General features: G+C 38.0%; 1 protein-coding gene and 1 long non-coding RNA gene across 3 annotated transcripts; one reads left to right on the forward strand and one right to left on the reverse strand.

Moving 5' to 3' along the window:
• Positions 1 to 29601: 29601 nt before the first annotated feature.
• Positions 29602 to 30331, forward strand: LOC140893269 (uncharacterized). Its single transcript, XR_012153081.1, has 2 exons — positions 29602 to 30083; positions 30194 to 30331. It is a non-coding gene; the product is annotated as an uncharacterized lncRNA (long non-coding RNA).
• Positions 30332 to 33161: 2830 nt separating this feature from the next.
• Positions 33162 to 36378, reverse strand: LOC140887163 (nucleolar GTP-binding protein 1-like). 2 transcript variants are annotated; one of them, XM_073294234.1, is made up of 3 exons: positions 36247 to 36378; positions 33579 to 35637; positions 33162 to 33462 (listed from the first exon to the last, which is right to left on the reverse strand). In XM_073294234.1, exon 2 carries the CDS (start codon positions 35626 to 35628, stop codon positions 33589 to 33591), a length of 2040 nt encoding a protein of 679 aa, XP_073150335.1. In that variant the 5' UTR covers positions 35629 to 35637; positions 36247 to 36378; the 3' UTR covers positions 33162 to 33462; positions 33579 to 33588. The 2 variants fall into 2 exon arrangements, with proteins under 2 accessions (XP_073150335.1, XP_073150336.1); XM_073294235.1 differs by having other exon boundaries at positions 33579 to 35632; positions 36247 to 36363.
• Between the last annotated feature and the right edge of the window lie 35711 nt (positions 36379 to 72089).

The following is a 72089-nucleotide window of genomic DNA, read 5'->3' on the forward strand; positions in this document are numbered from 1 at the left end:
AATACATAATAAAAATCGATTGCATGTCAAAAATTTAAATACTCGAACATATTAAAAATCCATTAAAATGTCTAGAAATGGTAAACATGTGCGAAAAATAACTCATTGCATAACATATCCCAACATAAACTAAATAAACTAAAACATGAGCTGGCGAAGGTCACGGGTGTGCTAGCTCGCCACGGATGCTCAGAGGTCCTCGCCGCCAGTCGGTACCACAACCTCCTGACTAACATCATACTCACCTGCACACCATTTAGATCTAATGAGCCTAGAGGCTCAGCATGCTCTACCATTTAATAACAAATACTACATAATAAAATCACATGTAAGCACGTATCGTATAAAAATATCCTGAGGTATCTAATGCATGCATAATCGTAAAAAAGTTTACACAATACTGAGTCATAAACGTAAACATCATCATAATATTGATCATATACATCATACGTAACATAAATACATAACATAATCATGGAATGGCATAATCATAAAATCATTTTTCTTGTGCAGGTTATATCAGTGAAGTGCGACCATAAGCGATTGATCAATTTAAAGACCAACGTACGTGGCGGCGAGGTTCACCCAACCTTAACACGGGGATTCCCTACGCCTCTATGCCGCCTACTTCACCCAACCTTAACACGGGGATCCGTAGACTCCTGAACATGAGTGGAGAGATCATCGGGCCCGGTATCCCGAGTTCCAATCCCATATTTGCCACAAATCACATCAACTTCCCGAAAATATTTTATTTTCATGCCCATTATTATTAACATAAAATATATGCATGAATCATGAACTTAGAAATATCATTTTCCTTAAAATTTTGCCCATAAATATATATTTAACTCATTTTTCATAAAAGTCATACTTATATCAAAATATACATATACATCCATTAAATATATATTTACGAACTATTTTATTTACCACAGGCTAGTTCGAGTTGCTGCCCCTTAACTAAATCCCATAAACTTAAATTGGCTCATTATCACTTATCTTGACCCAAAAATACTTTGACTAGACCAATCACACTTAAAATGACCCAATTAGACTTATATTGGCTCAATAGTACTTAGCCCAACTTAGAACTTAGCCCAACCAAATAAATAAACAACTTAGGTTCATTAATAAATTTAGATCAATTAATAAATTAAGCCCCGATAAATATCTTAAGCCCAATAAGCTTGGCCCAACAAGCTTGGCTAAATAAACAAACTTGGCTCCATAAAACAAACTTGGCACAATAAAGAAACTTGACCCAGTAAAAAAACTCGGCCCAATAAGGAAACTTGGCACAATAAAAAAACTTAGCACAATAAACAAACTTGGACTATTAAATAAATTACCAGGCCCGAAATATAATAACTCGAACCCAAACCCATGACATATGACCCTAATAAACTTGATTCGACCCGGACAACCCACTTGTCCGAGCCCTACGCGCAAGGTAGACTACCCTTAAAACCATCCCGCTCTACACCTAACCAACACTAGCTCAAGCCATCTTAAACCAAGACTCAAAAGGACCTATCCCAGCCACCAAACTAGTGAACAACAGCTAAGACCCAGCGATGGCAAAAAAATCATCCAAAACCACGCCCCAATACATAAAAACGTGAATGATGCATGAATTAAAACTTGAGCTACCATATCCACATACAAGTGCAATAACACGATTTTAATCTTCAAAACAATGAATATACTAATCTAAATGGGTGAGCAAGGAAGGGTATAACATGTCTTTGCGTTTAAAATGCACGAAAAAAAACTTATACGGTAGCGTAGATCGAGACTCGGGAATCTCATAACTTTCTAATTCTGGAAATCTCAAATCCCTAAATTGTTAATTTCTGCCTCTAACTATCCTCAACTGTCTTCCGATCTGCGAAAAATTGCATAATGGTCAAAAGTCAAACCTAGTCAACTCTGGTCAAACTTTGACAAAACATTTCCAAACTTTATTGTTTTCTCACCGCTTCACGGTTTCGAATCTACGACCCGAAACTTGGATATTTGGATCTATCATGTCGAACCGGTCAAAATGGTTAACACGTCGACAGACGATGACTCACCGGAAAAGACGGCGGCGCGACGGCAACGTCAAAACTGCTCCAAAATTCATGAAATTTGGCAAGATTGTATAGCTCGACGAGAAGATTCTAATGCACTAAGCCACGACCAGAATGGACCACCGAGGCATTCGAAATCGGTAAAAAACAGAGGCGGCGATGGCATACTTCCAAGCTCCGATCTACGTGATTTTTCAACGGAAAAAGCTGTAATAAGCTTGGGAAATGATCTACACACATCTTAGAACTTCTTAACAACTCAAAAACAACAAGAATCGACCTCAAATCCGTCCATTCTGCGCGAGGAAGATGATGAATAGTGACCGCGCATTTTTGCTTCGAACCAAACCAATCGAACATCAAAACTCACGATTCTTGGTATGGTTGTGACCACCTAGATGAGAGCTACAAGATGGAGGGGTCAATCGACCAAAACGGCGGCGATCGGACGGCCGGCGACGGGAGGGGCATTTTGGGGGTTAGGGTTTTAGTGTGTGTTTTGGTATTTTGTGCGTGAGAGAGAGAGAGCACCACTTTATATTATAAAAATTGGTCCTAAAATGACCCGGTCTGATCCATTTCACTACTCTTGTGTTATTTTACTACAGCATGTAATTTAACACATTTTTACAATTATCTGGAATAGTGAACTTTGACCAGTTAACTTGACCAATAAATTCCCCAATAAATAAATTGAGTCGATCTTAGGCTTTGAATAGTCAGCCATAATGATTATTACTCCAAATTAAATTATTTGGCATAAATAACTATTTCCTCCGCTGCAATAATTATTTTTAATTGTTAATTACTTCGATAACTAATTTTTGGGGCGTTACATCTAAGATCATCATGGAGATGGTGATGATGGCCCCGACGATGCTCGCGATTATCTTCAACACCCCAGCGTCCACCCACGCTACCATGGCTACTTTCATCATCATATCTCGCCATTCTACACGATTATTTAAATGTTAATCCCAAGTCAAAAACTAGATCCCAAGATTTCTATGCATGCTCTGATACCATAAATATAGTGATCCGCACTGTGATCACCTACTAATCAAGAGCTTAAGTATGTAATTAACTTAATTAAACATAATCAAAGTAAATCAGCGGAAACTTAAATATAACAACCCAAGAGAAATAAATCTAAAATAGTTATACAACCAAATCGAATACGGTGTATCAACAACTCAAATTCAAATACTAAAAACCAGATAAAAACCCAACTTCCACCACTGCTGCCATCCTGCAACTACGATCTCCCGAGCCTCCTGCTCCATCTAGTCTGAGACCTGCCCCGTGGAATAGGTTGTCCAAAATAGTATGAGAACGTGAGCATAAAATGCTCAGCACAAAAGTATGAGTTGCAATATTATATGTGCATGCATGAAAGTGTATGGGTTCCAAGAGTCGAGGTCAAGAATATCTGATCGAGAACAAACAGGGCCCTGGGTATGTAGCACTCTGCGCTGTAGCCCCAAGAGGTGGCTCCCATACCCTATAGTGGAATACTTGGTGACCTGACACGAGTCCACGTGTCCAACCATCCACTAACAAGATAGGATCAACACCCTACTTCCAGAAATCACAAGGATATAGCTCAAGATGCTCATGAAATGCAGCAAAATAACATGTCATAATACATGCAAATAAATCATTCCATATAATCAATGCAACACATAATACATGCAGACTCAGTCTGGATATCTCGAACATTAATATCGTACCTTAGATACTAGGCAAGCTACACCAGCTCTATTGTCCTAGCCTATAATTAGCACTACAATGCAAAATACTCATGCATTATATTCTTGCTCTAAAAGCCTTAACTAAGCTATAGTGTATTCCCTAATCTCTATTAGGAGCTAGAGCTATACCTTCGTTCGTCTTTAGCCCACTGATGATGACTGCCCCAGAACTTGGGCACCACTCCGCTGCGACTCCGGAGCATCTAGTCAACTCCCGGACCAATCCTAATTAAGAAGGCTGGATACCCTCAAAACACCACATAACACGAGATAAAAGGTTTGGAAATGATGTACAAACTGAATCTCGGAGGACCTATTTATAGGCAGAGAATGGACGATCCGATCTGGAGATCGGACGTTCCGATCTCTACATGCAGAACACGTCACAGCATGCACAGTTTGGATGCTCCGATTGCATCTTAGGACGTTCCGAACTCCCACGTGTTTGAACGCATTGACACGTCGATAATGTGCATGACCTAACTGAGATCGAACGTTTTGATCGTGTTCGGATGTTTCGAACTCACCCTGAGCTTCCGAAGTGCTTCGCACCATCCGAACCCTTCGGACGCTCTGATCCCTAGCAAAGCAGTAGTTCGGACCATCCGAACTACTCGATAACCAAAATAATTTCTTAATCATTTTTGGACATTCTGGATCCAATTTCTTGTTTCGATTGATCATATTAAAATTCTTTAATCATGTTTTACTTAATTTTAAACACGATTAACCACTTAATCTTGTAACATGGGACTGGGCTACTACATTATCGGATCCTGACAACTAAAGGAAACTCACGAGAACCCTGAATCTTGTTCTTCACCCTGTCACGAACCTCCGACATCGCCCAATCTGAGACCTGCCCCGTCGAATAGGGTGTCCAAAAAATACAGAAATACTGGACGTGAGTGAATACGCTCAATACGAAAGCAATGATATATAAACAAGTATGATGCAAGAATGACTTAAAATCTAGTAAAAAATCAGTCTACTCAAGGGAGCCAAAAGGAATATGTAGTACCGACTGGAGAGCTACTCCGGGGGGTACATCCACATACTCACCATATCACTGTAGCATTATTCTCCGTCATCGTGGCCTCTCCCGGTGATATACAAAACAATAAGGAGCTGAGCCTCCCCTCACATGACCCACCTATAACGAGATTCAGTCTAGAGTAAATCATGAATGTGCTAAAACAGTAAAACATGACACATAAAATGCAACATAGAAGTGTATATGTGGTGCCTAAAATCCAATCTACTAAATCGCATGCGTTAATTTAATAAATATTAGGATTTTTATTTTTAAGTTTAATTGATATAAATTCCTTATTTGAATTATGTGCTAAAATAATATTTTATTATTTATTCAAATTATTTTATTGTGCAATTTATTTGTTTTAAAGATTTTAAAGTTTTAAGCTTGCTTATTTAAATGATTTTAATTGTCCAAATCACTTTAAATTTTTTTTTATTTCACTTGTGTATTTATTTAATTTCGTTTAAACGTTAGTTTAGTCTTTTTAAATTTTTTTAAATCACTCTGCTTGTTATTTAAATATTTTACTCATTGCAGTGACATCGGAATATTTAAAGAGTTTAATTCTTGTATTTTCAAGCTTGTGTTTTATTTAGTGCAATTAAATTCATATTCCTAAGTTGCAAAGTTTGGTCTAGCGCTTCTTAAAAGTGTGTAACAATTTTTCCTAAAATGCATACACTCACATTTCCTATAGATACACCTATACTTACACACTTAGACTTAAACTAAACCCTAGCCCCAATCTACACACACAACACACGCACTAAACTCACACACACGCCTCTTGATAAAACCCATTCTTCCCTGTTCCTCCATAGAAAACCATCGGCCATATTTTTCTCTTCAACTCACGCTGCCGCAGCTCTATCTTCCTTCTTCATTTCCGGCGTATCTCCTCCACGGAGAGCTGAAGGAGTTGGTGCATCCATCTTTCCAGCTCGGTTCCAGCTCCTTCCAGCTTCCTCTTCGATCGACCCTAAGATTTTGAGCTTCTTTTTTTCCTTCGATTTTTGGTAGATTAGGAAAGGATATGGATTCATTTTCTCACCTTGTCGATTTATTATGTAGTGTGCTTGGTTTATAAATGCATTCCATTATTTTTGAAAAAACAATAGCTGATGCCCTGTTCGATATTTTCTTCCCCATTTCTGTCGTGAGTTTTGCACTCTTATATGCGAAAGGAATATGTGATATTATAAATACTTGATGAATATTTGAATGGTTTTTGAGTTGAAATGAAGTTGGCATTGATGCCTTATTATTTCAAAATTTTCAGAAACTTGCTTGACTTGTAAATGCTTGGTTCGATCGGTTGTGTTGTTTGTGATGCTTGGTTGGTGATTTAGAAACTCCATGGGTGAAATGTAGTTCACATGGTACTATTTAGGATGGCTCAAAGTCGGTTTATAAGTTGGATTGGTGGGACTTTCGAATTTGAGGGCAAGGTGGGGCTCGGTATTGAGAAGGGGGCTGTGGACTGCCTTCGAGCTAGATTTAAGGTGATTCAAGGTGCGTTGTAGGGGCTGAAATGAGGTGAAATGTTAGTCTTGGTCCTAGTATTAGAGGCATGGGAGATGGGAAGAGTTATAGCTAAGTTTTGGTGAAGTTTGAAATTTAAACTTGAGCAGAATTTTCATGTGTGCGTGACCTGTCCGGAAACGGGATTTTAAAATAGGGTTAAACTCGGGTTTTGGTCAATGGATTTTGTCGGGAATTAGGCCAAGATGTTAGGAATATGTTGGTTCAAGGGTAAATTAATTCGGTTAAGATTTGGTCGAGTTTTAGGCATTGGATTGGATAGGTGCATAATTTTGGATTTAATGAGGGGCTGTCCGGGATTGTGATTTTTATAAAATTATTGCTTAAGAATAAAATTAAGAGGATGATTTTTCTACTTAGTTCTAAGTGTCATGGAGTCTTAGTTTCAAGCGGAATCCTTTTTGACTAAGAATCGAGCAAGTTACATATTTTACGGGCAAACCGCTCCAATTTGTCTTAAGCGCGACATTATGGTTTAGTTTTCCCATCCTTTGGTTTGTTCCCTAAATCACCATCTCGCCCATCCATGTGTGAGTCATATGCATGATTATCGATTAATGTTTACAAGTACTTCATATTTACATATGCATGCTAATTCTCATATTCACGATTGAAAGAAAGTATTTTTTTTATGAACGAAGTGAGATGATTGTGACTATATTTATTTACGTGTATGTATGGGTTGAGAGACGTTCTGACCTACCTTATCACCTGACGTGTATGTGTGGGGCTGAGAGACGTTTTGTCCTACCTTACCAAAATTTACGTTTATGTGTGGGGTTGAGAAAAATTTTGGCCTCCCTTACCAAGTATGGGCAAGATGGGTTAGGAAATACCTGAACTCCTTGAGGCATAGTGCACTGAAGCCATGATCATGATCAAAATCACAGAGTCACAATTCAAGGATATAAGTTCAAAATATTTATGTCTATGTTTCAGTACAGTTTATTCAGTTACAACGATTATACTCGACTTAGTCATGCATATGGTTCATTTATGTTCACTACTTTCCTTTAAAAATCATTTATTCAAATTAAGGGCACAAAGTATTTTATTATCAAGTTATTTTTAATCTACGTGTGTTTGTATTTATGTAGTACTCGTTATTCCTCCCCCCCCCCCCCCCAATATTCTTGCTGAGTCTTTTAGACTCAGTACACTCATTTGTTTTCAGGTGAGTAGTATTTCATTGAGATCGTGGGGCAAGACCATCGAGTGGACTGCAATGCGGGCACGGCACATCCCTCCGACCTATGCTAGTCTTCCACATAGCTACTCGAATTTATATGTTATGAAGCATTTATTTTTCTTATTTGTCAAATGTTTATGTAATGTTTTGTTAGAATTGTTTTGAGCATGTAAACATTATATTTTTAAACTTTTGGATATTTGTTATGTCGAATCTCTTTCTTGGGTTCTCGTTCTTTTCTCGGTCTAGTTCACTTGTGTCTTCGGTTGATTATTTCTTTCATTTTATTTTGGTTGCTGTCTGAGACAGGAGGGTTTTCACTTAAACAAATAGGTCATGCCGAAATTTTTATAAAATTTTCTAAAAAATCCGCATTTTATTTAATTATTATTTTAGGTAGAGTGAGGGTCGTTTCAGTATATATCATGCTGACTATCTCGGTCAGTACTTACATACCTCAACACCTGAATCTCTAAGATCACAAGTCTAGATCCAAGCCTACAAGTAAATATTATCCAAGTCATTATTACTGCTCTAAAAACATTAACTATACTATCAGATACTCCCTAAAGCTATTAGGGATCCAAAATTATACACGCGTCTGTCATCAGCCCGCTGATGGCGACTGCCTCTAAACTTAGGCATAAATTTGCTACTATCCCCGTAGCGCTCCGCCACTCCCAGACATCCGTTAGGACGCCATGAAAGCCCTAAAATTGACTAGAAGAGACTAAAATAGAGAGATAAGAGGTAAATTGGCAAATGGAAAGTGAGCCTCAGCACACCGATCGGAACATCCGAACCCATGCTTCCGATCTCCCTCCGCCAACCACGTGTCCTACTCGAGAGGCTAGTTGCCGAAAGTCGATCGGAACTTTTGATTTCACCTTCGAAGCTTCCGATCATCATGACATCATCAAAGCTGACCTCATCCATGACGAATTATCTTGGGGTAGTTCGGAGCTTACGAACCCACGATCGGAGCTTCCGAATGCAACAGAGCTTCTGATCATAAACTATGCTTCCAAACTACCCGGTTGCTTGGAATCCTTCGGGCTATTTTCGAGCATTCTAAATCCATTTCTGAAATTCTTAGACTCATCTGAAAATCCCTTAATCAAGTTTTACCCAATATAATCATTATTACCAAGTTAATTACTCATTTTGGGTACGGGTCACTACATGTGACTCCTCCACTAGCAAAAGATGTCATCAATAATGACATAAAAAGACAAGAGATATAGTTGTGAGATTCTCTGAAGTTTATCAGTGAAACGAGTGGAACTAAAACTATAAATACAAGCTTTCAGGAAGCTAAAGACATCGATCATTTCCTTCAGTTTTCTTACAAATAAATTGCTGTAATTTTTCTCTTTCTAAGTTTGTAATAAGTTCTTCAAGTATTACATGTTTCAAGAACAAGTCTACCATGCGTACCTAAAACAAGTTGTCTCCTCCTCTTCAAAGGAATGGATTTATGTAATAATATTATGTCTGAATAAATTTCTCTAAGTCTCTTGTTCTTCTATGCTCACATTTTATAATTAAATTTATATACCATACGCCTTAAAGTATAAAACGAATCAAGGTTGTGCTGGGTGTCGTTGAAGGAGCTTGCACGGAAACCATCTGTTGCGACTGTGTGGTTGAAGTGTGAGGAGCACTTCGTAAAATTTGGCAGGTATGACCCGACGACATTTTGTTTAAAGAAGTATTTAAGTTTAATTTATTATACGAAAGCATGTTGGACCCTAATCCAGAGTATATCGACTGGAAACCTTGTGTAACTAATAGTCATGTATGGCCTGGATTGTTTCGATAGGTAAAACAATGTCATGTACAAAATAATAGTTACATAATTAAATCAAATTTGGGGACCACTAGGGAGTGGGAAAAAAAAAAAGAAAAATGGGTATAGGAAGTTAGGAGAAAGTTATGTTTGGGTTTAGAGATTTTAAAATAATTTACCCTTGATATAACATGCTCAATTGGCACACAATCACTTTGAATTAATTCTTTCACAACCAAAACTGCATGCCAAATATGTATTAACTTTGTCTAGCTTTAGTCGCACTTAAAAGATAAATTAGCAGCTTTATTATCATAATTGATATTCAATGGTTTCTCCAGTGATCATTTTCGGTGATAAAATTCCACAGCTTTATTCGGACTCCGTATATCTGACTATCTCCAAGTGTCAGATCTCCAATATGTGAGTATAAAATCTTTGGTGTAAGTTAAATATCGCATAACCTAATTAATAATCTAACATCGGGGTTTTTTTTAAATATCTGTCCTTCATATTAACAATGTAAACAATACAAACTTATGCATAAATAACACTCCCGCTAAACATGTGAGGATCGGTAAGGTGTGTAGAAGAAGGGTGAATACAACATCACAACAAAAATTTCTTCTCAAATGAATTCAGTTGAGTTGAGAACTGAATTATGTATTTATCGATTGTCAATATCAGTTAACCAACAAAATGTGTGTGGAAAAAGGTCGAATGATAGCCTAGAACGAATAAATAAATGGCTTTAAAATAAGGTCGGCTGGAAGTAAATATGCAAGAATGTGTTTCTGGATGTTCGAAGAATTTAACACTCATATGTTACCCCTTCTTCCACTCATTGGAAGGATTTCACTAGAAAACTTTGAACTTTACAACCACTTGCAAAATCTCAATTCAGTTTTTGACTTAACACTGCAAAAGATTGAAACTCCTAGTATCTGAACTGAAATAAAAAAAATACAATTGATTGTATTACAATGTTTATACAACTCGATAACTAACAAAAATTGATCCTCAACACTTGATCAGATATGAGACTTGTAGTGTGTGCTTTTAGTATCTTTGAACTTGAGTATTTGGAATTTCAGTTGACTTTGAAATCTTATATATTTCTTGATAATTCTCAAAATTCGGAGTGACTTCTCAGCTGATATTCATCGTTTATTTATAGACACAATATGCAATGGTCACTGATTTCAAAAAGATTTGTTCCCAACCGTTGCTTTGTATTTATTTCCACATCATCATCTGAAAAATAGTACAATGTAGTGCGCATGAAAATGTTTTGCAGTTGGCAGTGTACGGAAGAACTTATCCAAAAAGTGCTCTGATATCGACTAATTATGCTCCGATGATTTGAATATTCCTTGACTAACATCTTTAGAATATGCCTTCAAAGTAGTACAATTGGTCATTTTTCAGTTAAGCTTGAGTCCAGTTGAGGATCCTTTTCAAGTTTAGGAATATGTCCAGTTAAGGTACAGTTAAGGTCATGGACCAAGTTACTTTAGTTTAGTTAAGCTTAAATCAGTTCATTTTCTTGAGTTATTTGTTTAATACCAAAACTTATAATTGATTTCCTAAAAATTTCTGTCTTTTTGGTGTTTGACAAAACTAAGCAATATCATTAAATCTGGGCATAAAGAACTTTAGATCAACTGAATTGAATAAGACTAAGAGAATTGATATTGAATAGATAAACTGAAATAACTGAATACATTGTGTAGATAAACAAGAGAACATCTTCTGTTGTCTTGACTGCTCTTACTCTTGTCTGTTCTTATCTTGACTGTTCTTATCTTGACTGCTCGGACCTATTTCCCCCTTTTTGTCACTAACACCAGGGATAGTGGTTGAAGAAGCATTGGATCTTCCCATGAAGGTCACCACAGTTTTCATTTATTCAAAGAGTCCAATTTCACAAACAAGGTTTGAAATTCCTTTATCATGAGGGACAAATATCTAAACACCTTCTCATTTAGATTGTCGATTTCAGTTGCAGTATAGTTTTGTCCAATCTTGAGTGTATTCAAAGAAGAGTTTATCTCATATATACTTACTAGAATATAGTGAATGTATGAGCTGTATTCGATGACAAGTTCAGGGGACTCAGGAGCTAGACAAGTATTTTGACATTGAAAGTTGTTAGGATCGGTGAGTACATGTAGAGGGAGGGGGTGAATGCACCACTTTAAATTTTCTTAGAATTTTAATTTTGGTTCAGTCGTGATAACAACTGAACTACTAGTTTCCTTCTTTGCCATCGATATCAATTGACCAACAAGTAATGTTTATGCGGAAGAGGTCAATTGATAGATTGAACACTAAATAAAAACTCGACTGGTAAGATAATAACATGGAGAATGTTTATGGATGTTTGGAGATAAAAACTCTTAGTCACCCCTTCTTCCTCTTGGAAGGATTCACTAGAATATTTGAGTAATACATCTACTTTTACAACCCCAATTTAGTAAGGACTTAACAATACCTTGACTGAAACTCCTAGAACCCAATACAAAGTTTAGTTGTATACTGATATTACAACTTATGAATGAAACACTTGAAAAACTAAGTACAAAGTGATCCTTGATGATCAGGTATGTGAATTGAATGAATGTGATTTTTCAGTTGTGTGAAACTTAATATTTTGATAGCTCAACTGAATTCTTGATCGTGAAGATAGCTTCAAATGCGTAAGAGTTGGAGAGAGTTCAAAATACTTAAAAATATATCATTTCATCTCAATAAATTCTCGTTTCTTGAATTGTAAGTCTTGGGGACAATATCTGAAAATAGTACAATTCTGCGCACTACCACTGTTGCGGTGTCCACGGTGTTTTTGTCCTTTTTCCAAAAGTAGTAACAATTCAAATCTGAAGGACTCTGATTGTTTGGGGAATGTTTAGTGACTGTAACTGACTTTCTTGAATATACTTTGATAAGTTTTAGCCGTCCAAACTTCAGTTGAGCACCCTTGACTGATCGAGATACTTCTAGTCATGGTTCAGTCAAGGTGCTGAGTTCAATCTCCATCTTCAGTCTTAAAAAACACTACTAAGTTCAGTAGAATATTTTGATAACTTCAGTCCTCTAGCCTAGTCATATAAATGTCCAATTAATCATAGGATTGTTTCTTGACTTTGACTGAATAGTCCAGTTGAGTAACTTGGTTCAGTTGTCCAACTTCGTCCAGTTGAGTTACTTATTTCAGTCTTTTAATTTTTTCTTTAAATATTTGTTTAACACCAAAACTTGATAAATTTATCTCCAACAATTTCTCCCTTTTTGGTGTTTACAAAACTTAGCTTAATGCGTCTTTAGGAAAAAAATTATATGTTTTATATGATTGAAATTTTATGTCTAAAACTTTATGTCTTGAGTAATACAGTAATTGTTAGTTATCTTCACTTTGTTGTCAAACATGACTGATGCTCGTAGATAAAATAAGAAATCTACATTCCGTAAAATGAGAATTGAAAATAGATACAAGATAACAACTGATAAGTATAGATAAAATAAGAAGAGCAGTCGTTTATCTCTGGTAATGTCTTTTCTGTGATCCTTGGCCTCGATGGCCAGAACTGGATGAAGATCCTCTCCCTTGAGTGCCCTGATTACTGCCCCTTGATTGATTAGTTGCTGGTAAAGGAGTAGCAATTAGGATTTGCTGCATTACATTTGAAACTGATCTGATCTGAGTAGTTAGGACAATGAAATTTCAGACAGCAACTTTGACAACAAAAAGTTGACTCCACCAACTATCATAAATATCACACACTGTAATATTCTGGTTCTATTTTACAAGATTAATTTATCTAATCATGTTTGAATTAATAAAACATGATTAAGGGATTTTTATATGATCAAACGGACCAAGAAATGGGGTCCAAAATGTCCAAAAATTATTAATAAGCTTATATGGGCTTGGACAAGTTCGGAAGATCCGAACTGGGATCGGATGGTCCGAAGTAATCGGAGCCAGGAAAGGAGATCGGATGCTATGGGACGATCAGATCGGCCGATTGTAATGCCATGAATGTGGCAATAGAACTTGAACACGTATCTACATGCATGAGATCGGAGCATTCGAAAGGAAGCTCGGAGCGTCCGATCTAGGCCGATCGGAACGTGGCATGCATACGCAGATCGCAGCCTCCGATCCGGGTTCGGGGCGTCCGATCATGCTCTATAAATATGGGTTCCAAGGAGCCCAATTTCACACAATTTCCAAACCTCTCCTCTCCCGTAATGGCTCTATTTTTAGGGCTTCGGGACTCTTTTATAAAGATTTGGAATAGGTAGTAGTATTTTTATAGTTAGCGGATAGTGTCCGTAGTAGTGGCTAAGCAGCGGAGCTTTGGCGAGGTGTCCAGGGGTCGTAGCAGGGCTGTGCCCAAGCTCTGGGGCATTCGATATCAGCGGGCTGAAGACGGACTAAGTTATAGCTCTAGATCCTTATAGAATATAGGGAGTATGTTATAGTTTAATTAAGGCTTTTAGATCATGTTAGATGATGAATGGTTATTATGAATTATAGTGTTGCATGGTAGGCTTGGAACCTAGATGGGGACTTCTAGGAACTGCCTTAAAAAGGTACGTAAGTACTGACTGAGATTGCCAGCGGGTATGCATTCTTATATGTTGAATTTATGTGCCATGATTATTATGGATGCATGATCCATGTTTTACTATTTTGAGATTTTATGTTGCATGTACATTTCATATTGAGCTTGGATATCCTTCGATATAAGCCTGTGTTATAGGGTGTTCAGCCCTTGTTAGGATGTTTTGGGAAACTGAGAGTCACTTGACAGACGGGTCGTTTCGTCTTTAGTGTTTTCAAGGGATATCCTATGTCCACGTTTGGTTAGGAATGAGTGGTTGGGTCCAGTGTTTTGATTCCTCAAGGCTACAGCTCATGTCCTAGGCGCCAGTCTGAGTGAATTTCTGATTCGTTACCTAGATATGATACATGTTCATTACATTGCATGCATCATATAAATTTGTTTACCCATACTAGTGTACTGAGTGTTTTATGCTCACGTCCAATTTTTTTCTGTTTTTTGGACATCCCATTCGACGGGGCAGTTGCATGTAATTTTTCTAGAGATCTGGAGATTTGGTGGTGACCAAAGCAGGATTGTGGGGTCAGACACTAGATTTTACCATGATGGTATTTAGTTATTTGAGTTTTTCGCAGTTTATCTCTGATTATGATTATTTATTGATTAATTGCATGCTTAAGTTTTTTATTAATAGGTGATCACGGTGCGGTTCATTACATTTATGGTATCTGAGCATGCAATAAGATTTTTTGGGACTTAGTATTGACATTTGGGTTATCCTTGTAGATTACAAGTCGGATTCAATGACTATAGCAGTATCAGGAATTGAAATAGCAAGATACCTAGGCTTTTCCAAGATCGGCATTGCTAAGGTTGGCATCAGAGTTTTGCCTTATGTGGATTCCAGCATGATGGAGCTAGAGGAGAAGATCCAATTATGAACTTCAGGAACTTCTCAAGGTTGAATGGAATGTGTGACATGTAGTCATCCATTCAGCTTCGACCAAGGAAGCCACCCTTGAAGACTCTCCACGAATAGTTGGAGAGATTGTCAGAAGATCCTACCTAGATAATGCCTCATGAAGCTTTGGGCATCTCTAAGTAGGATATAATATTTTAGATCTTGCGAGGAGGAAGTCTGTTGACATGCTTGTATCGATTCTTTCGTGTGTGGCAGACAAAAAACCTCATGTTCAAGATCAGAAGACAGAATGAAAGATTTCCGCGTATAGTCAAATTGTAAGATTTCCGTTGTATTGGGTTTTAAATAATTTATTAAGATTTTGTTGTAAACAGTATTTCAGTTGTAAGCATTTGAATCAGATGTAATAAAGATGGTATAGAACCTGGGTTAATGGTTCAAGTATTGTAATTGTAATCTTTGGGATTATATTGATTATATTGAATAAAAGATCAGACATTTGTTTAAACATGTGTAAAATTAGGATTGAATTATGCATGTTTCAGTTGAATAGTTCTAGATGTATTTTCTAGAATAATCTATCGAGACATAGTGTTTTCCAAGAATGATGTGTTTTCATCAGGGGGCACAGTGATGAGTTATAACTAGTGTTGTGGACTGTATGGATATATGACTAGATGGAGAGGAAGTGCGACCCCATGCTTGTATTACTCTGGGAGCCTTTAATTCTTCAAAGGGTGTCTGGGAGCTTTTCTTGCTTCAAATGGTTATTCAGGGGGAGGCTACCTCAGTCTGGTGTTTTGCAACAGTCACAGTAGGGGTATAGTTATTCGATATTTGGATTCTCTCGTGAAGACTTAGTTGATACTGAAATCTAGTATCCAAGAAAATTAGTTATCGTTTGACTTCGTCAGAGATATAGATGTTGAATTTTTGATGTCAAAATTAGTCTTGGAAGGAATTTTTCTTGACGAGGGATCATTATGAGAAGATAGATTTTGTTTTCGATATTGTGATAGTCCTAGATCTAGAAGGTGGAAGGATTTCTATCAGTGGTTATTCAGATGCAGTGTGACATTCCTTTGGAACAAGGAAAATACCAGATATCGGATTTGGGAAAAATCTGCTTTGGCTTTTGTTCATTTTGGTATCCACCTTGTATAGACATAAGCATTGGTAGTAAGACCGAATTGGTACGGTATTGGTGCCAGTAACTATCTTTAACTATCGTTTGAATCTGTCAGAGATAGGAATGTTGAGTTTAGTGTGAAGTTTGTAATTCCAAGTGTTAGGAATTAGCGGACTTATGACAACGAGTTAAAAGTTGTCTATCGAGCCATGTAAGTTATCAATTATCATTGGATTATCGTCTGACACCGTGAGAGATAAGAATAATGAAACTCGTGGGAATTTGTTATTTCCAAGTATTTTGGGTTCAGATAGTTCTCGTTGTACAGAATCACAGAGATCATGATTGTTGATCAACAGTATGAGGTTTTGATAAATTTAGAATTGTTAATAATAGACTTAACTGATTGATTCTATTGGGCTAAGTGTGAGCTATAGTAAATCAAGAATGATTGATGCGTCGTTTAGACTAAATCAGTGTTGATTCGAGTTTGTTGTTGACTAGAAAATATTCGGAACATTTCTGTAAGCTCGAATTCTTAAGAACATGGTCTGTGAAATACATTCAGAATTTCTCAGTGTTTGGGGTATTTCCATAAATGTGCTAGTTCAGCTTTTGGGTTTTCTTATGCTTAAGAAGAATTGATGAGAAATTGTACTCATAATTTATCTATGGCAGATACGGATGTTGTAACCCAGTAATGGGGGATGTGATTGTTCTTTTGTAGAAAGGACGATTTGAATGGTTCATTGTTTGGTGATTAGAAACTAAATTGAGAAATTGTTAATCGTTGGGAAAAAATGTTAGGATAAGTACAGTACTCTGGTATTCAGTCCTCTGAAATGTTTCTGCAGTATTTCTGGAATTTCATTATTAGAATTTGATCTAGCAAGTGTTTGAATTTCAAATGGGTAATATCAGGATAGCATCAAGTGTTTAGACTTGGAAAAAGGATAGCAACTGAGATCTAAAGTTACCCAGTCTAACGAGATTGTTGTCACTGTTTTTTCGGGATGTCTATTGGATGCATTAGACCATTGATGAATATAGGATTAAATCATGAGTTAGCTAGATTGTTTTGATTTGAGGACTTCACAATGGAGGGATAAAATTGTTTTGTTCATCTAGTAGCGCAAGTCAAAATTCAGCAAAAAATTATTATTATCTGTGACTGGATAATCATTATTATTTTTTTAAGTATTATCTCAAGTTATGAGATAGATGTCAATATTCGACCCAGATTATTAGTACCAAGAATTTTACTAATCGACTTTTTGAGTCAATAGAATAAATATTGATATTTTCAAGAAGAAATCCTGAATGATTCAGGAAACCGGGAATTGTGGACTAACGACATTGTTACATGTGTTATGACAAAGTGTTAGTCATTAGTACGAGAATTCTTTTGGTCTACAAGGCTTGAGTACTCGGTTCTGGTGAAAAAGTATGAAGCGCTTTGTGTATCAGTATGTTTCTTGAAATTGGGTGTGTCAACAGATTTAGACTGAACATCGACAACCTGGAAATTTGTATCATAGTTATCGATTCCTGAGTGGAAATGGGAATTATCACGATGGACTTTGTAACCCATTTGCCAGTATTCTCGAGGAATTATGATACTATCAGGGTTGTGATATATCGACTCATCAGGGCAGCGCATTTCTTTCCGTGTAATCGAAACTTCACTTTTGACAGTAGTGATTGATTACACATTCAGGAGATTGCGAGTTTTCATGGCATATCAGTAAGCATTGTCAGTGTTAGAGATTCCAGATGTGTTTCCAGATTCTGGGAGAGTTTTTCAGCATGTCTTTGGAACTATTCTCAATGTTATTACCGCCCATCATTCGGAGAATGATGACCATTCAGAACATAATACATGTATTTTGAAAATATGTTACGAGCTTACACTATGAAGTTTGATCCAACTTGGTAAGATCATTTTCTTTGATTGAACTCGCGTACAACAAACAGTTATCACAGTAGTAATGGTATGACACCATTTGAAAAGTTGTACAAGAGACATGTCATATTCCACTGTTATTTGTAATGTTTTAGAAAATGACAAGTAGAAGAACCAGAGTTGGAGCAACATGATGTTGACATAATTGATCTGCAAGAAAGGTATCTCTAAGACTTATGGTCCATTTGGGATATTGGACAATAAATGAGATATAGTTACATACTAACCTTGTCGCTATACTTGTTTAGTATCCACGATGGGTTTTATGTATCATTGTTGTGATGGGTTGTGGCATATGAGTTTTACATCTTTCAAACATCTAAGGTACAGCTGAATACAGATTCGACATATGTGAGCAGAATATCGGGAGATATTAATGAAAAAGTGGGTGCCCAGTGAGCCAACTTGTGGCTATGGGCTTTGATGACTCTTTGTACAAACGATCTTTTGTTTAATATAATTTAAACTTTTATTAATGGCAATGACTTTATCTTTCTTCATATTGTTATATTGTGATATACTATTGTTGTTTTGATAAAGACCTTGAATATACTATAGTGTATGTAAGATGTGGTAGAACATGGGGATGTCTATCATGAAATACATCTTATAGTCACTGTATATTCTAAACTGTTCCTAGTCAATTGAGCCGTCCGATAATAAGGATAAGGATCGCTCGAGTTTGAGACTAGCATTTGCGATGCGGAGTACCACGTTTCATTGGTAGGGAACATGGAGATGTTCAAAGCATGCAAATGGATATTCATAGGATGAATAATCGAACTACCCTATCCGGACTTTCCAAGTGGTTATCACTTATCGAGTGGATAAAGTCCGCGGTTTTGGTTGTACACCATTAGTCCTTACTACTTGAAACATCATGGAGACTCTATATGCTAGTACTGTGCTTTGACTCGTTTACCGACTCTATGGGGGTCATCAGGTGTCGGGATTGGGTACAGTTACAACACATATAGGAGTCGATGCATTGTTGTCAAGGATTCACCACATACTTGCGAGTGTGGATATCCTATGCGATCTGAGGAGATATTAGTGTGACGAATCTCTGGCCAGAGTACTTGATGTGATTTAAGAAATGGTTTCTTAGTAGCACATGCGATGTCACTAATTTGATCTTCAAGATGTATTGCATAGTTATCGAATCTTGAGCGACTCTCGATATACCAATGGTTGTTGATTCGATCGGGATATATGGATGAAGGGACCGTACTGTACGCGAACCAAAATCTACTGGTTCTTGTAGGCACTATCAGTGATACCTAGGGAATCATGGGGCGATGTTGCTAGGCGCTTTACCATGATTCGTTGGGCAAGTCGGAAATCGTTGTTCCGAGTCACAAGGAGTTGTGAGCCCACGGCTAGCTGTATCCCTGAACCATTGAGGGTCACACAGTGTAATGAAGTTTTAATCCCCGTTGAGATAGTTAAATTTAAAGAGTTAAATTTAATTAATAAAGAAGTTGGACTTCTTAAATAAGAGTAAGGGAGTAGGATTTCCTAAAATGACATAGGGATGGAAATTTTTGGAAACCACTGAATTCGGATTCAGGAAAATTTATCTTGACTTTAAAATGTGCAGAAATGGTTTCTGTGCACATTGGTGAAATCGGTTTATCAATCAGAGTCACGATGAATTTTGTATTAATTTCTGAACATGCGGGCTTTGCTTGTCGGGCCTCAACTTATGACTAATGGGCCCTAAGGTGTTAGTGGCCTGCATTATAAATAAGTTATTGCAGTACAGAAATTACAGACAACAGGTCATAATTTTGAGACAGAGTTTTCGAAAAAACCCTAGCCTCTCTCTCAATAATTCGGCCGATCACCCCTCCCTCTCTGTCAGAGAAAATTCCGGTCTGTGATTTTGAATTGCAGTCAGGAATAACGAATCAGATTCGTTTAATCTCTTCGCAGAAAAACTTCTGATAGATTTTCTAGTGCAATCTATCAGAGGGATTAAAACCTCATTCGTGGACCTGATTGAAGGAGTTCATCAGTTCCTGGGAGATACAAGAAGCGCAGAGAAATCTGTGTGGTGTCCAATAATCTCGCTTCGAGATTGAAGGTAAAATTTAATTAATTGTTATTTGAATTTTACACACACTTATAATTTAATCGTTGAACGGTTGATACCCACAATATGGAATTGTTCCATAATAAAATTTTTAAACTTCCGCTGCACCGGGTATCAATCGTGATTGATCTGAACGCCAGTTTTCCAACAGTGGTATCAGAGCCAGGTTGCTCAGATCAAACGATTAAATTAATCGATTGTACAAAAATTTTTGAGTCTCGGTTTTTGAAACAAAATAAATATTTTTAAATAAAAAAAAATTTTCGGGGCAAAACCCGGGCAGCGATTGGATCGCTGCCCGGTGGGGCAGCAATTGTTGCTGCCCCGGGCGGCGCACGGCGCCGCCCACGGCGGCGCACGGCGTCGCCCAGGGGCGGCGCTCAGCGCTGCCCAGGGCGGCGCACGGCGCCGCCCATGGGCGACGCTCGGCACCGCCCATGGGCGACGCTCGGCACCGCCCAGGGCGGCGCCAGGCGCCGCCAGGGCAGCAACTGTTGCTGCCCTAAAGGGGCAGCCGGGCTGCCCCGGCCCGCGCCCACGGGTGCGGGCCGGCCCGGGAGTGTCCCGGGCGGCCCGCGGGAAAAATTAAATTTTTATTTAAAATTAATTTTAATGTGTTAAAATTTTATTTTTGGTCCGGTCAAAAATTGTTTTTGATTGGTTCACGAGATTTCGGATCGAATTGTTCGAGTCCGTAAACTTTAAAATTGATTTTTGGATAAATTTGAATTTTTGGAAAATTTTAATATTTTATCCTTAAATTGAATTTTGAAATCAATTATTTTTGGTACAATTGATAATAAGATTTGATCTTATGAATATATTGAGTAAAATATGATTTTATCCATAAAATTGGATTTTGTAGATAAAATATGATTTTATTTGATAAAGAGATAAAATATGATTTTATATGTAAAATGAGATTTTATATATAAAATATGATTTTATCCTGTTTAAATTTGAATTGCCACTGCATGTTATCCAATAAATTAATTTTGAATTAAAATGTTATTGGATAAGGATGATCGATTGCCATGACCAATTTTGTAGGTGTATGTTAGGAATTTACATTTGTTTTTATTGTTGTTGGTTTTATTAATGGGCCTGGTTTATGGCCCAGTATGAATGTCATATGTAATAAAAGTGGGCTTGGTTTATGGCCCGTTCCCACCCCTAAAAATGTATCCCCTACTTGTCATTGTTATTTATTGTAAATACATTAGATTTAGTGGGAGATCAAGATTTGAAGATGGTGGGCCCAGCAGACAATAAAGACAAAAGAAATGTAAATTGGAAGCACATGTAATAGGATTGCATTGCATACTGCATATTACCTAGGATTGGACTAAGACTCGTGATTGGCAACCACGGGTCAATTAGAAATGGAATCGATCATCCTATATAATATATGATATTATGATTGTATGCATGTTTTAGACATAATTGCGTGAATCCGGCAAGCATGCAATAATTTGAAATTGATGAGACAAATTTTTATAATTAAAAATCCCTCATTTTAAATATGATTTAAAATTGATATCAAGATAAATAAAGAAAATTTAAATTTGTTTAAATGTTCCTACCTTCCATCAACGGTCAATGTATGTGATGCTACCCGCGGATACGGTCCGGCTCATATTATTGGGGGGGCCCGTCCGTCGGAAAGCTGTACATTGGATCGACACATGTTGTAAGTTGGGTGGAACTCCCATGGGATCGGCTCATATTATTGGGGGATCCACATGGCGACCGTCCATCACAACTTAATATTGATGGGTCATCTTGACATGTCACTTTAAACGGCGTCATATTATTGGGCCCTTATTGGACATGAGGTAAACACATGGGGGTTGCTTTGGAAGCAATTGGGCTCTACCTTTTGAGAATTATGGTTGGCTGATATTATTCGGGACCATAAGTTTGTCAATTGGACTCCATGTTCTCACTAAGGAAAAAGTTTCCCGTTTTCACTAGAGGGTAGTGAAATCGTTAAAATAGTGGGAGTGAGATTCATAAAATTAAATTCGCCTATTTTATGTCTTAGTAAATTGCTTAAACAATCATTGATATATGTCTGTTTTTCTTTTCAGTATTTCATACAATGAATTCGCGTAATCCATTATTCTCGATCCTCGAACAAAACAAGTTAACTGGCGCAAACTATACGGAATGGTTCCGGAAGTTGAAGATTGTCTTGACTTCGGAGAAGATGCTCTACGTGTTAGAGAAATCACCTCCGAAGGAAGCACCAGCTGACGTAAGTCCGGAGGAATTGGCCAAACTTGATGCATGGTGGGACCATGACATCAAGACCAAATGCTATATGCAAGCCTCGATGTCTGATGAACTCCAGAGGCGATTTGAGGACACCGTGAATGCTGCTGACATTCACGCTCAACTCAAGGAACTTTTTGGGGCTCAATCGAGGGCTGAAAGGTTCGCTACTGTTAAGGAGCTAATGACGTGTCGCATGCGTGAAGGGACTTCGGTCCGTGATCATGGGGTACGAGTGATTTGGCTCATACAAAAGTTAGCGACCCTTGATTTGGTGTTGGAGCATGAACTCAACGTGGATTTACTGCTTCTGTCTCTTCCTTCTTCGTTTGACGGATTTGTGGTAAATTTTAATATGAACAAGATAGAGGCCACCCTTGAAGAGATGGTCAATATGCTTGTGACATATGAATCCACACTAAAGAAGGATAAACCAGCTTTCTTGGTGGGCTCCTCATCTTCTACTAAGAAGGGGCCAAGTACGAAGGGCAAGAAACGTTCTGCCCCACCCAAGAAAGTCGAGCCCGAGAAGAAGCACAAGACAAAGGCTTCAAACAATGGAAAATCCAAGGATGTTTGCCATTACTGCAAGAAGCCCGGTCATTGGAAGCGCAACTGCAAGGAATATCTAGAGCAGTTGGGAACTGCAAAGGGTATGTTCTATATTGAAATAAACATTTCACTTAATACTACTTCTTGGGTATTGGATACCGGATGTGGATCTCACATTTGCAATGATTTGCAGGTGATGACAAGAAGTCGCAGGCTTAGAATGGGTGAGACCCAGCTGAGGCTCGGGAATGGTTCCAGAGTTGAAGCTACAGCCATTGGAGATGTTTGTTTAATTTTGCAGAATGGTTTTAAGTTATTTTTAAGAGATGTTTTATTTGTTCCGGATTTAATTAAAAACATTATTTCTGTTTCTATGCTAGATAGAGATGGTTATTCTTGCAATTTTGTGAATGGGATTTGCAATATTTACAAGAATGAATGTTTGATTGGAAATGGACAACTTGAAAACGATCTATACAACTTAAAACTAAAAGACGTTCCAATAAATTATATTGATAAACCGGCGACAACAAACAAAAGGAAAATCGATAGTCAAAACCCGGCGAACCTTTGGCATGCTAGGCTAGGTCATATTTCCTCAAGGAGGATGAACAAGCTAGTGGGAGAGGGCATGTTTGATATGTCTGATATTAATTCTCTACCTACTTGTGAATCCTATCTAAAAGGGAAAATGACTAAATCTCCTTTTAAGGGGAAGCCTGAGCGTAGTCAAAATCTGTTGGATTTGATCCATACAGATGTTTGTGGACCATTTAGAGTTGGGACTCAATATGGCCACACCTACTTCATTACCTTTACTGACGATTATTCAAGGTATGGGTATTTATATTTAATGAAATATAAGTCTGAAGCATTTGAAAAGTTCAAAGAATTCAAGGCTGAAGTAGAAAACAAGCTAGGTAAAAGTATTAAAGCACTTCGATCGGATCGAGGTGGAGAATACTTAAGTACCGAGTTTTTGGACTATCTAAAAGAGAATGGGATTCTCTCTCAGTGGACTCCTCCTATGACACCACAGCTGAATGGTGTATCGGAGCGTCGTAATCGAACTTTGTTGGACATGGTTCGATCTATGATGAGCTTCACTGAGCTTCCACCTTCGTTTTGGGGCTATGCGCTTGAAACGGCGGTATTGTTGTTGAACAACGTCCACACTAAAGCAGTGGACAAAACACCATACGAGTTATGGAATGGCAAAGCTCCTAAGTATTCGTACTTGAGGATTTGGGGATGTCCTGCTTACGTGAAGCGGACAGTGGGAGATAAGTTGGATAGTCGATCCAGCTTATGTTATTTTGTAGGGTATCCGAAGAATTCAATCGGATATTATTTCTATTATCCTGCTGAAACAAAGGTGTTTGTTTCTAGGAATGCCACATTCTTGGAGAAGGAGTTCTTATTGGATAAGAAAGGCGAGATGATGGAACTCGAAGAAGTTCGAGAAGAACCCGAAATACAAAATAACGATCCTACGCCTCAGGAACCATTACTAGACACGCCTGAACCTAGAAGATCCGAGAGGACTTCTAGACCTCCTGTTCGATATGGTCTTCTTCTTGAAGGGGATCAAGTGAACCCGACATTGGATGTGATCCAAGAAACTTCAAGGAAGCAATTTCTGATGCGGATTCAAATTTATGGCTTGAAGCTATGCAGTCTGAATTGGATTCAATGCATACAAACCAAGTTTGGTCTTTAGTAGATCCTCCTGATGGAATTGTTCCAATAGGGTGTAAATGGATCTACAAGAGAAAGCTTGGGCCTGATGGTAAGGTATTGACCTACAAGGCGCAATTGGTGGCGAAAGGTTACACTCAAAGACAAGGAGTTGACTATGATGAAACTTTTTCACCAGTTTCAATGTTCAAGTCCATAAGAATCCTTATTGCCATAGCTGCATGGTATGACTATGAGATATGGCAAATGAATGTGAAGACTGCTTTTCTTAATGGAGACATTAAGGAAGAAATCTATATGAAGCAGCCAGAGGAGTTCACATCCATGGGAAGCGAGCATAAGGTATGCAAGCTTCAGAGATCAATTTATGGTCTAAAACAAGCATCAAGAAGTTGGAACCAGAAATTTGATGAAACAATAAAAGATTTTGGTTTTATCAAGAACCCGGAGGAACCGTGCGTGTACAAGAAAGTAGTTAAGGATGCTGTGACATTCTTAGTACTTTATGTTGATGACATCCTACTCATTGGGAATGATGTAGGGATGTTACAGTCAACAAAGATATGGTTATCAGGTAGATTCTCGATGAAGGATTTGGGTGAGGCATCCTACATTCTTGGGATACAGATCTATAGAGATAGATCTAAGAGAATGATAGGACTCACTCAATCAACCTACATCGACACCATATTGAAACGGTTTTCAATGGATGGGTCCAAGAGAGGACATCTACCCATGTGTCATGGAGTTTCTTTATCCAAGTCTATGTGTCCCAAGACTGATGCAGAGATAGAGAATATGACACATGTACCATATGCGTCAGCTATAGGTAGTATCATGTATGGGATGATATCTACCAGACCGGATGTAGCATTTGCTCTGAGTGTCACGAGCAGATATCAGGCTAATCCTGGTCAAATGCATTGGAAAGCCGTGAAGGACATTCTTAAGTACTTACGAAGGACTAAGAATATGTTCATGGTATATGGAGGACGAGATCTGAAATTGGAAGGCTATACCGACTCTAGCTTCCAAAGTGACGTGGATGACTCGAAGTCAACCTCTGGATTTGTGTTCATGCTCAATGGCGGTGCTGTCTCTTGGAAGAGTTCCAAGCAGGACACCACAGCGGATTCCACCACTGAGGCTGAATACATTGCAGCATCAGCTGCTGCTAAAGAGGCCGTTTGGATGAGGAAGTTCGTCCAAGAGTTGGGCGTCATTCCTGAATTTGTTGGTCCAGTCCCGGTGTACTGTGACAACACGGGTGCCGTTGCTCAAGCAAAGGAACCAAGGTCTCATCAAAGATCCAAACACGTACTGAGAAAATACCACATCATCCGGGAGATTGTGGAAAGAGGAGACATCATTGTCGAACGAGTGGCCTCTGCAGACAATATCGCTGATCCGCTTACTAAGCCCTTGCCAGGACCATTGTTTGACAAACATCGCGAAGCAATGGGTCTACGTAGTATGACTAGTTGGCTATAGGGCAAGTGGGAGATTGAAAGAGTGGGTGCCCAGTGAGCCAACTTGTGGCTATGGGCTTTGATGACTCTTTGTACAAACGATCTTTTGTTTAATATAATTTAAACTTTTATTAATGGCAATGACTTTATCTTTCTTCATATTGTTATATTGTGATATACTATTGTTGTTTTGATAAAGACCTTGAATATACTATAGTGTATGTAAGATGTGATAGAACATGGGGATGTCTATCATGAAATACATCTTATAGTCACTGTATATTCTAAATTGTTCCTAGTCAATTGAGCCGTCCGATAATAAGGATAAGGATCGCTCGAGTTTGAGACTAGCATTTGCGATGCGGAGTACCACGTTTCATTGGTAGGGAACATGGAGATGTTCAAAGCATGCAAATGGATATTCATAGGATGAATAATTGAACTACCCTATCCGGACTTTCCAAGTGGTTATCACTTATCGAGTGGATAAAGTCCGCGGTTTTGGTTGTACACCATTAGTCCTTACTACTTGAAACATCATGGAGACTCTATATGCTAGTACTGTGCTTTGACTCGTTTACCGACTCTATGGGGGTCATCAGGTGTCGGGATTGGGTACAGTTACAACACATATAGGAGTCGATGCATTGTTGTCAAGGATTCACCACATACTTGCGAGTGTGGATATCCTATGCGATCTGAGGAGATATTAGTGTGACGAATCTCTGGCCAGAGTACTTGATGTGATTTAAGAAATGGTTTCTTAGTAGCACATGCGATGTCACTAATTTGATCTTCAAGATGTATTGCATAGTTATCGAATCTTGAGCGACTCTCGATATACCAATGGTTGTTGATTCGATCGGGATATATGGATGAAGGGACCGTACTGTACGCGAACCAAAATCTACTGGTTCTTGTAGGCACTATCAGTGATACCTAGGGAATCATGGGGCGATGTTGCTAGGCGCTTTACCATGATTCGTTGGGCAAGTCGGAAATCGTTGTTCCGAGTCACAAGGAGTTGTGAGCCCACGGCTAGCTGTATCCCTGAACCATTGAGAGTCACACAGTGTAATGAAGTTTTAATCCCCGTTGAGATAGTTAAATTTAAAGAGTTAAATTTAATGAATAAAGAAGTTGGACTTCTTAAATAAGAGTAAGGGAGTAGGATTTCCTAAAATGACATAGGGATGTACATTTTTGGAAACCACTGAATTCGGATTCAGGAAAATTTATCTTGACTTTAAAATGTGCAGAAATGGTTTCTGTGCACATTGGTGAAATCGGTTTATCAATCAGAGTCACGATGAATTTTGTATTAATTTCTGAACATGCGGGCTTTGCTTGTCGGGCCTCAACTTATGACTAATGGGCCCTAAGGTGTTAGTGGCCTGCATTATAAATAAGTTATTGCAGTACAGAAATTACAGACAACAGGTCATAATTTTGAGACAGAGTTTTCGAAAAAACCCTAGCCTCTCTCTCAATAATTCGGCCGATCACCCCTCCCTCTCTGTCAGAGAAAATTCCGGTCTGTGATTTTGAATTGCAGTCAGGAATAACGAATCAGATTCGTTTAATCTCTTCGCAGAAAAACTTCTGATAGATTTTCTAGTGCAATCTATCAGAGGGATTAAAACCTCATTCGTGGACCTGATTGAAGGAGTTCATCAGTTCCTGGGAGATACAAGAAGCGCAGAGAAATCTGTGTGGTGTCCAATAATCTCGCTTCGAGATTGAAGGTAAAATTTAATTAATTGTTATTTGAATTTTACACACACTTATAATTTAATCGTTGAACGGTTGATACCCACAATATGGAATTGTTTCATAATAAAATTTTTAAACTTCCGCTGCACCGGGTATCAATCGTGATTGATCTGAACGCCAGTTTTCCAACAATTAATTAAACTGATGTCTTGTAAAGTGATTCAGATGTATCAGAAAGAATTAATATTAAAAGTTCATTTCAAAACTTAAGATTTATTTTGAGGAAAAAATTATCTTAAGTGATGGAGAATGTAGTAGCCCAGTTCTATTTTACAAGATTAATTTATCTAATCATGTTTGAATTAATAAAATATGATTAAGAGATTTTTATATGATCAAACGGACCAAGAAATCGGGTCCAAAACGTCCGAAAATGATTAATGAGCTTATATGGGCTTGGACAAGTTCGGATGATCCGAACTGGGATCGGATGGTCCGAAGAGATTAGAGCCAGCGAAGGAGATCGGATGCTACGGGGCGATCGGAGCATCCGAAGAGGGATCGAAGCGTCCGATCGTAATGACATGCACGTGGAAATAGAACTTGAACACGTAGCTGCATGCATGAGATCGGAGCCTCCAGAGTGAAGTTCGGAGCGTCCGATCTGGGCCGATCAGAACGTGGCATGCATGCGAAGATCGGAGCCTCTGATCCGGAGTTCGGAGCATCCGATCGTGCTCTATAAATAGGGGTTCCGAGGAGCCCATTTTCACACCATTTTCAAACCACTCCTCTCCCGTAATGGCTCTATTTTAAGGGCTTCGGGACTCTTTTATAAAGAGTTGGAATAGGTAGTAGTATTTTTATAGTTAGCAGACAGTGTCCGTAGTAGTGGCCAAGCAGTCGAGCATTGGCAAGGTGTCCAGGGGTCGTAGCAGGGCTGTACCCAAGCTATGGGCATTCGACATCAGCGGACTGATGACGGACGAAGGTATAGCTCTAGCTCCTTATAGAAGATAGGGAGTATGCTATAGTTTAATTAAGGCTTTTAGAGCATGTTAGATGATGAATGGTTATTATGAATTTTAGTGTTGTGTTGCATGGTAGGCTTGGAACCCAGATGAGGACTTCTAGGAACTGCCTTAGAAAGGTACATAAATACTGACTGAGATTGCAGCGGTATGCATGCTTATGTGTTGCATTTATGTGCCATGATTATTATGGATGCATGATCCATGTTTTACTGCTTTGAGATATTATGTTGCATGTACATTTCATATTGATCTTGGATATCCTTCGAGATAAGCCTGTGTTATAGGGTGCTCAGCCCTTGTTAAGACGTTTTGGGACACTGAGAGTCACTCAACCGATGGGTCGTTCCGTCTCTAGTGTTTTCAGGGATCATCCTAGGTCCACATCCGATTAGGAATGAGTGGTTGGGTCCAGTGATTTGATTCCCCGAGGCTACAGCTCATGTCCTAAGCGCCAGTCTGAGTGAATTTCTGATTCGTTACCCAGATATGATACATGTTCATTACATTGCATGCATCATATACGTATGTTTACTCACACTAGCGTACTGAGTAGGGCTGGAAAAAATAAAAAAAATCCCGACCCGTCCCGCTTCCCATCCCGAACCCGACCCAAAATATCGGGATTTCTCCCGTCCCAATCAGTGTCGAGAGAGGGATCGGGAAAATAACTTTTACCCGACGAAAATCCCGACCCGACCCGACTATATTAATAATATTATTTTTTTTATATTAATAATATTATTTATACTTTTTTATTAGTAAAATTAGGGTAAATTCCTCATTTCATATTCCCATTCCCTGCGACGCTTCTACAGAATCAATGGAAAATGGTCTCAGGTCCTCTTGTTCGTTCCAGGTAAATCCATCAATTAGGATTTTCCTCCCAATAAATTCACTCTCGGTTTTTTGAGCTCCCTCCGAAGCCATTCCGATCGACGACGTAATTACTTCACTCTCCATTTTCTGAGCTCCGTCCTTAGTCGTTCCAATGAACGGCGTCGTCCCTTCCGAACTCCCAAGCCTTACCTACGCCGCAGTCGACTCCATTGTAGGTAAACATTTTTTATTGAGCAGCATCGCCAAACACATTTTCTTGCCCATTAATTCTCAATTTTTCGGTGGGAAAATTTTGACGGGGTTTGGGTTGATCTATTTTTTCTCTTTCAATCCACTCTTGTTTGTAAAAGAATGCTGTACAAATAGCAATTTTAAAAATGGAGATTAGACTCTCACGCACAGATTGAATAGGCAGATCGAAAGGCTCCAATCGTTAGCCGGGTATATTCCGAACCCTTTTCTTCAACCTCTGAAAAAAATGCATCTGACATAGATTTAATTTTGATCTAATTGTTGCCGATTTTTTTATTTCTGAAATGCTTCACGTGCAGGTTGAAGGGATGCAGATTTTGTTGGGGGTGGCCAACTAATTTTTTAAGTCATTTTAGTATAGAGTTGTGGTTAATTAGTTTTTAAGGCTTGTTTTATAATTCTTTGTTCCGAATCAACATCCAATTGCTTCTTTCCAAGCAAGTTTCAAGTCGAGTTGCACGAACTTCTAGCGCTGCGTGTTGAGAATCTCCAAAAATTAAGAAAAAATTTTATTCGGGATATTGCTTCCCGACCCGACGGATCCCGAACATTCGGGTCCCGACATTTTTCGGGTGCGGGATCGGGAAGGAAAAAAAATCCCAATTCTTGTCGAGATGGGAATCGGGTAAGGGGGTTACGGGACGGGTCCCGACTCGATCCCACCCCTACTGAGTGTTTTATGCTCACATCCAATTGTTTTCTGTTGTCTGGACACCCCATTGGACGGGGCAGTTGTAGATAATTTTTCTAGAGATCTGGAGATTTGGTGGTGACCAAGGCAGGATTGCGGGGTCAGCCACTAGATTTTACCATGATGGTATTTTGTTATTTGAGTTTTTCGCGGTTTATTTTTTATTATGATTATTTATTGATTAATTTCATGTTTAAGTTTCTAATTAGTAGGTGATCACGGTGCGGGTTATTACACTTAACAATCACTCCCCGGATAAACTCCTTCCAAAAATCAAATCATGCCATTCAAAAACAAAAATATAGTTTTCACATTAATGGATACGAAATTTTAATAAAAATACATTGAAAATTTGAAACTATTTTTACCTAATTTACTAAAACTCCACAAATTGCAATATTCTAGTTTCTTTAATCGGCCCGAAGCTAGCTTCACCTGACTTTTCACCAGAAGTTGCTTCATTCGAAAACTTATCAACCACTTGCAGTTAATCAAAAATCAAACCAATAACCAAAAAAGCAAAATTTCGTATTATGTGGTGATCTGGTTCGAAAGAAAAATCATCACCCCATACAGAGACGAATCTAGAAATTTGTTAAGAGCGAGAGATAACAAGAGATAGATCCAGAAATATATATATATATTAGAAATTTTCAGCTACTCAACCAATTATACTCAACTCGTCCCCGACCACTAAAACTCGGTACCGTGTTTAGTTATGCGAAAAATAAAAAAAAAACAACTAAAAAAAAATATTGTTGGGCAACTAAAAATTTTTCATATATATATATAATAATCATCCATAACAAAAACTAAAATATAATAACAAAATATAAATAATATATTTTTAAATTCAAAATTTAACTTACAACATCCTTTCCACTTGAATTTTTTTGGAAAAAATTAATAATAACTATATTCAATAAGTTATGGAATATATTTTTTTAATATAATTAAATAATTAAACTATCGTTCAAATATTCATCTTTCATTCGATTAGTTGACGAAAAATTTGGTTAGAATACTAACAAAGAGAACGTAAATGAATCATAATAACGAGAAAAATCATTTGTTTTCACTCTTCAAGCATGGGTTGTTGATTAATAGTTGAGATGTTTAAAGAATACTTTATTATTTTATTAATAGTAATTATGTATATCATTTAAAAAGTTTAAAGATATTTTTCGCATCAACATTTAAAGGAGGGCAGCTGTATACCCTTGTCTCTATGTAGCGCCATCCCTGAACCCATGTAATCGAAAGAACATGTAATTTTTGGGTGAATTTACATTAAAATTTTGCAGTAAAATCAAATGGGTTTACATGCCTTTTTGCTTTATAAATGGATTAAACCGACACACACACACAAAAAGAAAAAAAAAAAAATAGCTCAACATATAATATATAATGGATAAATACGATTCAATGTCGTATCACATAAACTTCTTAGCATCTGCCATTTGACTTTGAAACATTGCTGGCTTGTTATCTTCCATTGGAGTGTGGATAAATTCCGGGAAATAATCTTTTACATTCGTGAAAAGGCCTCCTACACTAGCGACAACTGCCTGAGGCCATTATTTATTATCCAAACTTTGTTTCTAAGAAAATGAGAGCATAAATGACATACCCAATTTAAGTAGAAGTAAATAATTTACATGACGACGATAAATTTTCACAAGTCTTTCAATATTAACTGAAGATTAATGGCTTGGGAGTTGGGCTGGAAGACAAGTACTCTGATTGACTTGTTTTTTCATCCGCTAAAACTCAGCAAGTTAATCCCTTTTTTCTTTTTTCTTTTTTTTTTGCAAGTCACCTAACGATTATAAAAAAAAATTAAGAAAATCAACGATATCCCTCTACTCCTCAAAGTCCAAAACATTTGCTATTATTTACTTGACTTCATTGGGACCTGGTCCCAATATCAATACTTATTTGGATAGTCTTTTCGCCGCACGAGTGTTCGACAAAAAATACCGAAGTTAACAAGACAACACAAAGAAAACACAAGTGAACAGCAGCGCGTAATGAACAACCAAAATAGAATATCAAAACACATGGAAATGCTGAAACAGACAACCCAACGCAAGTGAATATAAAACAGTCCAACAGGCTGACGACCAAGAAGAAGCAGTGAACAACCATCTGGAAACAACAGAATAGGCGTCCAAAGCAACCAATGACGGGCTAACCACGATAATTTAATTATTTAAGTAATTGGATGGATTGGGTATCATCATGTACATAAATAATATATTAAGATATATAAATAATAGAAATAGATGACTACCCAGTACCCATCTGAAAAGATTAGAGCCAAAATTAATAAACGATAGAGCCTATAAAAAAAGCTCGTTCCAATTCGAGAGCGATTAAGCATTTACCAAGGATCATGTTTGCATATATGGTACTCTCTATCTCGCCACTATAACTCAACTAGGCAAGAGCTGGTTTTTTAGTACCATTCATGGCTCAATATATGCAGCTGTTTCAACTTACTGAGAGGCAATGCTTGAGCCAATCAGCTCGGCCAGCTGCAATTTGCAATATACTAGGTGTTTCAACTTCAAATATAAAGGAAGACGCTTAGCAAGCTCTCATAAAAGCCTGCATCTTATAATGACATTGTGGTTGACTGTAATAAGTTCATACGAAATTCGCTCAAAACATTATACCAATTCAGACAAAGCCACACAAAACCAAACTCAAATTTAAGAGCATAATAAAACAAAAACATTTCAAGAATGGAACTAGCGACAAAAAGTGGCCTAAACGGGCTACCAACATGATTAAATTCTTCACAAGATCTCTCAGTTGTATGAAACATCTGAAGGGTCTCCCAGCACAAGCAACTCCACTGGCTTCCAATGTGACCTAAGAAAAACCAAAATAGGGAAAGCAGTGCTGTTTTAAATACTGAAGCATGGTATAACAAGGAATGACACACAGTACACAGAATCGATCATAGTCTAATTGTTATTTTGGATTACCTTTATGTCACTAGCGCCTTTGTGTTTTCCCCGTGGAACGCTTGCCACTGAGCAAGTGCTTTGGCTTGAGAGTAGGAATGACTCTATCTGCCTCTCCTTTACGGGCATCCTTGTTCCTTTTCTTCATAGACTTTTTAGACAATTTAATAGCCTTCATTTTCTGAGCTGAATCTTTGAAACCCTCTCCAGGCACAACTTCTCCTGGTGGTCGTGACTTCGACCTAGATCTTGAAAGAGATCTTGAATTCAACCGCATCTTCTTGTTTGGTTGGTCGCCATCCACATCCATGGATACGGCTCGATCATTGGCATCCCTATCAAGGGATCTCTCCCTTTTACGACCCCTAGACTTACTCCGAACACGGTTAATCGCCTTGGTCGGATCAAGACCCAAAGATGATAATTGTCTCCCCATTCTCTCAGTTGTAAACTGCTTATCTTTATCAAACTTCCGGGGCACGGTTGGTCGGCTCTCAGCAGTGCTCTTTTTTATCCTATGCTGCTGGATAAGCAAACTTTTCTTCTTTCTGATCTCTGCAAGTGCTAATTGTTCTTCAGGGGACAACTCGACTCCATCCATCTCAAAGTTGTCATCCGCCTCTAGCCCCTGTTGGAAACCTTCTTCTTGCTCCAACTCCTCAAGCCTCATTAATATATCAGGATCAATAAAGTCATATACATTGTGCCCATCAAGAATTTCTGGCATGATATCTTCTTTCCACTCATCATTAGCTAAAATATAATGCTTCTTCAAGCTTGCGGAGTATACACCAGCACCTCCATTCTCTTCCTCAAGGTCTCTCTCCAGCTTCCTCCTATGTTTCTCTGAAGTTGCCTCGGCTTGCTTTTGTCGAGCTTCCAAAACAGCCTGAGGTATACAAGGTGGTCTCTCCTTCTGGTCACGAGGCTTGGGCATGGCAACGTGGAAGCGGTTCAGGCAATCATTTAACTTTTTTGACTTCATTTTCATTTCTACTCTCTGATCCAATAATCTTTCACAAGCTGCATTCTTTACTACAATTACGCCTTCCTCGGTCAGAGTGCTCATGCTCAAAAGAACACCTTCTTCATCTCTTGGCTCACCACCTTGCCCTATTACGGTTTTCATAGCTTCTTCTTTCATCTCCATCACCAACTTCTTATCATCATCAGAGATGCCTTCAATTGGCTGCAAATCGGTTTTGTTACAGACAATGATCAATGGTTTGTTCATAAATAGTGACTTGATGCTGTGAAATAGAGCTGCTTGCTGTGCAATACTGTATCCACAAGACCCAGAAATATCCAAGAAGAACAAAACAGCTGCTCTCAAGTGGGCAAGAGCTGTGATGCTGCACATTTCAATGATGTTACGATCCTCAAATGGTCGATCCAAAATACCTGGAGTGTCAATCACTTGATATCTAAGATATTTATAGTCTGTATGACCAACAAACAATGACTTGGTGGTGAAGGCATAAGGCTGGACATCAACATCGGCCCTTGTAATTTTGTTGATGAATGAGCTTTTGCCAACATTTGGGTACCCACAGATCAAAATCGTCCTAGTATTTGGATCAATTGAGGGTAGCCTCGCCATGTGTTGTCGGATCTGCTCAAGATAAGCCAAACTAGGCCCAATTCGTTTAATCACGGTACACATACGACCAAGAGCAGCAACCTTCAGTGACTTACATCGGTACAGAGAATCTCCATACTTCAATAATTTAACATAGTCCTTTGCAATCTTACCAATCAAGTTCCTCGCCGTATTAATTTGTCCTAGAGCAAGCTTATAATGGTCTTTGTTATAGAGAACATGGAGAAGATCACCATAAAAAGGATGTATATCGTCAAGCCGAGGGAACTCGTCGATAATGGTGGAAAGCTTCTCATGAAAATTTTGTTGCGTAAACTTTACTTTGCGCATGTAAAACTGGCGAAGGCGTGATATGGCATATCCTTTGTGAACTTGTGTTGGTGTTCGTCGTTGCGTTCGAGACAGGATAATATCAACAAATTCTTTCCCCGTGGGGACCACAGTAATCTTCTTGAAATTGTACTGAACCATCTTTCTTTCCTTCAAAATACATGGAACAGAAAAAAAAAAAACAAACAAACAAACAAACAAAATCAGCACACAAAGTACAAAGATAATCAGTCTACTGCATTTGTCATAAGCCAAAAAAAAATTACAAGGACATGACTAGCAAGAAAAAGATACCTCAGCGGCAATAGGCCGATGCTATCTAGAAAACGTATGTGTTGCAATAAGATAAAATTAATCATAACTAGAACCTGCATTTCATGACTGAATATCGGGGCTTTGAAAACGAAAACCGAAAAATATTACTAAAATTTAAGATCCAGGTTCAACACACAACTCAGCTTCAAATAGTATGTAAGATAACAACGCAAAACGAATAAAGATGATCGAAGGTTAACCGACCAGCAACTAAGCCGAATTCCTAGGAAATGAACTAGTAGTTGCACAAATCTGATTCTAATCATGTTACACAACTCCAAATCCATCAAATTTGATAAAAAAAAAAAAAAAAGTTGCAAACGGCACCTTAAACAACAAAACAAACCGCAAAGAAATTTCCTTGACCCATTAACAGGTGCACCTAATTAAAACACAGATGAAACTAATATACTCCGGTAAAGATTAAACGTTACGGATCCTTACAGAAATTCAGAAGAATAGGAGCGACAAGAACCCGGGAAATCTTCGGCGGCGGCAGCGGCTCTGCAGGGTTGAGTTCACAGCCGCAGAAGAAGGGTTTATAGAGGTTTTTGGGATTTGGGATTTGGGATTTGGGCTTTGGGCTTTGGGCTTTGGGCTCTATTGACTCATACCTAAGAGAACCTTTAGCTTGGGCTCCAGAAGTAGAACTGTAGAAGACGTAATTATAAAAGTTCAATAATAATAAAAGGAAAAAAGAAAAGAGAAGAGATGAGAAGAGAAGAGAAGAGAGCAATATATACAATACGAGGAAACAATATGACATATAGCGAGAGGAAAAAGTGTACAGTAAAGGAGCTAGAAATAGGGCTGACATACCGTACTAAAATACCGGAATTTTGGCATACCGTATCGAAATTTTTTCGATATACATACATTTTTTCAGTATACCGATTTTTTTCGGTATCTATACGATATCAATATGGATTTTTTTCGTAGCAAAGTTTCGGAATTTTACTATCGGTATCGGTATGAATTTTTTTCATACCAATATTTGTAGTAAGATATACTGAAAAACTACCCCTAGCTAGAGATACTCTAGATGGTTGTGGTGTGACATTTATTTGCTTCAAAGTTCGAACCTGGTGGTTTTTTTGGGGAACTGCAGCAGTTGACTCCTCAAAATGCTAGACTGAGTTTAGTTGAGGTTAGTCAAATGAACTTCTTCATTCTTGTATGTCGATATTAATTAGCAAACATCGAAACAATGCATGAACTAGTAACTGATGGACTGTCGTCGAGCCAATAAACTTAAAATTATTATTATCTAATAAAATGAATGTAATAGCGAGCATAATCGAATTCACAGAGAACATATATTTATTTCTTTCAAGTGAATGCAACTAAAAAGGGGGATTTTTGGTATTCAATAAAAATAAAAATAAACGAGAATTAAATAAAAGAGATGAACAAATAATTAAACGTGAAATTCAATATTTACCAAACTTTGATTTACGGGATTTTCATATTCAATTATATCACTGGTTATCGGCTAATAAATAATCCATTCATGTAATTTCAAGCAATTAATCTTAGAATAATAAGGATAACCACTAAAATTCTTGTGTTTTCTAATTTTAATTGACCAAATCCAAGATCCAGTCAACACTTATCAATAATCAAGTGGGCACGATAGCGTTTCATATTGAGTCAAAATAGCTTTTCGATTTATGAAAACAGTTAATCCTAAAATTTAACAATCGAGATAGCTGCAATTGTTAAATCTAGTTTCATTAATTTATTTAAATCAACATATGCTCTGCTAGCACAACACACATAATCTATCACCACTCAAATACCAATCATTCATGACAATTACGACTCACTGAATTCATGGATAGCACTAGAAAGACGTAAATCCAATTAATTTTTCAAATTAATCGACATACTACTTTCATGAAAATAGAACAAAATCATTGAATACTCGAAAATAAACAAGAATATTAATTTAAACACGTAACCTCATAGTAATAAAATTAAATTAAAGGAAAATTTTCCTTGAATCAAAAATAAAACCTTAACCAAGCTGGCTTCACAATCTCCATGAAAAATTAAAAAAGATAAAACTAATTAAGGTTATGGAGAAGGAAAAGAAACGTTCAGCGTCCTCTCTTCTCCGTAAAAGTGCATCCAGAACGTGCAGAAAAAAAAAGATAAAAACCTAGAAAAGATAAATCTATCTTCAAGTGAATCTAGAAATTTTTAAATAAAGTTCTTCTCTATTCAAAAGTCTTCCATATATTAAATACCATAATTTGGACCCCTAAAATATGTATTTTCTTCTAAATTTTCGAGCTTTTCTATGCAGTCACAAGGCAGCCGCAACACACACTACAAAAAAAAAACGGAGTATTTGCTACAATTTTTGAAAACCGTAGCAAAAATATGCGACGGTTTTATAATAACCGTCGCATATTGTGACGGTTTTTAAAACCGTTGCACCACTTTTTCCACGGGTTATTTAAACCGTCGCAATTCGCAATTGCGACGGTTTATAATAAACCGTGGAAAATGTTTTGCGACGGTTTATAAAAAAAACCGTCGCAATTGCAACGATTTCAAAAAACCGTTGCACTACTTTTGCAGCGGTTTATAATAAACCGTCGCAATTTTCGACTATTGTAATAAAACTGTTGCACTGTTAGACATATAATAAAATATATAATTATATGTGCGACTGTTTTTCTAAAACCGTCGCAATGTTATGAATATATATAATATATTTACGACGGTTTGTTCAAAACCGTCGCAAATTGCGATGGTTTTGTTTAAAATCGTTACAAAATGCGACGATTTTACTAAAAACCATCGTAAATTACGACGGGTTTACTAAAACGGTCACACATTCACACACACATATATATATATATATATATATATATATATATATAATGATTTTTTCACTCCTCCTCACACTCTCTCTCGACCAAGTTTTCTTCTTCATTCTCTTTCTTTTCTTTCCTTCACCATTTTCGTTTCTTAAATTGGTCATAACTCCTCCATCGGTGGCTAGATTTTGAAAATAATCGTAGATTCGGAAAGCAAACAACGTAAGCATTCTTGTGATACCTATTTTCCTAATTTTTTAGCTCGTTTTGTCGAACCTGCTTTCCCCAACCGTCATCGTTCGGCGCCCTTGCCGTCGTCGACCGCCGCCCAGAGTAGGAAGAAGGTGGTTTTGGTTGTTCGGAGTTTTATTTCGAAGCTTTGAGTTATAAAGTTGATACTAGGGTTTCGAAGTTGGGGATTTTGGCTCTTTTGAATTTCTATAATTGATATATGTTAAATTGTTGGTTGTAAGTACAATATTTGAGCCGATTCGAGGTATTGGTTATTTTTCGGAAATTATTTATGCATTAATTCAAAATTTCAGATGTATTAAATTGATGATTTTCGAACTTCTGGGTATATTTTTTCCAACTTGTGGGTATATGTTTGTACACGGCGTATGTGTGTATATGTACACGGTGTATGTGTTTGAATATATATATTGAAAATTTTTATAATTTGCGACTGGTTTTTGAAAACCGTCGCAAATTATAAATCCGATTAAGTTTTGAAAATGTGTCAGTTGGAACGGTTAATGTTAGTTCCGTGGAAATATGCGACGGTTTTTTTCAAAACCGTCACTATGTTGCGACGGTATTTTCGTCGAGAATACCGTTGCAAATTGCGAAGATTTTTAAAAACAGTCACAAATGCATCCCGACGAATCATTTTCAAATGCTTTTTAGAACCGTACCAAAAACCATCGCGACACAAAAACTGTCGCAACGTGTACATTTTTTTGTAGTGGCAGCCACATGGCGTGCCCACTCCTTGTTTCAGGAATTCTTCTGTTTCTGTCCTTCTTTCAAAACTTCATCTTAGTAACTTCAAATGTGATAAAAAAAATCATTTTTTTAGCCCAAATTTTCTCCATGATCATAAAATTTCCTCCAACCAATGGCGGATCCACGTTGAAGGCCACTCGGGATTTTTTTTTTAAATTTTGTATATAAAAATTTTGAATAAATTTTGTTTAATTTGGTGTTAGTCCGGGTAGATCAATTCAAAATATTAAAGGATACGAGAGCTTAGAATTTTATCCCGAGTAGACAAAAATTCTGGGTCCGCCATTGCCTCCAAATACAAATAATATAAAAGCATACCAATAAGCATATTAAAAAAATGAGAACCGAAGAATATTATAATAAAAAAACATAAATATTACGACCCTATCAGTAATCCGGTGACCTATTACTTTAGACAAGTCGATGTCCGAGCTTGGTTTAAAACTATGCCCCGGTTGTCCCTTGTTTTCATAATATACGTTTCTTTCATGCATTTTCTCGTGATTTATATATATATGACCCCGTTTGATATAAGGATGAGATAACTCTTGGACTAGAATATTGATTGATAAGTGGTTGATAAGGAAAGATATGTATGTATTGATAGTTTATTTTTATGTTTGGTGTGGTTTTTAAAGATGGGATAAGTTAGTATATATTATTTAGGTGGACCAAAATACCCTCCTTTCTCACCCAAATCTTCTTCCTCAAACCCATCAATTATTGAAGGGATAGTTTTGTAAATGACTTGTGTAATCCATGAGACAAATTTAATCCATGGAAAAAGAGGTGGATGAGTTATCAAAGTGCTAATGTGGTCTTCTATCAATCCAAGTCCTTATCTAAACTCAAAAATTAAGACAAACATTGGTTTGTAAAACAATCCCGGATTTATCAAGGATACCAAATGGGGCCACATATATATCTTATATTAATCATATAATTGAGAATAGACATAAAAATTATGATGTTGTAATGAAATTAAAGTACGGATTAGTATTTGAATTTATATGTGTTTGTGCGTTCGACAACAATGGATAAATGACATTAATTCTAGTACAATAACCTGTATATTAGTCCAAATGAGACTACACCAGTTCATTAGTTAACAAATTCATATCACAAAAACTAACGAGAGAATAATGATTTCATATATATGAAAAAATGAATATACGAGATGTTTATATATACAACATAAAAACCTAAGAAAGATAAAGATTATAATGTAAGGCCCGAGATTATTTGATTTAATCCGAATTTATTAATTTTAATTCGAGTATATTTAATTTGGAAATATTTAGAGTTTCGATTTAAATTCTAATATTCTTAAATTATTTTGGATTGAAATTGAATTAAATAAAGGTCGAGGACTGAATTGCAAATATTGAAGAGTTGAGGGGCTAAACGACATTTGGCTTGAAATTTATCAGATTATATTGATTATTCAGCATGTACACGTGCATCATAATATTGAATTCATAAATTTGCAGAAGCAATCTGATACCCTTTGTTTTCTTGTGATTTCTCGATTTTCAAATTGTCGTAACTTTTGATTCGATTGTCCGATTTCGATTCCGAAAAGTGTTCTAGAATCCTTGTGACGAGGGTTTCGATCTCGTGTAAGTATTATGATGTGTTATTATAGGTTTCGAGATCAGTATATGAGCAGAGATAAGATTTTACACTTTGATCATGTTTTTCTACATTTATATGATTCGATATCGAAACCGGATTGAAGAGTTTGTGTTAATTGTATTCAATTATGATTCCAGCATGTATATTGATTGTTATAGCCACTGATAAGATGATGTGAATGATGTTTTGCTGGTTTAGTATGTGATGAAGCGTATATGAAGTTAGAAATGATTTCGATATTTCGTCGGTTACCGATTTTCAATCGCTACGCCGTCGAATCGTGACTTGAGACTGTTTTGATAGCCTATGATTGAGCTGAGGATCTTGTGATTGTATACTAATGTTTCTTCATCATAATCGTTACATTTCTTATTAGTTTCAAGCTCAATCAACTCGAGAAGTCCGACTTTGAACCGAAAAAGTTTGTTTGAGGTTGAAATGAGTTTGATTGAAGTTATATTGATGATCTTGAATCGAATTTGATATGATAGACTTGAACAAAGTTTGATATGAGTATTTTGATTGTTATATTTCAGATTAAAAAATTCAGAACTGAGATATACGAAGGTATAATGACGACATCGCGAGTTAGGGATTTGAAACTCGAGAATGACGCTTCTTGAGTTGTCCCGCCAAAATCACATACTTGTTTATCTTTTGATTTGATTTTGATGTTGTCGATCCATCTCAGGTAGTGGATCTTTGAGTTTGAGTCGATATGATTACGATATGATATGTTATTGAATTGATTCTATGCCAAGGTCTGAGGCGGACTTATTTTCGAGTCAAGAATGACTACGATAGATGGATATCCATGTCAAGATCGTTTACTAATCTTGATGACAATGACGTTTTATGAATCAATTTTAGATCGATATATGCGTTATTTACTCTATTGTTGAGTTGATTATGAATAGAGTTGATGTGTTTATTTAACGCTTTATATGTCGATTATACTAAGAATGATTTCTTACCGGAGTTTATCCGGTTGTTGCTTTGTTTTGTATGTGTGCATGGCAACAGAGGGGGCAGGAGCTGGTCAAAGACGACATTGATAGCTTGGGAGAGAGTTTAGCAATTTTGGACTCGGGTTGTAGCTGATGATAGATAATTTAGACAACAACAATCATGTTAGAAAACTTGGGTTGTTGTAGTTTGAAATACTTTTGCAATAGTTGTATAAAACTTGGTTGTTTATCACTTCGAAACATCTTGTTTGATGTAAGAATTACATGCAGTTATGCTTGAAACCTTTAGATATGTTATATGCATGTTTGGGAATTATTCAACCATGTTTTGTATTGATTTGAGATAATTTGTATTGACTGTTCACGCTTTGACAGCAAAAGAAATCTTGTTGGGAATTTTTCTGGTCGATTGAGCGCACCCGTACTCGCCCGGGAGCACCCGCGCCCTGGTAGAACAAAAGTTCTACCAGGTTGAGCGCGAGAGCGCCGGTCCAGGGCGCACCCGTGCCCTGGCAGAACAAAAGTTCTGCCAGGTTGGGTGCAAGGGCGCTAGGCATAGGGCGCACCCGCGCTCGTTTTAAAAAAAAAAAATTGGTTTGATCCTTAATCCTTCCTTGTTTATTAATGATTTTTATTCATTAATTGCCCTTTTAGATTTGAGATTAATAACCTGAGGCCCCACAACAGGTGGTATTAGAGCTTAAGTTTCTCGGACTAAGAATAGATGAGCGGGGTAGATCGAGTCTTCTAGTCTGATTGTCTATTTATTCTTGAAGCATGTTTATTATCTGAAATGATTTACAGCTTTAAGAATTGCATGCTACTTGTTATCTGAGATTGGAAGCATGTTGGACTGAGTATGAATCAGAACTCGATCTCTTGACTATGCATGAAAGTGCTAATCAGAGGAGGGACTAAAACAGAAATGTGTTATGATATGATAATGAACTGTACACTAATCTGTTTAATTATCAGATATGCCTCCCCGACCAGCACCGAGAGTTAGACAGACATTGGTAGTAAATCAGCCTGAACAGACTAATGATGCACAGATACCAGTGATAGCACCTGAACCTGGACAGAGTAGTACTTCTGCTGATGTGTTTGGTGATGCTAATCCGATGGAGAAACTTCTGAAACGATTCCAGTCATTCAAACCACCAATGTTGCAAGGAACTGAAAATTCTGTTGACTGTGAGAACTGGTTAGAGGACATCGAGCATTTATTCGAGTCCCTAGATTATACAGATGATCGTCGGGTTAGACTGATAATTCATCAACTACATGGCCTTGCGAAAAGTTGGTGGATAGCGACAAAGAGAGCATTTGAACAACGAGGTACTATTATTACTTGGGATGTCTTTAAAATTGCTTTCTATCAGCGATTCTTTCCTGTTTCTTGTCGTAAGGACAAGGAAGCGGAGTTTGCAAGTTTGCAACAGGGACAGATGAATATTGAAGAGTATGTTGCAAAGTTCACCAGTCTACTGAAGTTTTCACCGCATATCGCTGTAAGTGATGAAGCTCAAGCCAATCAATTTATAAATGGCTTGAATCCAGATGTGTTCACTCTTGTAAACTCGGAAAGACCGAAGACCTTTGCTGATGCTTTGAATCGTGCAAAAGGAGCTGAAGCAGGTATATTGAGGCAACGAGGAGAACAGTTTGTGCCACAGTCAATGAAACAACCACAAGAGCAGCCACAGATTCCACCACCACCTCGATTTGATTCTGGAGGTAGCAGTAGTGGTAAGAAAAATTTCTTTAAGGAAAAGAGCAAGCAGTTTAAGAGGTCTGGTAGTAGTTCTTCGAGTTCAAGTAGATCTCGACAGTTCAGAGGGGGACAGAATTCTGGTACATCTGATGCATACTATTCCAAATGTGGAGGACGTCACACCAATGAGCAATGTAGAGGAGTATTTGGCACCTGTCATATTTGCCAGCAACCGGGACATTTTGTGAGAGTATGGCCACGGCGAGGTTCTGGAAGTACTCAGGGTGCTGGATCATCTCGATCAGTGACACAGCTAGAGAGGCAAGCATCCTCAGTGCATTCATTCCAACCTCAGCCATCATCACAGAGCCGTACTGGAGGAAGTCAAGCTGGGAGCCAGCAGCAGAGGCAACAGGCTAGAGTGTTTGCATTGACTGAAGAGCAAGCACAAGCTGCACCAGATGATGTGATTGCAGGTAACTGCTTCATTTTTAGTTATCCTGCCTATGTCTTATTTGATACTGGTGCATCACATACATTTATTTCCGAGCAATTTGTTGCATTTTATGTATTGCCTGTTGAACCCTTAGCTATTGTAGTGTCTATTTCATCTCCTTTGGGACGAGGAATTATATCAGTGAAGTCTGTCAAAAATTGTACATTGCAGTTTGAGGGTCATGAGATTGAGATTGATTGTATTGTGTTTGGGTTGTCTGATTTTGATTGTATCATTGGTATCGACATGCTAACCAAGTACAGAGCCACAATAGATTGTTTTCAGAAGATTGTAAGGTTCAGGCCGGAGGTGGATGATGAGTGAAAATTTTATGATAAGGGTTCACGAGCTAGAATTCCTTTGATATCTGTTCTTGCTATGACTGATTTATTGCAGAAAGGAGCAGAAGGATTTCTGATTTATGCAATAGATATGACGAAAACTAGCCCGAAATTGGCTGACTTGTCAGTGGTTAGTGAATTCGCTGATGTTTTCCCTGATGAGATTCCGGGATTGCCTCCATTTCGAGAGGTTGATTTCAGCATAGAATTGATGTCAGGTATGCAACCGATATCAAAAGCACCTTACCGTATGACACCAATTGAATTGAAAGAACTGAAAGAACATCTTGAAGATCTGTTAGCCAAAGGTTATATCAGACCGAGTGTCTCCCCATGGGGCTCTCCGGTATTATTTGTGAGAAAGAAAGACGGATCAATGATATTATGTATGGATTACCGGCAATTGAATAAAGCAATGGTAAAGAATCGATATCCTTTACCTCGTATAGATGATTTATTTGATCAATTGCAGGGTTTTTCAGTATATTCGAAAATTGGTTTACGATCTGGCTATCATCAATTGAGGGTAAGAGATGAGGATATCCCTAAGACTGCATTTAGAACCAGGTATGGCCATTACGAATTTATAGTCATGCCTTTTGGTCTAACAAATGCACCAGCAGTGTTTATGGGATTGATGAATAGAGTATTTCAAAAGTATCTAGATGATTTTGTGATCATATTTATTGATGATATTTTGATATACTCTAAGAATTTGTGTGATCATGCTGACCACTTGAGAACAGTGTTGAAGACATTGAGAGCAGAGAAACTGTATGCTAAACTATCTAAATGTGAGTTTTGGTTGAAACAGGTGGTATTTTTGGGTCATATTATATCAGGAGATGGTATTTCTGTTGATCCAAGTAAAGTGGAAGCAGTGCTCAGTTGGTAGAGACCGACATCTGTGCCAGAAATCAGAAGTTTCATGGTCTTGGCAGGATATTATCGTCGATTTATTCGAGACTTCTCGTCTATTGCAAGGCCTATTACACAGCTTACATAGAAACATGCACCTTTTGTGTGGTCTGAAGCATGTGAATCTAGTTTTCTTGAGCTGAAGAAAAGATTGACTACAGCACCAGTCTTGACAATCCCTTCAGGTACTGGTGATTTTGTTGTTTATTGCGATGCTTCTCACCAAGGTTTGAGATGTATTTTGAGGGCTAATTGCATCCACACCCCCTGTGAAAAGTCTAAAAGGCATAAAACCCCTGTGTAAAATTAATAGCATGTTAGACCCTATGTTTTAAAAAAATTAGCATAAAACCCTTATGAGAGGGTATAAATGTGTCCGAGTTTGTATAACATAGGGGTGAAATGTGCTACATTTTAATTAAATGAGGGATGCATTAGCCTATTAATATTTCTTAAGGGATTTTATGCTTTTTAGACTTTTCACAGGGGGTGTTGATGCAATTAGCCCGTATTTTGATGCAGAAAGGACATGTTGTCGCTTATGCTTCTCGACAACTGAAACCACATGAAGTCAGATATCGAATTCATGATCTTGAATTGGCAGCTATTGTCTTTGTATTAAAGATCTGGCGACATTATCTATATGATGAAAAGTTTGAAATCTTTTCTGATCACAAGAGTTTGAAGTATCTGTTTTCACAATCTGAATTTAATATGAGACAAAGAAGATGGCTCGATTTATTGAAAGATTTTGATTGTGAAATCAAATATTATCCAGGGAAATCGAATGCAGCGGCAGATGCCCTAAGTAGGAAGGTATGTGCTTTATCCTTGTCTACTATAGGTGTATCAAATTTGATTGAAGATTGCTGTATTTCTGGATATATATTTGAGACAGATAGGAGACCGAAGAGAATTTGTGCTATCACAGCTGAGCCAGAACTGTTGATTCGAATCAAAGAAGCGCAGAAATCTGATTTGAATGTTCAGAGGTCGATTGAAATGATCAGATCAGGACATCAGTCTGAGTACAAGGTTAGTGATGATGATATCTTGTATGTTAATAACCGAATTGTTGTTCCCGATCTTTCAGAATTGAGACAGAATATTTTGAAGGAAGCTCATTATAGTCGATTCAGTATTCACCCTGGAGGCAGGAAAATGTACAATGATTTGAAAAATTAGTACTGGTGGAAACAAATAAAGTCTGATGTGACTGAATTTGCAACAGGTGAAGGCTGAAAGAAAGAAACCAGGTGGCTTATTACAGAGTTTGTCTATTTTTGAATGGAAATGGGACCACATTTCCATGGACTTTGTGACGAAATTTCCACGATCATCCCGAAGATGTGATGCTATTTGGGTGATCATTGACATATTGACAAAATCTGTGTGCTCTATTCCCTACCGAATGACTTATCGTCATGATCAGATGGCAGATCTCTATATTCAAGAAGTGGTAAGACTAGGGGTGTTCAAATTTCGGATAAAACCGGAAAAACCGACCGAACCAAAAAATTCGGTTTTTTTGGTTCGGTTTTTTCGGTTATTTGACCGGTTTCGGTTACAAGTTTTCGTAATTTCGATTTTTCGGTTCGGTTTTCGATTTAAAAAAAAATCCAAAATAACCGAATAACCGAAATATATCATAATTCTTCTTTTTTTTAATATTATTTTATACACATGCTTTCAAACATGTCCTAAACTAAAGATTAATAATAATAAAATAATATTTAGTGGTTTTACATGTTTGATTCCATATTCAATAAAGCCCAAGTCCTTCGCCGCTTCGAGGATCGAGATTTCCATTTTCAATCTTCACTCTTCGGTTTGAATTGAGAAGAAGACATCGTGTTGGCTGTTGCTTCGACCTTCGAGAATTTGCTGCTTCACAATACACAAAAAAGTGTTCTTCATTTTTAACATTAAAATGATAGTTTTACACGTTTGATTTCATTTTTAACATTTTGTTCTATTTGTCTTGAATTATAGTTTTATAAATGTGTTCTTCATTTTTAAAATTTTATGCTTATAAAACTAAAGCCTTGAACCGAAATAACCAAACCAAAAAAACCGAACCGTATTGCAAAAAAACCGAACCGAACCGAACTAAAATGGTTTGGATATCGGATTAGGCATATGTAAAACCGAAAACCGAAAAACCGAACCGAAATGTTAAAAAACCGGACCGAACCGACCGATGAACACCCCTAGGTAAGACTACATGGTGTGCCAAAGTCGATAGTATCTGATCGAGATCCAAGATTCACTTCGCACTTTTGGCATAGCCTACAGGAAGCTCTAGGTACGCGCTTACATTTGAGTACCGCTTACCATGCTCAAACTGATGGTCAATCTGAACGAACTATTCAGATGCTCGATGATATGATGAGAGCTGTGGTACTTGATTTTGGTACTACATGGCAAGATTCTATACCACTCGTGGAATTTTCTTATAACAATAGTTATCAGACGAGTATAGAGATGACACCATTTGAAGAGTTGTATGGGAAGAAGTGTCGATCACCATTATATTGGGATGATGTGTCTGAGGTACCTGATTTAGGGCTAGATATGATTAGACAGATGACTGAGAAGGTGAAGTTGATACAGCAGAGAATGAGAGCAGCGCAGCATAGACAAGCCAGATATGCGAATGTTCGACATCGACCATTATCTTTCGAACAAGGAGATAGAGTGTTCTTGAAGATTTCACCGTTCAGGGGCACAGTCAGATTTGGTAAACGAGGAAAGTTATCTCCGCGATATATTGGGCCATATGAGATACTTGAGAAGATAGGCAATCTTGCTTATCGACTCGCATTACCTATGTCTTTATCTGGAATACATGATGTCTTTCATGTCTCGATGCTTCGAAAGTATATATCTGATGACGCTCATATCTTGCAACCTGATGAAGCTGAGTTAGATGAAACTCTTATCTATTTTGAACAGCCGATTCAGATAATCAATAGAAAGAAAAAGCAACTCCGAACGAAGACCATTCCATTGGTGAAGATTCAATGGAGTCGACACGGAGTTGAAGAAGCGACGTGGGAAGTTGAAGAAGACATGAGGCAGAGATTTCCTTATCTATTCCACTTATGTGAGTTCTTATTCCGTTTTCTGTTATTCTTTATTCTTTTGTGTATACACACTGCATATCTAGACTGTTTATGAATTCGAGGACGAACTCATGTCTTAGTGGGGGAGAAATGTAAGGCCCGAGATTATTTGATTTAATCCGAATTTATTAATTTTAATTCGAGTATATTTAATTTGGGAATATTTAGAGTTTCGATTTAAATTCTAATATTCTTAAATTATTTTGGATTGAAATTGAATTAAATAGAGGGTCGAAGACTGAATTGCAAATATTGAAGAGTTGTGGGGCTAAACGGAAATTTGGCTTGAAAGTTATCAGATTATATTGATTATTCAGCATGTACACGTGCATTATAATATTTAATTCAGAAATTTGCAGAAGCAATCCGATACCCTTTGTTTTCTTGTGATTTCCCGATTTTCAAATTGCCGTAACTTTTGATTCGATTGTCCGATTTTGATTCCAAAAAGTGTTCTAGAATCCTTGTGATGAGGGCTTCGATCTCGTGTAAGTATTATGATGAGTTATTATAGGTTTCGAGATCAGTATATGAGCAGAGATCAGATTTTACACTTTGATCATGTTTTTCTACGTTTATATGATTCGATATCGAAACCGGATTGAAGAGTTCATGTTAATTGTATTCAATTATGATTCCAGCATGTATATCGATTGTTATAGCCATTGATAAGATGATGTGAATGATGTTTTGCTGGTTTAGTATGTGGTGAAGCGTATATGAAATTAGAAATGATTTCGATATTTCGTCGGTTACCGATTTTCAATCTCTACGCCGTCGAATCGTGACTTGAGACTGTTTTGATAGCCTATGATTGATCTGAGGATCTTGTGATTGTATACTAATGTTTCTTCATCATAATCGTTACATTTCAGATTAGTTTCAAGCTCAATCAACACGAGAAGTCCAACTTTGAATCGAAGAAGTTTTTTTGAGGTTGAAATGAGTTTGATTGAAGTTATATTGATGATCTTGAATCGAATTTTATATGATAGACTTGAACGAAGTTTGATATGAGTATTTTGATTGTTATATTTCAGATTGAAGAATTCAGAACTGAGATATACGAAGGTATAATGACGACATCGCGAGTTAGGGATTTGAAACTCGAGAATGACGCTTCTTGAGTTGTCCCGCCAAAATCACATACTTGTTTATCTTTTGATTTGATTTTGATGTTGTCGATCCATCTCAGGTAGTGGATCTTTGAGTTTGAGTCGATATGATTACGATATGATATGTTATTGAATTGATTCTATGCCAAGGTCTGAGGCGACCTTATTTTTGAGTCAAGAATGACTACGATAGATGGATATCCATGTCAAGATCGTTTACGAATCTTGATGGCAACGAAGTTTTATAAATCAATTCTAGATCGATTTATGCTTATTTACTCTATTGTTGAGTCTATTATGAATAGAGTTGATGTGTTTATTTAACGCTTTATATGTCGATTATACTAAGAATGATTTCTTACCGGAGTTTATCCGGCTGTTGCTTTGTTTTGTATGTGTGCATGGCAACAGAGGGGGCAGGAGCTGGTCAAAGACGACATTGACAGCTTGGGAGAGAGTTTAGCAATTGTGGACTCGGGTTGTAGCTGATGATAGATAATCTAGACAACAACAATCATGTTAGAAAACTTGGGTTATTGTAGTTTGAAATACTTTTGCAATAGTTGTGTAAAACTTGGTTGTTTATCACTTCGAAACATCTTGTTTGATGTAAGAATTACATGCAGTTATGCTTGAAACCTTTAGATATGTTATATGCATGTTTGGGAATTATTCAACCATGTTTTGTATTGATTTGAGATGATTTGTATTGACTGTTCACGCCTTGACAGCAAAAAAAATCTTGTTGGGAATTTTTCTGGTCGATTGAGCGCACCCGCGCTCGCCCGGGCGCACCCGCGCCCTAGTAGAACAAAAGTTCTGCTAGGTTGAGCGCGGGAGCGCCGGTCCAGGGCGCACCCGCACCATGGCAGAACAAAAGTCCTGCCAGATTGGGCGCGGGGGCGCTAGGCATAGGGCGCACCCGCGCCCGTTTAAAAAAAAAAATTTAGTTTGATCCTTAATCCTTCCTTGTTTATTAATGATGTTTATTCATTAATTGTTCTTTAAGATTTGAGATTAATAACCCGAGGCCCCACATATAAAGAATAAAAGATTACAAGATAAAAAAACAAAATATACAAAATATATTCCAATACATGCATAGTACTATACTCATATGTTTCACATGGTTTAGGTAATGACCGTCGTTGGTTGACCAAGCTGTCGAGGATATCATACACAGGCGTAGGCAAAACATTTTTTTGACCTTGTGCTGACTCGATAAAAAAACTAAATGATTTAAAATAAAGATTTAAAACAAAAATATAATATAACACTAATTTATAGTAATGAAACACTTACAAAAACGATTAATGATAATTACAAAATTACATACTGACATGAAAAAAATATAAACAACTTTTTACAGCACAAATACCATAAATATATATTATAAAATTGGCTGGTTCAAGTCTATATAAATATATTTCAGAAAATAGGTTGGAACAAATATTGAGCTAAATAAAAATTAAATCTGGACTAAGATTATTATTGGGCCTATACAGTTATAATATATATTATTATTAATAAGAGAACAAAAAATTAAGACTGAGTTGGAGCCCATCCCAGCCTTTGGGTGGAGCAGAGCGTCTTTGATACCGTATGTCTCTTACACTCTTTTTATTATCAGTTTGTATAAATAGTTTGGAAAAATATTTGAAACAATATTTTAGGCTCTTATACCATTTTATATGCATGGTTAACTTATAAATTTCATTTCTACTATATTTTGGTAGTGTTTGAGATAATTTTATGAAAAAAAAGTTCAAAAGTGCTTCCTAATTAAAAGCATTTTCAAATACTACCTATATGTTTTCCTGGAAAATAGGCATGAAATTTTTGGTTAGATAATATGTCAAATCAATACTACTCAATATCGACTAACACTGAACATGCACCATAGTCGTCTATTGTGTTTTAGGTTGTGTGACATGAGGTTTATCTGAAAAAACTCTGTTAAATTTTTTATTAACTACATTAATTTAAAAAGTAGTATATACTGTAACGCCCCGAAAAATATCCAATTAAATAATTTATGAGAATTGAAATTAAATTTCTATGTTTCATAAATTAAAGGACTGAAATTGAAGTTTGGAAATAATCATGGACTAGATTGCAATTTTGGGAAAAATCAGGGACTAAACTGTAAATATGGGTTGACCTATTAATTGCATCAATTATTAAGATTATATGCATGTGATATGCATTCACCCATTTCAGAAGAAGAACCATGAGGGAGAGAGAAAGCCATAGCCAAGGTTTTTCAAGCCCCGATCCAAGGAAATCCAACCGGTAGAATTTTGATTTGATCACGGTTTTGAGATCCTCGCAATAAGAGCTACGTTTTTACGTAAGTATGATTGAATTCTACCAAGTTCTAATTTTGAGATGTTGTTGGATTCGGGTTTTTATGGTATAAATATGTTCTTGAGATAATGAAGATGATATATCTAAAACGGTTTGAGAAAATACCATCGTTTGAACATGTTTTTTATTTTTGAAGTATTTTCGGAATATCTGGAAATTTTGAATGATGGATTTCGAAATTTAAGGATGATTTTGATGATGATATTATGATGGAATTGTAATAATATTGATGTTGAGAATTTTGAAAATACTCGATTTTTAGACGTTATGCCGTCGGGTTGAATTTTGAAGAAATTGTTAAATGATTATTTTAGCAAGGATGACAAGGAACGATATTGAGAAATAATGTTGTCCATTTCAGATTTTGAATTGGAATTTATTGAATTGGAATCGCAAGAAATCGAGTTGTTTATAATTAGATCAAGATTGAGATTGATTATTGTTCGAAATGCGATTTTTGGATCGAACAAGAAACTGATATGAATTTCATATGAATGTAGCTTTCAAGACTTGAGCATTTCCGGACTTGGAATTGAGGTATGGATAGACAATGAAGATCTTGGGATTGAATCCTCGAAAAGATTTGAGATTCTCGAGCCCAATAAATCACACACTTATTTGCTATATTATTTAAATTATATGAATTGATTGAATATCATGAAATTATGAATTTGATTTTATTCGATGATTATCGATATATGATTCATGCTAATGATTTGATATATGAGATGAGATGCTCAGATTGAGCAGATATTTTTATATATTGAATTGCATCATCTCATTCATATTGAGCCAGACTTTGTTCAGATTTGATGGCAGACTTGCCTAGATTGCAGCGGACGTTTGGGTCTATATTTGAGTGACATGGAATGTAGAGCAACTTTCATGACCAGAATACTCTATATAGGAGTGCCGAAGTTCGGGGTTTATAAGCTCAACGCCCACCCCGATTGGGAGAGTAGGTGGTGACGTTGTGTTTTCTTTTCCCTTGGGATCCCTAAGATCAAGATTCAGACTGAATCAGAGAATTGATAACCCCAGATTCTTGAGCATGCATTTCTTCCATGCATTATCCATTTGAGATTACTTATGGATTTATATGGATATCATTAAAATGTTTAAATTCTCATTTGTTTCTGTCATTCATACTGAGTTTTTATACTCACCGGTTTTCCGGCTGTTGCTTTGTCTTGTGTGTGTGCATTGCAACAGGTGATTTGGGGTCAAGCTTTAGAGAACCTTAAAGATTTGAAATGAGAGTAGAAGTGGAGCTCGGGTCTTGCAGATGAATAATTTTAAATACATATTGAAAACATGTTGAATTTTGGAGTTTTCAAACTTGTTGCATTTTATACTCGTTTGAATGATTTTCAGACATCTCTTTATTGTATATTGTGATCAAGACTTTGAGAGGTCACCATTCCGGGTTTTTGGAGCAATAAAAGAAGAAAAAATAGAGATTTTCGAAGCCTCAGCATGCCCGCGCAGTCCAGGGGCGCGCCCCCGCATCCGGTGTGCCATTTTGCGCAACGGAGGCGCGCCCGCGCCTCCTCCCAAAAAAAAAAACAAATTTACTTTCCGCGACGCGTTTTTGCGTTGCCAAATGTTATATTGATTATTTTAAATATTTGCACCCGAGGTCTCCACATTAGGTGGTGTCAGAGCAATAAAATGCCTTGGGTTGACATTAGAAGATTGAGAACGGGGTAGATCGAGTCCTCTTGATTTAATTTTTGCATGAGATTGATTTCATTGCATTACTACATGAATTCCATGCGAGCATTCTTTACTGATTTAAGATTATGTGACTAATTGATTCTTTGAATAAATTGTAAAGCATGTCATGATTGAACAGCGAATCAGAACGATTCCCTTTTTGAGAATGTCAAGAATGAATTAAAATGATTCCAGATAAGAAATTGAGCATGATTGAACTGAAAGAGCAGAGAATGAACAATATGGAAATGATCCTTTGATATATTAACTATTTATGCATTAATCTTTGTATTATCAGAAAATGGCTCCTTCTGGGACAAGAAACAATCCTAGAGAAGAGGAAGCACCTCAGACTGAGGAAGTGCCTCGAGCAGTAGAAATACCTCAAGCTTAGGAGGGCAGAAAATTATTGAAAATGAGATGACTTGAATCTTGATTATAAGATGAATATTTTGATTACTTATTGAATAATCATGATGGTTTTGATGTCTGCATGAGATTTTAATGCAGGGTTCAGTATGAGATAAATACATGAGAGCCATATCAAGAGTTAATGATCTTGGCTATTGATGTCATGAGATTGAAATGACAACTATGGAATCTATTCTCGAGTAGGATGAATTATAATCCCCTAAGACCTGATAGGCCGGGACTGAACAAGGTAAGATCTAATGTTTTGATGCATTTGAACTAAATGTGTCAGATATCCTCGAGCAAAACAAAGATAAACCCTTGAGCCTGAGGATTTTGGAAGAATACAGAATTAATACACTAAGAATTCTTGAGATTAGAATTCTATTGTTTCTAACTCGTTAATTTCAAGAACGGGTTGTAGGCTTTGTGATAGTGTAACAAACACTTTGAGACCAAAGCTAGAATTACAGATACCCATCCTGGAAGATGAATCGATTTAACAGTGATGCTAAGATTGATATGTTGATACCAAGGGATCGAGCAAAAATGATTTGAGATCCGAATGTACCCAGTAAGATAATTGAGTTTATTATGCCTTTTGGGTTATGAGTATGAGAAATGAATAAATTATATCATGCTGCTTAGAGTTACAGTGTTGAGATTTTGATGATATATTGATTTATCGGGAATTTATCTAAGCATGCAATATAATTGAAATTTACTATTGCATTTTTAAATGTCAGTACTCATACGCTAAGGATTAGGAAAAGCTGATTAATAGGATGTCCTGAGAATCCTATTAGAGCCCAATCGATTGTATCAAAGATTGATTATTAAGTTATTCGATGCTAAGTTGCGAGAATAATGTTATGATCGAGTCTTACATAAATGATATATATTGGGTTTTATTATTAAAATGACTGGATGAGATATTATGAACTAAATCGTTTGGATGATACGATTTGAGAAATGTTCGAGGAGAACCTCGATTCCTCTAGAACAAGAGGATGAAATTGATGTTTTTGGAAAATATTATTGAGTTTTGCATGGTACTTGGTACCTTATTGGGATTGTATTTGGAATTAATGTATTGACCAAGTACAGGGCTACAATAGATTGTTTCCACAAATTTGTCAGATTTAGACCAAGAATGGCAAACGACTGGAAATTCTATGGCAAGAGTTCTAGAGTTAAGATCCCTTTGATTTCAATATTAGTTATGCCACGTTTACTGCAGAGTGGTGCCAAGGGATTCTTGGTCTATGCAATAGATGTATTGAAATCTAGCCCAGAATTAGCCAACATCCCAGTTGTGAAAAGAATTTGCATATGTGTTTCCAGATGAAGTTCCGGGTTTTCCTCCAACCCGTGACATTGAATTCAGTATCAAATTGATGCCTGGTAATTTACCTATTTCGAAGACTCCTTACAGAATGACACCACTGTAATTTAAAGAACTCAAAGGACAACTTGAAGATCTATTAGCCAAGGGATACATTAGACCGAGTGTGTCACCTTGGGGGTGCTCCAGTGCTATTTGTAAGAAATAAAGATGGGTCGATGAGATTATATATCGACTATTGGCAATTAAAAAAAGTCACAGTAAATAATAAGCACCCTTTGAAACGACCCTAACTACTCGCTACTAGACTATAATTAAAATAAAGGAAAATTACGGATTTTTAAAAAATTTTTGCCATGACCTATTTGTAAAACAAATAAGCCATCAAGACTCAAACAGCAATTTAAATAAGGAAAGAAAATTGACTTCAAAACTTAAGTGCGTTAAACATAAACATGCAATCCTAGTAACCACCTCCCGGTTACAGCATAAAGTAAACTAAAGCATTTAAAATTAATTCCAACGATAATCATAAACTTGCAAAAGCGGAAAATGTACTTCAAAACATAAGCTGTAGCACAGGGAATGCACATACTGGCTATAAATACTACAAGATCTCAAATAATACTTCATTATTACAAATTCGATAACTGTGCGGAAAAACATAAACTAAAAGGAAGCAACGGTCACTGGGCCTTGCACTACCGATGGCCTCATCCCAGTAGATCACGCCCCTCCGTCTCCTCCACAAAATCCTCACCTGCAAACATTCAAGCATAGTGAGTCTAAAGACTCAACAAGCATAACTAGGATAATAACAAGGGTTTAAAATACGTGATGCAAAAACTCAACTTAAACTGTAATATGCATGAAACTAGAAAGATATAGAAATCATGCATTAATGAACTCACACTATGATAAACTTTAACTTTCATAACATTCAACTTAGACTCATGCATAACTGAAAGACTGACATCAATGCAAAACGAGTCAACTAAAATTGTGAAACTTTAACTTTTAAACTTTTCTTTACTTTTTCCTCTTAGAAATCCGATCCCTGATTTGTGACCCTCTGTTTCGATCATGATCATGGCTGCAGTGCACTATGCCGGCAAGACGACGAGATTTCTCCCGACGAACTTAACCCCTCTATGGCAAGGAGACCGAGATGCCTCCCGATCCCACATTGCCCCTCTGTGGCAAGGGTAAACAAGATGTCTCTTGCTCCTTGCCTAACCTCTATAACCTCTTGGTGAGTAGACCGAGGCATCCCCCGGCCTAGCAACACCCCTCTTGTCACAAACAGATCACTTCATTCAAAAATATTTGCTTTTTTTTTCCTTTTTATTTATAAAGACTCAACTCATACATTAAATGGCATGCAAACAAGTAAACTTCCTTTTTCTTTATTAAACTCAAGAACACGTCAAATGCACACGAATAAGCAATCTTTAAGACATGAAACTCGACTCGAAAATGTGAGTTTAAGGTGGATGAGTGGCTGCCCCTAAGTCCAAAGAAGACAACTTACCCAACAAAATCCTCAAACTTGACTTAACTCGAGCAAGTAAACCGAAAAGCCCTTAACTTTGTCATGCCTTATACAAAACCCGCCCCGCTTGAACCGACACTCAACAAACACTCCAAATCATCCCAAGGAATAGGTGGTATCATCAAAAGATCAAAAGAGCAAATTTACAAAATACAAAAATCGGACAGCCCCTATTCAAAGGAAAAATCTGCACTTGCACCCAATTTTGAAAAATCCATAACTCACTCAATTCTTCTCCGAATCGAGCCCATTTTATATCGACGCGACCACAACGTCATGAACTTTACCATGGAATAGCCTAACCCTGCCCAGACCTCAGCCACGACCCTGCCCTGCCCCGTGAACAGTGCTGCCCTGCACACTCACACACCTCCAATTCCAACAATTCAAACACTTAGCCCACTTTCCTCAACTTATCTCCACACCAAACACCCAAACACCTCAAATAACCTCTCTTAGGACTTTTCCCAAACACTTGGGCTACACTCAATCCACACTTTCACAACACATATCAAGAACATCAAGAATTAACCATCAAAACTCCAAAATGTTGAACAATCAATCAAGACCAATGCAAGACCATTAAATACTTCAACATCAATTAAATTTCAGCCCCTACACATGCAAAATTTCGAAATTTAGGTCCTTATACATTCTGAAAATTCGAATTTTGGCAAGAACATCCATATAAATCCATGTCATTACACATATACTCAACATTAAATCACATAAACTCAACCCCATAACACATTTAGCAAAAATCAGCCCCTTAAATGCCCAAATTCGAAACCCTAACATCACAACATCATGCATTTTCGAAATTATTGCAAGAAGTCTTAAGGGTGGGGGTAGATATTGCTTGAATGTTAGCCCAAAAAAATAGTTACACTTGCCTTTCAACCTTTTACCCAAAAATTTCGAAAATAAGGGGAGATGGAGGGAAGAACTCTAGGTCAAACTCCAAGCTAAGCTCCTTGTGGAGCTCCTCCGGCAGTGGGGACGGCGGTGGACGGCGGCTTGGGGCGGCGGAAGGCACTTGGCCGAGAGGGAGCTTCAAGGGAGAAGGGGGGGTGGGCGGCTACTAGGGTTTAGAAGGGGCTAGGGTTTTTAATTGTGTTGAATGATTTATATCTAGAGGGAAAAAAAATAATGGGAGTGAAAATTTTAAGTGGGAAAAATAATGAGAGTGTAGGGTTTTGGTGTGTGTGTGTGTGTGAGAATCTTGTACTATAAAAGTGCTAAAAGACAAATAAAAGTGCTACTTGCACTAAAGTAGCTCTTCACCTCAAAACTTGCACCTCTAAAACTTCTAAGTTTAAAATTTCAACTCTAATCATTTTAATTGAAATTAAACTAGCCCGTATTTAATAAAATCCTATCTTATGAAAAGTTTAGGATATAAACTCAAGGAAATAATAAAATTGCTTTTCGACCCCAGAAAAGTTCGAAATTTACATTTCCGGCCAAAACCCCCTTTTTCCTCTAACTTAAAAATCTTAAAAGTGAAAGTCTTGAAAATATGCCACCGAAGCCCACCATTGTCGCCTGCCGGGACAGAAACTTACTAGACCAAACAATTCAAGGCATTTAATCCAAATAAATCGAACAATTCTATCTTTAACTAAAACTTAAACAATTAACTTCAAGAAATTAAAATATAAATATTAAAAATAATTTTAGGCATGATTTTCAAATTTTAGAAGTTCTTGGTGCTACAATTCCTCCCTCCCTAATAAGAAATTTCGTCCTCGAAATTAAAACTTACCAAAAAGCTTCGGATATCGAACTCTGATATCTGCTTCTGCTTCCCAAGTGGCCTCTTCATCCGAATAGTTCTGCCATCTCACCTTGATCATTGGAATCGACTTGTTACGGAGTCTTCTCTCCTGTCTATCCAAAATCCGGATGGGCTTCTCCTCATAGGTCAAGTGAGGAGATAGCTGAAGCGGTTCCGAACTAAGCACATGGGATGGGTTCAAGATGTACTTCCTCAACATCGACACATGGAAGACATTATGGATCTTATCAAGGTTAGGCGGCAAGGCCACTCTATAAGCCAGTACCCCTACCCTATCCAAAATTTCGAAGGGCCCTATGAACCTCGGTGCCAACTTCCCTTTCTTTCCAAACCTCATCACACCCTTCATGGGTGCAATACGGATAAAAACATGATCACCCACCGAGAACTCCAAGTCTCTCCTCCGGTGATCAGCATAGCTCTTCTGCCTACTCTGGGCAGTCCTCATCCTATCACGGATCTTAGCCACTACCTCGGTGGTCAACTGAACAATCTCCGGACCAAAGTCTGATCTCTCACCTATCTCATCCCACAACACTGGAGATCTACACTTCCTCCCATATAGTGCCTCGTAGGGAGCCATGCCAATAGTGGACTGAAAACTGTTATTATGCGCGAATTCCACTAGTGGTAGTCTCGACTCCCAACTACCTTGAAAATCAATAGCACATGCCCTCAAAAGATCCTCCAAAATCTGAATCACCCTCTCTGACTGGCCATCAGTCTGCGGGTGAAAGGCGGTGCTAAAAAGTAGCTTCGTACCCATAGCAGAATGAAGACTCTTCCAAAAAGACGAAGTAAACCGTGGATCTCTATCAGACACTATGGAGACTGGAATGCCATGTAGTCTGACTATCTCCCGGATATACAACTCCGCGAACTGAGTCATCGTGAAATTCATCTTCACCGGTAAAAAGTGAGCCGACTTAGTGAGACGGTCTACAATCACCCAAATGGCATTCGAACCTCTCAATGTCTTCGGCAATCCCACGACAAAATCCATGGAGATATTCTCCCACTTCCACTCCGGAATAGGGAGAGGCTTAAGCAAACCGGCGGGTCTCTGATGCTCCGCCTTAACCTGCTGGCACGTCAGGCATTCTGACACGAATCGGGCAATGTCACTTTTCATGCCTGGCCACCAATAAAGCTGCTGAAGATCCCGATACATCTTCGTACTACCAGGGTGGATTGAGTACGGCGATGTATGTTCCTCTGCCATGATAGTAACTCGCAGAGAATCACCTGCGGGAACCCAAAATCTACCTCTGTACCTCACAATCCCATCTACCACAGCATACAAACCGCTGCCTTTCTCCTCATCTCTCTGTCTCCACTTCCTGATCTGCTCATCAACTGACTGCGCTGCACGGATACGATCAAAAAGTGTAGCCTGCACACTAAGGGAAGACAAACGGGGAGCTCTACCACTCGCATAAAACTCAAGACCATACCTCTGAATCTCAACCTGCAACGGTCTAGACACTGACAAGGAGGTAATCACTGCAGTCTTCCTGCTCAAAGCATCTGCAACCACATTAGCTTTACCAGGGTGGTAGCTAATATTGCAGTCATATTCCTTCACCAACTCTAACCACCTACGCTGCCTCATATTCAACTCCTTCTGGGTGAAGAAGTACTTGAGGCTTTTGTGGTCTGTGAAGATCTGACTCTTCTCTCCGTAAAGATAGTGTCTCCAAATCTTAAGAGCAAACACTACCGCTGCCAACTCTAAGTCATGAGTAGGGTAGTTCTTCTCGTGCTCCTTCAATTGCCTAGAAGCATAGGCAATAACTCTGTCTCGCTGCATCAGAACTGCTCCCAATCCCAACTTGGAAGCATCAGTATACACCACAAAATCACCTTGCCCGGATGGCATGGTCAACACTGGCGCTGTCGTAAGAGCTTCCTTCAAAGTATCAAAGCTCCTTTGACACTCGGCACTCCAAACAAACTTGGCGTTCTTCTTAGTCAACGCTGTCATAGGCACAACAATGGAGGAAAAACCCTTGATAAATTTTCGGTAATAACCGGCTAATCCAAGAAAACTGCGAATCTCAGACGCGCTCCTCGGTATAGACCACTCCTTCACTGCTTGAACCTTTGAAGGGTCTACTTCCACACCGCTCTTAGAAATAATTTGACCCAAGAAAGCAACTTTCTCCAACCAGAATTCACACTTATCAAACTTGGCCAACAACTTGTGCTCTCGGAGCACCTCAAGAACGGTCCTCAAATGCTGTTCATGCTCCACTCTATCCTTTGAATAAATGAGGATGTCATCGATGAAAACAATGACAAAGCGGTCCAAGTAAGGCTGAAGCACGCGGTTCATAAGATCCATGAAAACCGCGGGCGCGTTCGTCATCCCAAACGGCATCACAAGGAACTTGTAATGACCGTAACGAGTCCTAAAAGCTGTCTTCGCCACATCTGACTCCTTCACCTTCAACTGGTGATAACCTGAACGAAGATCAATCTTCGAAAAGATGGATGCACCTTGCAATTGATCGAAGAGGTCCTCGATCCTAGGTAATGGGTACTTGTTCTTCACAGTCACTCCGTTCAAACCTCGGTAGTCTATGCACAATCTTAGACTACCGTCCTTCTTCTTAACGAAGAGAACTGGTGCGCCCCATGGGGAGAAACTAGGGCGTATGAATCCCTTGTCAAGCAACTCTTGAATCTGCTCTTTTAACTCCTTCATTTCGGTAGGAGCCAATCTGTACGGTGCCTTGGAGATAGGCACAGTACCGGGAATCAAATCTATAGAGAACTCCACTTCTCTATCGGGCGGAATTCCCACAACATCGCTAGGGAACACATCCTCAAACTCCCTGACGATAGCCACATCAGAAATAACTGGTCGCTCTGGCAGCTCTGTCAAAGATAAACTGGCTAGAAATGACTTGCACCCACTAAGTACAAGCCTCTGAGCTTGCAAAGTAGAAATGACTCGAGTCTTCCTCAAGCTCTTAGCAGCCTCAAACCAAAACGGTTCCTCGCCCTCAGGCCTGACTAGTACTGACCTCTGCTGAAAATCTATCATCACCGCATTCTTCGTCATCCAATCCATCCCAAGAATCAGGTCAAACTCTGGCAAAGGTAGCACTATAAAGTCTGCTACCACTGACTGACCCTGCAAAAGCAATACAAGGTCTCTCACCAAGCTCCTGGTGGATAGCTCTTCCCCTGAGGGGATAGTAACTGAGAATCCAACCTCCAATTTCTCGCTCTGAATGCCCCTCTCAAGGGCAAAAGACTCCGATATAAAGGAATGGGTAGCCCCTGAGTCTAATAAGGCCCTCGTGGCTACGCCTGCCACAACAATCCTACCTGCATAGCAGTAGTTACAACGACGAAAGGTTGAAGTTAAAACCACGAGTTCTACTTAGGCTCATTCTAATTCAACAATTCCCAAACAAGATACTATTCATGCTAAACAGTCAAAGGTCCTAAGGCATGCAACAAGTTACTAGAGTAAAACCTCAAACAAGCAAAGATTTAGAGTCGCATGAATCAACAAATCTTTAACTGCTCTAACCCAAAAGTTAAGATATTACCTGTGAGAAGAGTAGTGTCTGGGTCGGCCTGCTCGGCCTCCATCACGAACACTCTGCCCTGCACGGGCCTCCTCAGCTCTGGACAATGGGTAGACATATGTCCTGGCTTCTTGCACTTGAAGCAAACTCCAGCATCCTTCAAACACTTCCCAAAATGCGGACGATGGCAAAACTAACAAATAGGCTTCTCCCCAGCCTTGGGAGGAACCTGTCTCTGGGCCTGACGCCCCTGCGGTGCCTGCTGTCCCTGCTGTCTCGGGGGCCCATGATACGGCTTCTTGCCGTGCTGCTGCTGCTGAGAGTGGCCCTGATGAGGGAAGGGCCTCTTGCCATGCGCCTCCGCGCTAATATCTCTCAGCGTCTGCTCGGACCTCAAGGCACGCCTCAGTGCTGAAGCATAATCAGATGGCTCAGCCATCAGCACATCCCTACGGATGGTAGGTCGAAGCCCTACAAGAAAGTGCTCCAGCTTCTCTTTCTCATCATCTCCAATCAACGGCACGAAATGGCAGCCTCTCTCAAACTTCACCACGAACTGGGCTACCGACAGATCACCCTGCCTCAAGCTCATAAACTCCGTCTTCAAACGGGCTCTCACATCAGCAGTAAAGTACTTCTCAAAGAACAACTTCTTGAACTCAGCCCAAGGTAGAGTAGCTGGGTTCACAATCTTCTCCATACCCTCCCACCAGAGGGCGGCATCATCCTGGAGGAGAAACACAGCACATCTCACTCTATCTGGATCTCCCATCTGCATATAGCGAAAGATCACCTCAAGGGAGCGGATCCAACCCTCCGCTATCAACGGATCAGTGGTGCCAGCGAAGTCCTTCGGATTCATCTTCCGAAACTGCTCATAAGTAGTCTCCGATCTAGCAACAGGAGCATCCACATGACGCTCGAGGATATGGGCCAATCCTGCTAGCACCTGCCCTCCTATATCCACCTGCGGCGCCGGTGGAGGCGGTGGAGGCGTAACTGCACGCGGATCATGACGACGAGCCATCTAAACGCATTGAGAAAATCCAACATTCAAATTTCATGCCTTAGAAAATATTTTTACTTCAAATTTAAACTTCTCAATAACTCAAGAAACTAATACATCAAAACTTAAACAGATAGAGACATTAAACTTAAATCTTACAGACTTCGAGGCGAGATCCCCTGAGTTTCAGCAACCGGCAGTAGGCTCAGCCCAAACCAAGACCGTGCTCTGATACCAACTGAAACGACCCTAACTACTCGCTACTAGACTATAATTAAAATAAAGAAAAATTACGGATTTTTAAAAAATTTTTGCCATGACCTATTTGTAAAACAAATAAGCCATCAAGACTCAAACAACAATTTAAATAAGGAAAGAAAATTGACTTCAAAACTTAAGTGCGTTAAACATAAACATGCAATCCTAGTAACCACCTCCCGGTTACAGCATAAAGTAAACTAAAGCATTTAAAATTAATTTCAACGATAATCATAAACTTGCAAAAGCGGAAAACGTACTTCAAAACATAAGCTGTAGCACAGGGAATGCACATCCTGGCTATAAATACTACAAGATCTCAAATAATACTTCATTATTACAAATTCGATAACTGTGCGGAAAAACATAAACTAAAAGGAAGCAACGGTCACTGGGCCTTGCACTACCGATGGCCTCATCCCAGTAGATCACGCCCCTCCGTCTCCTCCACAAAATCCTCACCTGCAAACATTCAAGCATAGTGAGTCTAAAGACTCAACAAGCATAACTAGGATAATAACAAGGGTTTAAAATACGTGATGCAAAAACTCAACTTAAACTGTAATATGCATGAAACTAGAAAGATATAGAAATCATGCATTAATGAACTCACACTATGATAAACTTTAACTTTCATAACATTCAACTTAGACTCATGCATAACTGAAAGACTGACATCAATGCAAAACGAGTCAACTAAAATTGTGAAACTTTAACTTTTAAACTTTTCTTTACTTTTTCCTCTTAGAAATCCGATCCCTGATTTGTGACCCTCTGTTTCGATCATGATCATGGCTGCAGTGCACTATGTCGGCAAGACGACGAGATTTCTCCCGACGAACTTAACCCCTCTATGGCAAGGAGACCGAGATGCCTCCCGATCCCACATTGCCCCTCTGTGGCAAGGGTAAACAAGATGTCTCTTGCTCCTTGCCTAACCTCTATAACCTCTTGGTGAGTAGACCGAGGCATCCCCCGGCCTAGCAACACCCCTCTTGTCACAAACAGATCACTTCATTCAAAAATATTTGCTTTTTTTTTTCCTTTTCATTTATAAAGACTCAACTCATACATTAAATGGCATGCAAACAAGTAAACTTCCTTTTTCTTTATTAAACTCAAGAACACGTCAAATGCACACGAATAAGCAATCTTTAAGACATGAAACTCGACTCGAAAATGTGAGTTTAAGGTGGATGAGTGGCTGCCCCTAAGTCCAAAGAAGACAACTTACCCAACAAAATCCTCAAACTTGACTTAACTCGAGCAAGTAAACCGAAAAGCCCTTAACTTTGTCATGCCTTATACAAAACCCGCCCCGCTTGAACCGACACTCAACAAACACTCCAAATCATCCCAAGGAATAGGTGGTATCATCAAAAGATCAAAAGAGCAAATTTACAAAATACAAAAATCGGACAGCCCCTATTCAAAGGAAAAATCTGCACTTGCACCCAATTTTGAAAAATCCATAACTCACTCAATTCTTATCCGAATCGAGCCCATTTTATATCGACGCGACCACAACGTCATGAACTTTACCATGGAATAGCCTAACCCTGCCCAGACCTCAGCCATGACCCTGCCCTGCCCCGTGAACAGTGCTGCCCTGCACACTCACACACCTCCAATTCCAACAATTCAAACACTTAGCCCACTTTCCTCAACTTATCTCCACACCAAACACCCAAACACCTCAAATAACCTCTCTTAGGACTTTTCCCAAACACTTGGGCTACACTCAATCCACACTTTCACAACACATATCAAGAACATCAAGAATTAACCATCAAAACTCCAAAATGTTGAACAATCAATCAAGACCAATGCAAGACCATTAAATACTTCAACATCAATTAAATTTCAGCCCCTACACATGCAAAATTTCGAAATTTAGGTCCTTATACATTCTGAAAATTCGAATTTTGGCAAGAACATCCATATAAATCCATGTCATTACACATATACTCAACATTAAATCACATAAACTCAACCCCATAACACATTTAGCAAAAATCAGCCCCTTAAATGCCCAAATTCGAAACCCTAACATCACAACATCATGCATTTTTGATATTATTGCAAGAAGTCTTAAGGGTGGGGGTAGATATTGCTTGAATGTTAGTCCAAAAAAATAGTTACACTTGCCTTTCAACCTTTTACCCAAAAATTTCGAAAATAAGGGGAGATGGAGGGAAGAACTCTAGGTCAAACTCCAAGCTAAGCTCCTTGTGGAGCTCCTCCGGCAGTGGGGACGGCGGTGGACGGCGTCTTGGGGCGGCGGAAGGCACTTGGCCGAGAGGGAGCTTCAAGGGAGAAGGGGGGGTGGGCGGCTACTAGGGTTTAGAAGGGGCTAGGGTTTTTAATTGTGTTGAATGATTTATATCTAGAGGGAAAAAAAATAATGGGAGTGAAAATTTTAAGTGGGAAAAATAATGAGAGTGTAGGGTTTTGGTGTGTGTGTGTGTGTGAGAATCTTGTACTATAAAAGTGCTAAAAGACAAATAAAAGTGCTACTTGTACTAAAGTAGCTCTTCACCTCAAAACTTGCACCTCTAAAACTTCTAAGTTTAAAATTTCAACTCTAATCATTTTAATTGAAATTAAACTAGCCCGGATTTAATAAAATCCTATCTTATGAAAAGTTTAGGATATAAACTCAAGGAAATAATAAAATTGCTTTCCGACCCCCGAAAAGTTCGAAATTTACATTTCCGGCCAAAACCCCCTTTTTCCTCTAACTTAAAAATCTTAAAAGTGAAAGTCTTGAAAATATGCCACCGAAGCCCACCATTGTCGCCTGCCGGGACAGAAACTTACTAGACCAAACAATTCAAGGCATTTAATCCAAATAAATCGAACAATTCTATCTTTAACTAAAACTTAAACAATTAACTTCAAGAAATTAAAATATAAATACTAAAAATAATTTTAGGCATGATTTTCAAATTTTAGAAGTTCTTGGTGCTACAATTCCTCCCTCTCTAATAAGAAATTTCGTCCTCGAAATTAAAACTTACCAAAAAGCTTCGGATATCGAACTCTGATATCTGCTTCTGCTTCCCAAGTGGCCTCTTCATCCGAATAGTTCTGCCATCTCACCTTGATCATTGGAATCGACTTGTTACGGAGTCTTCTCTCCTGTCTATCCAAAATCCGGATGGGCTTCTCCTCATAGGTCAAGTGAGGAGATAGCTGAAGCGGTTCCGAACTAAGCACAGGGGATGGGTTTGAGATGTACTTCCTCAACATCGACACATGGAAGACATTATGGATCTTATCAAGGTTAGGCGGCAAGGCCACTCTATAAGCCAGTACCCCTACCCTATCCAAAATTTCGAAGGGCCCTATGAACCTCGGTGCCAACTTCCCTTTCTTTCCAAACCTCATCACACCCTTCATGGGTGCAATACGGATAAAAACATGATCACCCACCGAGAACTCCAAGTCACTCCTCCGGTGATCAGCATAGCTCTTCTGCCTACTCTGGGCAGTCCTCATCCTATCACGGATCTTAGCCACTACCTCGGTGGTCAACTGAACAATCTCCGGACCAAAGTCTGATCTCTCACCTATCTCATCCCACAACACTGGAGATCTACACTTCCTCTCATATAGTGCCTCGTAGGGAGCCATGCCAATAGTGGACTGAAAACTGTTATTATGCGCGAATTCCACTAGTGGTAGTCTCGACTCCCAACTACCTTGAAAATCAATAGCACATGCCCTCAAAAGATCCTCCAAAATCTGAATCACCCTCTCTGACTGGCCATCAGTCTGCGGGTGAAAGGCGGTGCTAAAAAGTAGCTTCGTACCCATAGCAGAATGAAGACTCTTCCAAAAAGACGAAGTAAACCGTGGATCTCTATCAGACACTATGGAGACTGGAATACCATGTAGTCTGACTATCTCCCGGATATACAACTCCGCGAACTGAGTCATCGTGAAATTCATCTTCACCGGTAAAAAGTGAGCCCACTTAGTGAGACGGTCTACAATCACCCAAATGGCATTCGAACCTCTCAATGTCTTCGGCAATCCCACGACAAAATCCATGGAGATATTCTCCCACTTCCACTCCGGAATAGGGAGAGGCTTAAGCAAACCGGCGGGTCTCTGATGCTCCGCCTTAACCTGCTGGCACGTCAGGCATTCTGACACGAATCGGGCAATGTCACTTTTCATGCCTGGCCACCAATAAAGCTGCTGAAGATCCCGATACATCTTCGTACTACCAGGGTGGATTGAGTACGGCGATGTATGTGCCTCTGCCATGATAGTAACTCGCAGAGAATCACCTGCGGGAACCCAAAATCTACCTCTGTACCTCACAATCCCATCTACCACAGCATACAAACCGCTGCCTTTCTCCTCATCTCTCTGTCTCCACTTCCTGATCTGCTCATCAACTGACTGCGCTGCACGGATACGATCAAAAAGTGTAGTCTGCACACTAAGGGAAGACAAACGGGGAGCTCTACCACTCGCATAAAACTCAAGACCATACCTCTGAATCTCAACCTGCAACGGTCTAGACACTGACAAGGAGGTAATCACTGCAGTCTTCCTGCTCAAAGCATCTGCAACCACATTAGCTTTACCAGGGTGGTAGCTAATATTGCAGTCATATTCCTTCACCAACTCTAACCACCTGCGCTGGTAAAGCTAAAATATATATTCATCTTTATTTGTTGTCTCTAAAATTTTGTAGTATATTGAAGTGTTTTTGTCCTATAGATAAGATTTTATTAATAATTGATAATAATAATATATACTCTTTGAATAAAAAAACTATTTACTTGTCTTAGTGATAAAATCAATATAATTTTCAACGTTTCAACTAATAAAAATATTTACAACATTTTCGAACAACGTAACCTTGACCGTTTCAATGTTCATCACTGACCTCTTAATTCGATATTTACTAGCAAGTATACTAGGTCAAGTAATAGTAAAGTGGACAATGAGTCCAAGTATCAATCTCATAGGGACTGTAGTCAATTCTCAAGAATTAATTATCTTACTTAATCTAGACAAAATAATAAAACAAGTGCTAAGAATTAAATAAAAATTTAATTATTAAAATAAAATAAGAATTAAAATAGAAGAATAATAAATTCAATTAAATAGAGACAACCAAGAAACACGCAGATACCAAACAAATCATGCAAACAAGTGGCAAATCCAGGATCCAGATTTAATCTTAAATCACGACGAATTATCCTATCTTGTTTAACAGTCTATTCTAGAACATGTTAAACCTATTCAAGTTATGACGGATTAATTTTCATAATTCTAATCAAACATGAATGAATTAAATATTTGTGATAATTCAGTTTTCACCAAAAACCGCATACTGAAACCGAATACTATTTCTAGTCGGTTTAACCATATGTCAATTATTTGAGTGATCGAAATCAATTCATCATCTGTTGACTTGGAATCAATTAACAAGCAGATAAATAGTTGATCAGGTTATTCGCAAGACAGAATTTAAATCCAACAATCAATAATATTAACGAAAATCCAAAAATCCTAAATAAACATCCAAATATTCAACATAAAAGTGTCTGGCTCAATCTCGCGGTCTTGGTTGAAGAAAAACTACTCAAATAACGAAAACAATATTCAACAAAAGTTTAATAATCTAAAGAAGAAAGTAAGAAGAACTCAAATGGAACGTTCTTCAATCTCCAAGCCTCCGCCCTAGCCGCCTCACGATCTCTGCGTGCGATTGTTACCCCTTAATCACGTTCTGAACTCTCTTATTTATATGTGTCTTTGAAAGCCCATAAAATAAAGCTCGAAAAGTTAAGAATTTTAATTTCCGAAATTTTATTTTTCTAATTCTGCGACATGCACGGACCCTGGATAAGGGTCCGTGTCTAGGTTCGTGCATTAAACTCGAAACACCGATTTTTTTATGAAGATGCACGGACCCTTATCCGGACCCATGTACGGGGTCTGTGCATACTTCCTTGCCTGCGCGCAGTTTTCTTGAAAAATTCATATCTTAAGTTCTAGCCGTCGGATCGAGCTAAAATTTGGACAGCAGCTGTAAAACATCTGGAACTTCATTTGGAATGGTGAAGATTGGATTTGGAGCTTTTTAAAATTAAAAATGAATTTTTTACCAAGGCTACTCCGTAATTCATTCTTCAAAAATCCATTTTTCTACAAAATTAACCCAGAGAGTGAAATACACACACATGCACTAAAACACATAAAAACACATAAAAATAATATGAATGCACACAAAATAGATATAAAAATATCACAAACTAATGCATACAAAATGCACTCATCAACACCCCCATACTTAACTCTTGCTCGCCCTCGAGCAAGACATGCAAAAACAATATGCAAACAACTACATAAGTAAGAATGAATAATGAACAACATAGCCTCCGATAAGTTCCAACTTCAATCAACTAAAAACCACAACAACTTCTGATTGTCCACAATACACTATCAGTTTAACATAAACGTGTGTGTGCGCCATGTCATTCCAGTTTTGTGCAACTTCAAAAGAATCCATCCCAAGAATGTTTAGCGACCTATGACAATTCAGTGCAAGTGTCACAATCCAACACTCTTTCATCCCAACAATCCCAAACAAAAACATGCACTTTCTTGAGATTAATTACATACCTCCGGATTTTGCACCGGTATTTTTAAGCCTCAATAATTACCCGTAAACTTAGCTATAACTAAGATATGATTAAAATTTCAATCCCCTCGTCTATAGACCGGATGGAGCATCAATCCCATTTAATCCGCAAACTTAGCTATGGAACAAAGATTAGGATTTCAATCATTGTCCAAGCCCGGATGGAATTGTAATTTTAAAATTTGTTTAAAAATTTTTATTAACCCCATGGACTCCGCATACTTAGTAAAAAACAAGAGATTAGGATTTCAATCCCTCGCTCGTAACCCAAATGGAGTTAACTTTAGCAACCAAAAATATTTTTTTTCAAAAAATTGTAGGTACGCCCAAGATCATACATGCAATGTTTAAAATCATCAAGAATCCAAAGACACTATCATGATCAACAAACACCTATTGTCGTGCAGTGGTCAAACAAACACGAACTTCATCAATTACTTCGCTACACTACACCGGTTTAACATGTGTGCTTAAAAAAATTCACGATTCAACCAACAGTTTCTCATGTTCAATCAAAATCAACATTTTCTCAAAACTAAATTTTTTTTTCACAACTCTATCATCATCGGCCAACATTCATCATTATACTTATTCACACAACATAAACACAAAACATAATGAGATGCATGAATACGAACTATATGCAATAAAATAGACCATATGAATGCAAAACACAACACAAACATACTTAACTACCCCCCTACTTATCCAAAACATTGCCCTTAATACTTCAGAAACAATGAACATAATGCAAAAAGAACAAATGAAAAGAAACAAAAATAACACTCCCCTGGTCATAAGAATCCTCTTCATCTTCCTCTTTGGCAGCAGCTGTTGGGATGACAATAGCAGAATGGGTATAGCGGCAGGCATGGCAAACTGGCATAGGAAAAAAGCAAAATTCAAATAAAAAAAACATAAACAAAAATTAAAATAAAGAGCAAGGAAAAGAACACTGGGTTGCCTCCCAGCCAGCGCTAAGTTTATAGTCTATCGCCCGACTATGCAGAAGCAATCATCAAAGAGCGACTGCCGCCCATAGTAGGAATCATACGACTCTACGTATGGGTCTTGATTTCCTACGCCCTCAATCTTGGCGTGATATTGACATGTAAAGCTCGTCAGTAAAACAATACTCTTCAAGAACTGATTATTTTGGAAGGAGACTCCAAATCTAGGCTGAAGCTCATCGAGGATGTAATATTGTGGAGTTGGGGTCAATGGAAAGAATGGATCTTCAAGTGGTGTGCATGTAAAGTCCATTGACGAGTTCAAGTCCTACGCCTTGAATGTTTCTTCCTCCTCCACTGTCACTATGAATAATCCTCAAAAAATATTTTCTCTTGATCTGGCTCAAGTTCTTCATTCTCTTGACAGATCTCAGAAACTGGTTCTATAAGAAGCGCAATCTGTTCATCCATGAAACTAAAAGAGTTGATGTGGCTTTCCAAGAACTGATTTATCTCTGTTTGTTGTC

Source organism: Henckelia pumila, chromosome 3 (assembly GCF_033568475.1).
Source record: "Henckelia pumila isolate YLH828 chromosome 3, ASM3356847v2, whole genome shotgun sequence".
Lineage (NCBI taxonomy): Eukaryota > Viridiplantae > Streptophyta > Magnoliopsida > Lamiales > Gesneriaceae > Henckelia > Henckelia pumila.

Coding starts and splice junctions, on each gene's coding strand:
- LOC140887163 (XM_073294234.1), bottom strand. CDS start 35,628: ATGGTTCAGTACAATTTCAAGAAGATTACTGTGGTCCCCACGGGGAAA.